Here is a 66193-nt window from a genome sequence, read left to right on the forward strand (position 1 = left end):
TGACGGTGGCCGGATATGGCAGAGGTGGTGGTGAGTTCATGGTGCAGAGCTTGGGACCTTGGGTCAGAGAAGACGCGAGCTGGGGAATGGAGAATGAGGATGAACCTCCTGAACCCCTAGAAAATTCTAGGTTAGAAAGCATTGGACTGGGCCAAGCCCAGAAATGGGCGTACGTCTGGTGCATTGGGCCTTTTGTGGGGCGCTCGTTAGTTGGCGTCCGTTCACCATTCCCCCACAACGAACGCTCGTTATCCAAACAAACGAGCGTTCGTTAAAACTTAAGCTTTTTCTGACCGTTCGGTCAGCTTCTACCTAACGAGCGTTCGTTATACAAACGAACGACCGTTCGTCCTTAAGCTTCCACATTTGAACGTCCGTTCGTCATGACAATAACGAACGTTCGTCCTTAAGCATCCATTTTTGAACGTCCGTTCGCCATTTCAATAACGAACGTTCGTTCTTAAGCTTCAATTTTTGAACGTCCGTTCCTCTTTTCATACAACGAGCGTTCGTCCTTAAGCTTGCATTTTTGAACGTCCGTTCACTATCTTTACCAATGAGCGCTCGTTATTTTGCTTTCGTTCCAAGCGTTCGTTATTTTGCTTTCATTCAAAACGTCCGTTCGCTCAACCTTCTCACCAACGAGCGCTCGTTATCCAAACGAACGAGCGCTCGTTATCCAAACAAGCGAACGCTCGTTATCCAAACGAGCGAACGCTCGTTATCCTTAAGACTTTTCGACCGTTCGTTCAACATTCCAAACGAACGAGCGCTCGTTATCCAAACGAGCGAACGCTCGTTATCCAAACGAGCGAACGCTCGTTATCCTTAAGACTTTTTGACCGTTCGCTCAACCTTCTCACCAACGAGCGCTCGTTATCCAAACTAGCGAACGCTCGTTATCCAAACTAGCGAACGCTCGTTACCTTAAGCATTCTTGACCGTTCGTTCAAATCTTCTCCCTGAAGAGCGCTCGTTATCCAAACGAACGAGCGTTCGTTTCCGAACCAAAGAACGCTCGTTACTCAACCTTAATTTCCCAACGTTCGTCCTCTCTCCAAACGAACGAGCGTTCGTTTCCGAACCAAAGAACGCTCGTTACTCAACCTTAATTTCCCAACGTTCGTCCTCTCTCCAAACGAACGAGCGTTCGTTTGCGAACCAAAGAACGCTCGTTACTCAGCCTTAATTTCCCAACGTTCGTCCTCTCTCCAAACGAACGAGCGTTCGTTTCCGAACCAAAGAACGCTCGTTACTCAGCCTTAATTTCCCAACGTTCGTCCTCTCCCCAACGAACGCTCGTCATTCTGAATACTGTCCCCAACGTTCGTCCAGCCTTTCCCATTTCTTTTTTTTGTTTATTTATCTTTCTTTATTGTCTTATTTTATTCTATTTATTTATTTTAGACATTCACTTATCCTAAATATATATTTAATAATACAATATTGATAGTTTAAATAAAAAGAATTTATAAGAAAAGTTTTAAAGGTTTAAAGCGCACGTGTGACCGCTCGCGTCGTCCTTGTGCTAAAAACCTTTTCTTCTTTTCTTAAATAAAATTTCAAAAATACGTTTTAAAGGTTTAAGCACACGTGTGACCGCTCGCGTCGTCCTTGTGCTAAAAACCTCTTCTTCTTTTCTTAAATAAATTTACAAAAATATGTTTTAAAGGTTTAAGCACACGTGTGACCGCTCGCGTCGTCCTTGTGCTAAAAACCTTTTTCTTCTTCCTTAAATAAATTTACAAAGGAAATACGTTTTGAAGGTTAAGCACACGTGTGGCCGCTCGCGTCGTCCTTGTGCTAAAAACCTTTTCTTTTCTTAAATAAAAAGAATTTCAAAAATACGTTTAAAGGTTGAACACTCGTGTGATCGTTCGCATCGTCCTAGTGTTCAATACTTTTCTCTCTTATTTACGTAATATTAAACGAGGGTGTGAGTGCTCGTGCGATCGTCCGCATCAGCCTAGCACTCAATACTCTCAAGTTTTTCTAAATAAGTAAATAATGGTATGTGTGCTCGTGCGATCGTCCGCATCAGCCTAGCACTCAATACTCTCAAGTCTTCCTAAATAAGTAAATAACGGTATGAGTGCTCGTGTGATCGTTCGCATCGGCCTAGTGCTTAATATCGTTATCTCTCTTTTCAAAAATAATTAAAAATATTTAAATATCATTTTAAAGGTATGAGTACTCGTGCGACCGTTCGCGTCGGCCTAGTACTCATTACCTTCTTTTTCTCGAAAATATTAAAAACATAAAAATCTCCTAAAAATTAAAAACATCTGCTTTTTCAAACAAACAAACAGTCTTTCAGCTAGAACTACGTAACCCTGATTTCTCATTTTGAATGAGAATACGTAGGAGCAAGGTCAATCCTTGTCGGGCCCAAAAAACTAAAAAATATATTTTGTTTATTTAGAATTTTATTTTAGGGGATAATTAAACATTTTGAAAAACCACATCATATTCGTGCATTTAGTTAAAGGTACTGCCTTAGGGCAGGCGTTGTGGGGTGCTAACACCTTCCCCACGCGTAACCGACTCCCGAACCCAATCTTTGGTTTTCGTGGACCGTGCTTTATCGTTTTGAGGTTTTTCCGTAGTTTTCCAAAATAAACTATGGTGGCGACTCCAAAATCTCTTTTCAAAACCCGTTTCTTTTTTGGATCGTCGTCCCGTCGCGATTCCGGTTGCGACACTTTTTTTTAGACCATTGTTATCATTTGTCTGTTTTTAAAACACAATACTAAAAAAAGAAAAACAATAATAAAAAATAGACAATTTTGTAATTTTTATGACTAAAATTAGCATCTATGATGGAAGAAGTTGAAAGTATGATAACATATAAAAAAAGGTCACATGAATCACTAAAACAACACTCAAAATACAAAATATCATAATCTTTTCTTTCTATTTAAATAAAAGATAAATATTAGCTTCTCACTACCAAATATATTTTATAGATTTAATTAAAGCTTTTAAGTTAGAAGTGATGCTAATATTTTATGAGTGTGTGGTTGGTATCTTATTAAAATTGTATTTTTCTAATGATTTTTTTCCGAAAAAGATCTATCAAACGTTAAGTTTAACTTGTTGACCAGTTTATACAAAGTCTCATATGGATAAAAACTCTTAATTGTAAGTATTTTTTGTGCAAAAGTCTTCATATGAGTTTGAGATAAATGTGTCATATTATTGTGATAAAACTATTGATAAGAAGGTTATAATTGAAATACATGTAGTTAATAATAGTTGTGCTTGGAGAGATTATGTTAATGTGGTGGAAGAGACTCATTTTAAAGAGAAAATTGGTGGAAATTAGTCCTATTGAAAAAATTGATGTCAATCCTTTAATAAATTATATTTAGATTTTATTGTTATTGTGTCACCTCTTAAAAAATTCAATTAAATTTTAACTATCTTTTTTATTTCCAATTAAGCTTTTATTTTCTATTAAATATTTAAAATATCTTTTTTATTTTCATCTATGTATTTTATCATTGGAATATATAATAATTTTTTTTTCATGAAAAAAAACTTACATTTTTTCTCTCCAATCTTTTATAACTTACTTGTTATTAAAAATAATAATTTTACTATATACCTACCGACCAAATCATACTAAATTAATTGTCTGCATTAAGGTGAAATTTATCGGTGTTGATCAAGATCTAATTTGACCTTTTGATTTAACTAAACAGGTTAATAATCAAATTTAACAAAATTGAATTGTAATTATGTTAATCCTAAATCAAAAATTTACCGTAATTAGGTTAATCATAATAAGAAACTCATGTAAAAACTTTTAAGTTATTGTTAAGAATTTTATAACACATATATTACAATATTAACCATCAAAATACTTTTAACAAATATATGTAATCAATTGAATAACACGAACAATAAAAGAAGAAATTAAGAAATGAGAAAAACTTTTAGAAATAAACTTGACTTAAGTTAGAAGATATTAAAAAAATTGAATTAGAAAAATAAATTGTGACGTGACTTTATTAAGAATAAAACCCAATCTGAAATACATAAAAGTAAATAAATATTTAATTAATAAATAAAAGTTTAATTAAAAATATATAAATTCATAAAATAGTTAAAATTTTATCAAGTGTTCTTTTTGTAGATATGCTTTTTTATTTCACTGAATACACTTCCGTGATCAACCTTCCTGCCTCAACAAAAGTGTATCGGCCGCCGCTGCCTCGTCCAATCACATCTCACCAACTCCAACTACACAAATTTTAACATCTATATAATTAAATCATAAAATACAAAAATTTAACTTAAGATGTATTCATAATAGATATTTGAAAATAAATAAATTTATTATTGTATTGTACAAGATGTTATTTTAAAATGTTTTAATATATGCATATTAAAAAATATATGTAAAAGATACTAACAATAAACCGATTGAAATGACATGCATAGGTAGTGGCTGCTTCAATTTAGATTGTGAAAAAGGCTGCCCTAAGAACCAGTTCTTTTATTCTTTCTCTATTAAAAAAGATACCACAAATAATAAAATTTTGGAATAATTTTTTATACTTTTAAATAACACGATATAAAAAAATGTTTGATTAGATAAATGTTCAATTGTGTCGTATGGTCAATTACAAATATACTATATAAGTATATAATGTAGTTACCTGTATAAACCATTTTCTCTTATTTCAAAACTAGCCTATTGTATATATATATCTCTATCAATATCAAAGTATGAAGACAATTATTTTTTATACAGTACCTGTTATATAAAGAGATGTAAAGTGTCCATGTTTGCTCACCAAGCATATGATAAATTTCCAAGTAAAGCAAATATCATAAGGTTTGTGAAACCATCATGTCTCTAACAAAAATTCCCCAAGTTGTGTTAAAATCCTCTTCCAACCGGTGCAGCATGCAAGTGATAGCACTTGGAACTGCAGCTGATACAAACAAAAGCAGTGCAGAAATCACAAAAGTAGCAGTAATAGAAGCTATCAAACTGGGCTATACACACTTTGATACTGCAGCATTCTATGGATCTGAAGAGGCCTTGGGAGAAGCCATAGCTGAAGCTCTTCAACTTGGTCTAATCAATTCTAGAGAGGAGCTCTTCATCACCTCTAAGCTCTGGCTCACTGACAATTTTCCTCATCTTGTTCTTCCTGCTCTGCAGAAATCTCTACAGTAAGCAAAACTCGTTCCTTTTCAACATCAAAATCGCTGTAATAACATTTTCATTTGTTGTTATGGCTGTTTTAATCAGTAATTTTCTTTTGGGGAGGTTATTTCAGTGCATCAGATTGCTCTATAGTTTATTTACCATTCAAAACAAAAAAATGTGAGGGATGCAATCAATTCTTCAATTTCTAACTCTATCTATGTTTTGTTTCGTTTTGATCAGTTACATGTGAACATAAATTAATTATTCTACCTTAAATTCTCTGTTATATTCTCGGTGATTGTACTCAATTTTCAGTTGGAAATGTTTTCCTTATGAAACATAGATATTAAGAGTTCGATGATCAAATATGTTCTACAGAATATGATGCATATGCAGTGATGCACCCAACTGTTAAGTAGTAATTTAGCTGGATGACCCAGTGGTGAATGATTAGTTTGATAGGTTGGTTCTCTAGCTTCCATGATCCTCTTCTCTGGATTCCATGAATATATTGGTTGTCCAGGTTCCATGATCAACTTCGTGAGTTCTGTTCAGGGTTACATGTATTTGCTTGAAGTTCAGATAAACACTCCTTTTTCTATTATTTTAAGCAACTTAACTAATTTTTTATTCTAACCCATCAACTGTAAATAAATAAGCTTTACATCCCACATCAGTCTTTAGTATTTGTAGTACAATAAAACACAAGATACAACTAAGAAACTTACAGGACCTGTAAAAGTTAAAAAACTGCAGTTGGGACTAACACTGGGGCTCTTATAACAATAACATCAACAAAAGTTTAAGGATAGCTACATACACAAAGATTTAGCACAATAAACCATATAGTATAATGTCCTGGCTCTTGTATGGTAAATACAGGATTATATTCAAAATTGTATATTTCTCACACATAATTATCTATAGAGTTACTAATTAAACTGCAGATGTCATTGGAGATATCCTAAAAAAATAGCTATATTAACAAACTTTTTCTGTTTATTTGTAGATGAAAGAAGCCTAAGGATAGCTAAATGTACAAACTTTAATGTTTTATGCAGATGAAAGAGGCCACAAGCTCAAGTCAAAAGTCTGTGCAGTTTTAAAATAACTGCAGGGGACCCTCACCCTTAACTTCTTCTGCTTCTGTTTTTTCTGTTTTATGTAGAAGTAGTAAAACCTAACTAAATGTGTTGAAGAAAAATTTAGAGTCTGGATCTTAATTGCGAGAGGTGAACTTAAAAATGGGTCAATAAGAGGGCAAGCCCTGGTGTAAAAGTAAAGTTGTGCCTTGGCGACTGGTTGTGAGATTTTCATTATAGGTATAAGTATATTATCTTGGAATTTGAGTTGAAGTCTAACTCAATATCAAAAACTAGCTCAAAAGGTGTGGAGTATCCTCCATGCACTATCACGAAATTTTCATCATGCATCATGTATATTACATAAGGAATAAGAGAATACAGTGCTGAAAAGATGACACTATGCAGGAGGCTGAAATTAGAATATTTGGACCTTTACTTGATCCACTGGCCTATCAGTGTGAAACCTGGAGATTGGGAAACTCCATATAGTGAAGAGCTAATAACAACATTTGACTTAAAGGGTGTGTGGATAGCAATGGAAGAATGCCAGAAACTAGGCCTTGCAAAATCCATAGGAGTCAGCAACTTCACATGCAAGAAACTTGAAGATCTACTCTCATTTGCTACCATTCCCCCTTCTGTCAATCAAGTAGTCCAATGAATTCATCTTGGTCATTTTCTTTTTCATGTTCATTTAGTTTGATAAGTGTTAACCTATTTCTTTACACTGTTACCAAATAGGTGGAGATGAATCCTGCTTGGCATCAGAAGAAGCTAAGAGAATTCTGTGAAGCAAAGGGTATAATCATAACTGCATTTTCTCCTCTGGGAGCCAAAGGGGCCAGTTGGGGCACCAATGAAGTCATGGACAGTGAAATACTCAAGGAAATTGCACAAGCACATGTCCGAACTGTTGCTCAGGTTACACTTTTAAGATTACTTCATATTCAATCACTTGAATTCATCTTTTCTTACAGCACACAATAACTTAAATAATTAAGAATACATGATGTATATAATCACATCAAGAGACCCTTTTGAAAATAAGGCAACTGCATGAACCCAATGATCGTTGCTGCAATACTGTTTTAGTGTAGATTTTGATTCTTGAACAGATGATGAGCAAAGTTAATTAATGTTATGAGTTGTTGTCTCAGGTAAGTCTTAGATGGTTGTATGAACAAGGTGTGACTATTGCGGCAAAGAGCTACAACAAAGAGAGAATGAAGCAAAACTTGGAAATATTTGATTGGTCTCTTACAAGAGATGACCATGAAAAGATTAATCAAATCAAGCAGATTCGTACTAACAACGGACCAGTGGTGTTCTTTGATAACCTTTGGGACGGGGAAACTTAGGTTTCATGTCTGAAAAATTATTATCATCACTTTCTTGAAGTCTTGAGTACACTCTATGATGTAATTTCTATTTTATAGATATTATGTTGTTTGTCCTACTTCTCACTGGCTGTGGAATACTATACATTGATCAACAATAGCTTTTAAAATTATATTATTAGATGGAAAAATAAATTTAAAACCATTCGATATTCTTATAATTTGTTTTTGGAATTTGGATTCTATGGTGGATTTTTCTTTGTTGTTTATCTGAACTAATATTCTAAAGTAACATTATAGAATTCAAATCTTAAATTACTCTATAAAGGAAAACAATGCACATCGTTCGTGTAAACTAATATTAATAAACTAAGGAGTTTAATTGTTATTTTATTAATAAACATTATAGATACATATCCCTTTTAAAATTAGAGAAATATAAATGTGTTTTAAGAATATTTTAAGAAAGATGAGTCCAATTTTATTTGTTTTTTTTTTTTATTATTATTATTATTATTATTATTATTATATTTTACATTATGTTATGAATATTAATAAAATGGGCAAATACGTTTATTTGATTTTTATATTTGATCATTCTTTTAAATGCGTTTTCACGGTTTTTAAATTTTAGTCAAATAAAATAATTTAAATGAATATTATAAGTGTCAATCTATTTTTTTAGAATGTTTCACATGGATATTTTAAGAAAGTTAATTTTTATTAATTATAATTATGTATTTATTGAGTTCAAATTCTGTATATTTTATTTTTATTTTTAAAGTTGTATTTTACGATTTCGTAAATTATCCGAAAGGATTTATATATATTTAATGAATATAATAAGAAAAGTAATAGAGAAATTAGTTTTTTCAAAATTTGAGATGGTATAATCTTCTGATTCTGGAAGACTCTTTGGTTGGTTTGATTGCAGTCTTTATTGTTGTATAAACTACAAAATGTAATTTTTATTGCTGTATAAACTCTCTAAAATAGATTGTTGTATAAACTCAAACACAATATTTATTGTTGTATAAATCCTAAAAAGTAGTCTTCATTGTTGAGCAAATCCTAAAAGGCAACATTCATTGCTTATCAAAATCTAAAACAAAATATTTATTATTATGCATACCCTACTTTATTATGCCTCTTTAGTCTCTATTGCAACCTTCAATGTTATATTTTAAATTCCATTGTTGTACTATTTAGATTGTGTCTAGATTAATTAATTTTGTGATTCATCTTGCATCCAAGTTAATTTTGTGTCCAGATTTATTCTTCCTCTTTGTGCCTTAATTGCACATATTTGTAATAAATGGAAAATGTTGACAAGTCGTATAATGCAAAAGAATTACAAAATTCTCTTATTCAGTTGATGGTTGAATGGGAAAAATCATCTCATATTATCACAACTCACTAAACTATTTTGAAAGGTAAAGAAAATGTTATTCATTTAATCGATAATGTCAAGATGATTCTAAATTCAAGTCAGGAAGAAAACTCCATTATGATTATTATTCAATTCTAAAAATCAATAATATATTATGTTTTTCAATTTAGCAAAAACAATATTCAATTCAACAATAAATTGAGAAAATTATACCTATAAAAATAGAAAACACATGTTCACCAGTGTCAAGATATTTTAGGAAGTTTCATATTTAATTCCTGTGGAGATGTTTTATTTTTTATATATTGTTCTTATTAATTATAATTATGTATTGGGTTAATATTTTCAAGGTCTCTATTTATGCATGATAGATCCTTTAGTGTTCACTTGGCCTGCTGAGTTTACAAATGTTAATCACGAAACAGAGTTAGGTGACATTAGGTGGTATAATATGTTTGATTTGGTGGCATTACTTCGAATGTAGTTATTTTAACTTTTAAAAAAGTAAAACTTAATTAAAAAAAATAGGTGTTATGCTTTATTGGAGATTATTTAGGGGTTTTTTCACACATTATGTTCATTGTGCGAAAGTAGCGAAATTAGGGTTTGAGTAGGTTATTGGTTTTCATTCAAAATTGGGGTTCATTGAATGAAATTAGTGTCGAAACAATCGGTACCGTTATAGAGTCGCGCAGCGGAATAAAATACTCGAAAGCGTGTTACGGTCACAAATCAAGTTATGATGGTCCGTTTTAGAAAATCAATTTTCTTAGAGAAAATTTAACAAACAATTGATGTGCATAAAACAGTAACGAGTGTAAGGAATAGAAAAGTTGACACACTGGATTTTTATCCTGGTTCGATTCAAAAGAATCTACGTCCAGTTGTTAATCACTATAAAAAGTGATTAACGATTTCACTAAAATCAGTTTCACAAATTACAATAAGAGTGAATAAAAAACAAAGAGATAAAACCTTCCTTCGACGAACGAACCGGAAGATGACCACCTTGCCAACTCGAAGAGAACCACTCCGACTATCGACACACGAAACGCGAGCTTCTCCTATTCATGAGACCAGGCAAAGCACTTGAACTAGCTTAGAACTTCCTCAGACACACTGTATTCTCAAAAAGCTCAGAGTTGTCTTCTTAGAGTTTTTGGAAGAACCTTATATAGCCAACTATTCTAAATTCGCAGAGATGAATTATAACTGCCACAGATAATCGATTATTGTTAGTGATAATCGATTATTTGAGTCCGTTACAGGGTTTTTCAAAAGTGATAATCGATTATCCTGAGGAATAATCGATTATTCTAGAGACTTTGGTAGTTCTCATCAGAACCAGTGATAATCGATTATTTGGAGTAATAATCGATTATTCCAGACCAACAAGGTTTTCAGAAAAGCTCAAGATAATCGATTATAGCTTCTAATAATCGATTAAATGCGTAACAGTTCTGGAAGTACAAGTTTTTCTAATTATTACATGTTTAAAGCCTTTCCTAATACATTTATAATCTACAAAGTGCTTTTAAAACAATTAGAACAGTCTATCGTCTTGCAGCATCATCAAAATCATTTATCTTCAAATTTATCAATGCTCCTCATTGGTAACAATCTCCCCCTTTTGATGATGATCAAAAATCACTTTTTAAAAGCAACTTTGGGTTATCTGCAAAAGATACAAACTAACATACAACAAGAAGAGTTAGTAGTAACTACACATATTTCTCCCCCTTTTTTATCATAAGCAAAAAGATTGATAACGCTCCCCCTTAATAAAAGAATAGGTGTATTTTAAACTTTCATAACATGAAAGAACAAAGTTCATCATAGAACACAAAAATTTAGCTCTTAATCAAGAAATACAAGTAAGACTTTAAAAAGGAGGGGTTGAAGAATAATCAGGAGGTAGAAGATGTCAACCAAAATTTTCTCCCCCTAAATGTAATATTCCCCCTTTAAAAAAATTCCAAAAATTTAAGATTTATTCAGTCCAATGTAATGCATAAATTTGTAACAGTCAGTTCAGATTAGGCTTTGTAATTCCAAAAGAGTTTAACATGAAAGCATTACAGCTAGCACAATTAGTTTAAAACTAACTTTGACAGCACAATTTACAACTTTCTAGACAACAACTGTCATACATGCATTCTCATATCACAATCTGCTCAATCCCATAAATTTAGTTATGCATATCAAAACAACATATACAAAAATTCAACCACAAGAGCTGATTCAAGTTTTATCTTTCAACAGTTTTAAACAAAATAATTTACATCAAAATTATGCAAATTTGATCAATTCATTTTTTTGCATCCAGGCTCTCAATGTATATTATCATAGCTCATTCGTTATGCATTTGAACTTAAAAAGAAATCTCCATAGAACCAACTTTGAAATAGAAATGACAATTTAATTTTCACATGTCTTAATCATCCAAAATTGCTAATGAAAATCTGTCAGCCAACTTATTTAAATGACTTTTTCATAGTTTTTTATGCTTGACAGAGATTACACCAAAGGTAACTTCAAAGTACTCATGAAATTGAATACTAAGCCAGTTAAACACAAATTCAATAAACAATTATCAACAAAGCACTGAAATAACAATGCACATGGTTTTACATGACATGAGTGAAATTCAAAATGAATATCATAAATAGATGAATTTCACTTGATCAAAATGTGTAAACAGACAAGAACGCACCACAGGATGAATGAAATAGTGATGAACATATCATTTGCCTAACCAGAAATGAATATAACAGTAATTAAATAATGGAAGATCAAGTAAAAACAAGATGCAACATCACAGTTTAAACAACACTTAGCTCAAATACTTGGTGCTTGAACGAAGGCTTTTGGATACCACTTGATGGAGTTACATCCTGGCTTGTAGCATCAATTCAAAGAGCAGAATACCATAGAGCTCTCTTATCCTTTTGAAAACTTAACCTGCAAAGTAAAAACAGTATAGTTTTTGTACCCATAATCTCATTTGGGTCCTTTGAGGTTAGAGACATATTACTTTATAACATGAATCCAAGCATATTTCCCATTTGGAACATCAAAATGTTTAATTCTACATTTTTTTGAAGTATGTCCCTTTTTCATGCAATAAAAACAACAAACATCATGCACCTTATTTTTCACAAAAGTCTCTTTCTCAACCCAAACTCTACGAGTTCTCTTAACTTTAGACTTTTTATGATGATGCATGTTTATATTTATAACATTGCTCTTTCTAAAAACATGTTGAACATGTGAGATAGGCTTGATTCCTTTAGAAAGTAAATTTTCCAGTATGTCAATGTCAAACATGTGACTCTTACAAGATAAGCACTCAACAGGTTTTTCATTTAGATTAGATTCAGACAATTTTGTTTCAAGATTACTAACTTTGTTTCTTAATATGACTTCCTCATCTAATGCATTTTCATATTTCCATTTCAATTCTTTAAATTCCTTTTTCATATTTTTATGAGCAACATTCAATGTTTCAGATTCATCAAGTAATTCAAGAAACGCCTTTTATAAATCAAATTCACTAGATTCATAGCTAGAATTACTTACTTGGCTTCCAGCATCATCAAAATTAGCTGTCAAACACAAGTTTACCTCTTCAACAAAATCACTTGAACTAGAGGTGGTTGATGCATTATCCTCCCAAGCAATGTGAACCTTCTTCTTGTTGTGAATTTTCTTTTCTTTTCTTTCTTTACTTCTTTTGTTGCTTGAACAATAAGCCTTCACATGGCCTCTTTCACCACATCCATAACATTTGAAGCTTGAAGAGGAACCTTGATAGTCCTTCTTTTCCTTCAAGATTTTGCTTTCATATGATTTATCGTTGGCCATCAAGCATAGATTTTCTTGCTCATTAGAATCGCTTGAGCTTGAGGAGTTTGATGTAGAGCATGAGTTCGAACAAGTCAACTTAGCCACATTCGATACTTCATCATGAGTGACTCTTAAAAATTTCCACATTTCCTTAGCACTTTTATAAACAAATACTTTGAAAAAATCATCAATGGTTAGTGCAGATAAAATTATATTTCGAGCCTTAATATCAAATTGGGCTCTTCTATTTTCCTCAACAGTCCAGTCAAAATATGATCTTTCTACTTCCACACCATCAACTGTACTTTTAGGAATATATGGACCATTTTGTACGGCTTCCCAGATGCCTCTGTCAATTGACTCTAAAAATATTTGCATTCTTATTTTCCAAAACGCATAATTTTCCCCCGTAAACAAAGGAGGTCTATCAATAGAAGCACCCTCAACATAAACTTGGTTATGACCGCCCATTTTCGAAAAATTTGAAAAACTATCAAAGCAAGCTCTGATACCAATTGTCGGAACAATCAGTACCGTTATAGAGTCGTGCAGCGGAATAAAATACTCGGAAAGCGTGTTACGGTCACAAATCAAGTTATGATGGTCCGTTTTAGAAAATCAATTTTCTTAGAGAAAATTTAACAAACAATTGATGTGCATAAAACAGTAACGAGTGTAAGGAATAGAAAAGTTGGCACACTGGATTTTTATCCTGGTTCGATTCAAAAGAATCTACGTCCAGTTGTTAATCACTATAAAAAGTGATTAACGATTTCACTAAAATTAGTTTCACAAATTACAATAAGAGTGAATAAAAAACAAAGAGATAAAACCTTCCTTCGACGAACGAACCAGAAGATGACCACCTTGCCAACTCGAAGAGAACCGCTCCGACTATCGACACACGAAACGCGAGCTTCTCCTATTCACGAGACCAGGCAAAGCACTTGAACTAGTTTAGAACTTCCTCAGACACACTGTATTCTCAAAAAGCTCAGAGTTGTCTTCTTAGAGTTTTTGGAAGAACCTTATATAGCCAACTATTCTAAATTCGCAGAGATGAATTATAACTGCCACAGATAATCGATTATTGTTAGTGATAATCGATTATTTGAGTCCGTTACAGGGTTTTTCAAAAGTGATAATCGATTATCCTGAGGAATAATCGATTATTCTAGAGACTTTGGTAGTTCTTATCAGAACCAGTGATAATCGATTATTTGGAGTAATAATCGATTATTCCAGACCAACAAGGTTTTCAAAAAAGCTCAAGATAATCGATTATAGCTTCTAATAATCGATTAAATGCGTAACAGTTCTGGAAGTACAAGTTTTTCTAATTATTACATGTTTAAAGCCTTTCCTAATACATTTATAATCTACAAAGTGCTTTTAAAACAATTAGAACAGTCTATCTTCTTGCAGCATCATCAAAATCATTTATCTTCAAATTTACCAATGCTCCTCATTGGTAACAATTAGTTGTTGACCTACAACATTAAAGTTTCGTTAGAAGATTTGATCATCATTTATCGGACGTTGTTCGATGGAATCACGAAGTTCTTTGAGGTCAATTATGTGTAAGGTAGACAAGGAAGTTGAAATTGGAAACAAATCGGAGGTGGCGGTGGCGGCGGCGGTGGAGGAGGACTGAAGTGGAGAAGGAGAATCCATGAAGAGGAGGAGGATGACATCAGCAATGACATCGTCGTTGAAATGGAGAGCTTCATCTGTGGAGGAAGTGGAATGGTTGTCCGCCGTGGAAAATTTTGTTCCTGGCTGTATGGGAGTAGAAACAGGTTGACATCCCAACAATCCCGCATCTTCTAGTAACTCTAGAGCATACTTCCTTTGTGACAAATTAATGCCCTATTGAGATCTTGCAATTTCTAAGCCTAGAAAATACTTGAGTTGACCTAGGTCTTTAATCTTGAACTTTGCATTCAATAGAGCCTTCACAGTTTGGATTTCCTGGATGTCATCACCTGCCAAGACTATATCATCTACATAAACAAGTAAGATAGTGATATGAGCATAATCACATTTGACAAAAAGTGAATAATCTGATTTTGATTGTATGTAGCCCAAAGAAAGTAAAGTAGTTGTCAACTTGTAATTTCATTGTCTAGAGGCCTGCTTGAGTCCATATAAAGACTTCAACAACTTGCAAACTTGCCCTGGTTTTTCTGTTTTGTAGCCAAGAGGAATAAACATGTATACTTCTTCATCTAGATCCCCATGTAAAAAAACATTATTTACATCTAGTTGATGTAAATACCAATGTTTGGAAGTTGCTAAAGCCAGAACCAATCTTACTGTTGTGAGTTTGACAACAGGTGAAAAAGTCTCAAAGTAATCTAAGTCTTGTTGTTGTGTGTAGCCTTTGGCTACTAACCTTGCCTTGTATCGTTCAATACTCCCATAAGCATGGCTCTTTATTTTGTATACCCATTTACATCTGATAGGTTGCTTTCCATAAGGTAGATCAGTCAAAACCCAAGTTTTGGTATTTTCTAAAGCTGCAATTTCTTGATCCATGACATTTCTCCAACAATCATGTTTGATGGCTTGGTTATAGGTTTTAGGTTCACTAACTTGGGAAAGATTAAGGACATATGATTTATGAAGAGATGATAATGCATCATATGAGAGATATGAAGAGATAGGATATAAGGTACCTGTGGATGACTGAGTGGCGGAAGAAGTAGATAACATGTTGCAATGATAGTCCTACAGATAAGATGGTTTATGTTTTGGCCTGGTTGATTTCCTTTGTGGAGTAGCAGTGGCAGGTTCAACAAAAACAGGTTGAGAAGGAAGAGATGTAGGTGGTAAAGAGGGTTGATCAGTAACTTCTGAGAAAAGAGGTGATGGAGAGGAAATGATTTTGGTGACAAAATCCAATGAATTTTGTGTATCAATAGGTGAGTGCTTGTCACTAGTAAGAAAAGGAAATATGTTTTCATAAAATACTACATTCCTTGATAGAAAAATCTCCCTTGAGTTGAAATCTAACAAAAGGTAGCCTTTCACTCCTGTTTTAAAACCAAGTAAAACACATTTTCTTGCACGAGGTTGAAATTTTTTTCTATGAGCTTGAAGAGTTGAAGCATAGCAAAGTGAGCCAAAAACTCGTAAGTAAGTAATGTCAGGTTTAACATTGTGTAACAGTTGAGATGGAGAAAAATATGCCAAAACTTTGGAAGGTAAAATATTAATGAGTTGCATAACATAACGAACAACAAAATACCAGAAAATTATGGGCAAATGGGATTGAAACATTAAAAATCTAGCAACATTGAAAATGTGTTGATGTTTTCTCTCAACAACTCCATTTTGTTGAGGTGTTTCAACACAAGATAATTGATTTTTGTCTATAAAAATCTGTCATTGCAAACTCATTACCATTATCTGATCTAACAACTTTTCCATCAATGCCAAATTGTGTTTTGATATAAGAAACAAAGCCAATAAGTTGTGATCTTGTATCTGACTTACTTGCCATCAATTTAATCCATGTGTATCTAGACCTATCATCCACTATAATTAAGAAATATTCGAAACCATCAACAGAAGAAGTACAATAGGGCCCCCAAATATCAACATGAATTAAATCAAAAGAAGCTTTTGAAACAGTAGTACTTAATTGAAAAGGCAATTTTCTTTGCTTAGAATAGTAACAAGTATCACAATGAATGTATTTTGTATCAGGTAAAGTGGCATACATGGTGCGTAATTTGATATAATAAGAAGAAGAAGGATGTCCTAGTTTAGAGTGCCAAATATCTATAAAGTTAGGTCTTATTGTAGAACAAACAATAGAATTCTCAAGAGTAATAGCAGATGGTGAACCAAGGGGTGTGGATGCAGGAACTATCCTGACATACAAGCCATCTCTTTCTTCAGCTTTCCCAATCATTTGCAGGGTTGGCTTGTCCTGTATTCCACATGAAAATTCAGAAATGGTAATTTTACAAGATAGAGATTTAGTTAACTTTGTGACCGAAATAAGATTGACTAAAAAATTAGGAACAAACAAGACATTATGTAAAGTAATGTGTGGGCCAAGAGAAACTGTGCCAGAAAAATGAGCAAATGAAGAGTTCTTGTTGGGTAGAGATACTGTAATTGGTGATTCTATGATAAGAAATAAAATGAGACAAAGAATTAGATATATGATCAGTAGCACATGTGTCTAGAATCCATTGGAATATATATTACCTTGATCCTGAGAAGAAGTGAAAACATTATGAGAACTCACTAGACCGGTAGAATGTGTGACTGTGGGATTAGATTGAGGAAGAAGTGTCAATAGACCATGAATTTGCTCTTGAGAAAGTCCTAGAGTTGAGGTCTATGACTGCGCCTGAGAATTATTAGAAGAAGGAACAACTGCAGAAGCCATTGAATTTCACAACCTCAAATTGGACAAAAATGTCACAACCCGAATCTCCGAAAACTCCTCTAGATTCCTCAAAAATCAATCTGGGGCTACGAGTGATTAAAACACCCAATTGTTTCTTATTGAAAACCCAAGAAAACAAAGTCAAAACATAAAACATAACGATGCAAGAGTAACAAAGGGAGTAGTCATAAAAGGAGAAGAAATTGTAGGAAAGCCAAGAACGAAAGGTAGAATATGAAGATCTTAGCACTAACAGAATTGGTTGCGGAAGAACGTGATCAATAATTAATTTTCTTCTGATACCGTGCTATGAGAAAAGAAAGGATGAAAATTGTGTATCTTCTTCCATATAAGGAGAGAGTACAATTGATATATATAGCTGTTCAAAACAATATAAAAACGAAATATAAATATAAAAACAGAATATAAATATATGAACATAAATGCACATATATAAACGGAAAATAAATTAAATCCAATAGTACCCCTCACTGGTTAGTTAATCCTACTTGTGCGCCAACTTTTATTTCTTTAAATTCTAAAATTTGGACTATATTTTATTAAACTATTTATTTTTTATTTTAATAATTATATATTTTAAATTTTAATCCTTGTTAAATGATTTTGTACTATGGATCGTCGAATAACAAAGTACCAATAATCATATGAAAATGATGTGACCAGAATTTTCTTATTTCTATTACTTAATAACTACTCAAAATGGCTATAGAAGAAACATATAACATTGACATTTTTAAAATATAATCCTACTAAAAATGTTGCACTAATTATAAGTAAAATAACACTTCTTCTCTTTAGTATTTTGCATAATCACATATCATAAGTTTTAGATAACTTTTCTACTATACGTATTCGTCACAATAGCATGATCGATAACTCGAGTAGATAGATTTATCTTATTTATTAAACACATACATTTTTCATTATCGAATAAAAAGGTCTTCATGATTCTCAAAGTGAACTGAAACATGTATGTGTCAACTGTTCAATATAGTGATTATGATTTTTATTTGTCTCGAAACTGCTCGTTTGGACCATTTTCATCTTGGTGTTGCTTTGCTGGTATAACACAAAATCTTACCATTAATTTCTCGTCGAGTGATTGCGTTCTTAACTTGTAATGCCTTTATGTATTTTCATACTTCTTTTAAATTTTTTCTATATGCTATTGCATATTTCTTATCATTTCCCTTGTATTAATCTAATTGTTTATAACTTCCTCTAACACAATGTTTGCCATATTCCTAATAGTTACCAGGTAAGCTTTTGTTCGGTTCTACGATGGACGGTAAAATATTTTGAATATAAAATTGAATGTTCACTTAGAACAATTTTCTTGTTATGTATTCTAATGCATTCTTTTCCGTATTAGGATAATATGTTCACCAAAATGTCTTGGTGTAGGGTTGAATGTTCATTTAAAATAATTTTCTTGTCCCGTACAATTTTTTCTGTGCTAAGGTAATATGTTTACTAATCGATACATACTAAAGAGGTTTTGATGCTAAAGTCAATTTAAATTTAATCGGTAAAACAATTAATATTGTAATAAAAGTCTCACCAATCATACTTTTAGCTTATATTTATAACTGTATTTATAGTTTTATCAATAAACTTTTGATTAGATTAACATAATTATGACTTAATTCTCTTTAAATTTGATTAGTTAATTATTTAAATTAATTAGATATTTAAATTATTCTAACATGATAGTTGTCTTCCTTGCTGAACAATCAGTCGTGAATTGATATGTACCTATTCATACAATAAATTTTAATATGATTTTAAAAGATAAATTTTAAATATAATTCATTCTTATTATTGATTTCACTCAGTGTATACAACGTGAAGCCTCTAACGGAATAAACTAGTTTTAACACAAATAAGTTATTTTCTTTTTCCTGTTGAATTGAAAAGCAAAGGATTTTTTTATGGTTTGAGAAATTGAGTGGTCCATTTGAGTCCCTCCAACATTCGATAGCTAGCTCTTTCAGGATTCTTCTAATAAAATTGCATCACATAAAAAATCCACAAAACCATTGCTGCCATTTAAATTTCGTCACGCTCCTTTCATAAACTCATCACTTTCAGATTAATCCTATTCTTATTACTATTATTTTTAGATTGATGAGTTTTCTAATGTTGGAAATTAAATATGAGTATTTCCTTACATATATTGTTTTTTATAATATGTAAAGACAATATTTTGTTCCCGTATGGATACATTCACATTTAACTCAACAAAAAAAGTTTATTTTTTAATTAGATTTTCTTCGATGTAGTTAATCTATTTGGTTGAATTGAGTCGGTTTGTATAGTTTTTATTTTTTATTTTGCTAAAGGAATGTAATTTTAAGACTTTTTGTTCTAGGTTATTTTAATGAAAAAATGGTATTAAGAAGCTTTATATTTTAAGGGTCTTCTAACACTTATTATTTAATAATTCTTCATTTATAATTTAACTTTTCAAAATCTAAAAGTAATTTTTTATTCTTGCAAATCTAGATGTTAGATTTCTTGTAACACCAACTTATTTTAATGAAGGATCTTCCAAAGAATCATCCAACACGTTTTCTGAAATTTCATATTATCTATAACAATGTAGATTTTCTTATTAGTTGACGTATACAATTTTTTTCTTTTTAAAATCACCCTTAATCGTAATTAATTTTTTCATATATTAAAAATAGTTTGGAGCTAATAATTGCTCTCTCTATTAAAAAGTTATTTACATCTATTTATCTCTTTAAACAAACTCTGAAATATCATAAATATGAAAAAGAAAAGATGAAATTGTGAAGAGATTCCAAAAAGATGATCAGTCATAATATCTTAAAGATTAATTATCACTTATGGAACGCGTATCAATAGGATATTTAACAAAATAATATATCTTCTTTATTCAATTTTCTTTGATATAAACCTACCTTCTTTTACTAAAAACGATTATTTTTGTTCAAGTGAATAAAAGCATTGTAAATGGTAAAACTTTCTTCTTTTGAACATTTAAAAGAAAAGTATAGTATATCCAAATTTTATCTCAAAACCATTTATTAAATAAAAATAATTTATCTGAGTTGATATCCACCACACTGATCCCTATGCCACCATTTACAGTTATCAATAAAAAGGACTAAAATCTCAGAAAACACAAGACAGACACAATAAACAAAGAAACCATGATGTTGTTCTTGAACCCCTGACTTTGTCTCTACTCTTAAGTTCACTTTCCCTTCAGTTTCTCTGTTGTGACTCAACCACAACACACATCCTCACCTATGCTGAATTATCAAACACCTTCCACAAGCCATGACAGAGAGGAGCAAAGCGACTACACTGATAATGAACAGCAAATCAGAGAAATTCATGCCTTGACCCCACCCCCCAGAAGAGAGCCTAACTGGGAAACACACACTCACAGCCACCACTCTTCTTCTGTGTCCATAGAAGGTGGTTCCAGCGAGAACTTCAGCGTGAGTAGGGAATTCAGTGCCCTGGTTCTAGCAGGCTCAAGTATTGATCGCAACACCACCACCCCTAGTCCCATGAGTGTGAATATGATGCATGGCAATGAAGGAGGTGGTAATAGCAGCATTAGCAACGACAACAACAATAGCAACAACTTGGGGAGGATTGGAGAGGATGAGTTGCTGATGATGGAAGAGACTAACCCTTTGGCTATTGTGGCAGATATCAACCCTTTGGGAGCTGATTCCTCATCATCACCTCCGAGGCGTGGAGGGAACTCTTCTTCTTCAGCTTCTGGTACTGCTCTGAGTGAGGTGACAGTGCAGAGGGTGAGAAAGGAGGAGGTTGAAGCAAAGATATCAGCTTGGCAAAACGCTAAGGTTGCTAAGATTAACAACAGGTTCAAGAGGGAAGATGCTGTTATAAATGGGTGGGAGAATGAGCAGGTTCAGAAAGCAACTTCGTGGATGAAGAAAGTTGAGGTATGCTATGTATGAATTATGAAATTACTTTGGATGGAGTCAGAGACTAGTTCTTCAAAATTGAAAAAATTATTAAGGGTTTAACTTCTTTTAACAAGGTGTTTTTCAGTAACTGAGTGTGGGTATATATATATAGTAACTTTAGAACTGAATTTTGGCTACTTTTTTCTTTGGTGGCTGTAAGTGGGTTGGTTAGTGATCATGATGAGTTGATTTTGATTTTTGGGTGATGGTGGTGCTTGTTTATGATGATTACTGTCTGAGACTAAAATTGAGTCGTTAGATTAGTCCATGGATGATCCAATCAATCGGTGAAGGAACTCTTACCTTAATTTCTTCTGGGTCTTCATATGAGTGGGTTTTTATTTTAACTGAAATTAAAGATTGGATATGGTTGACATGCTAGGGGGTAGGGTTGATACCCTTGATGATTGCTTAATTATTGTTGTTTAGACTCTTGGATCATGGATCAATATTCAGCATGTTTTGTGGGAATGGTTGGGGAAAATACTTACTTCTATATATGAAAGTATGAATGCTTGAAGGAGGTCTAGATTGCTTGTCAAATTTCACTTTCTTCTTTTCCCTCTTTTTTATTAGTATTTTTCCTTGAGCAAAAGTGTCAGTGGTGGTAGAAGATATCCTTTGAATTTTGATGTGTTTATGGTTTTAGCATGGAATTCAAGGGCTTGATCTTGATCATACCCGGGTTTAAAATCAAAGTCTTCTCAGGTTGAAAAATATGTTAAATGAAAAGTTGAATTAGGATTTTTCTCCATCATGAGCTCTTCCTTTTCCTATCTTTGGACAGGGAGGCTGACATGCCAAATTGAAAGAAAAATATCATCATTCAGCCACAAGCTCTTTCTGCATTTTTTACCATCAAAAGTATATTGTATTGGTTAAAAAGATAATAACATGTTAATATATGAAAGGACTCATTTGGCTTGCATCCATTGCCTTATCTCCAAGGCTACTTTTACAGTGAAAACAGAAAAGAGCTGGAGATATGGTAGCCAGAAAAAAACAAGTGGACTAATGATTTGATTTTGATGCTTGCTTTTCATTTTTCAGTCTACATTACACCAACTCTATTGGACAGTAAAACAGAAGTTTGACTAATAAAGTGCACTTTGTTTGTAATTACAATTTTGTTCATCAATAAGCAAAAGTTTGCTCATTGTGCAGAGGAAGCTGGAGGAGAAAAGAGCAAGAGCACTGGAGAAAATGCAAAATGAGATAGCAAAAGCTCACAGAAAAGCTGAGGAGAGGAAGGCATCAGCAGAGGCTAAAAGGGGCACAAAAGTAGCCAGGGTTCTGGAGATTGCCAACCTCATGAGAGCAGTTGGAAGAGCACCTACCAAAAGATCTTTCTTTTAATAAATGTTATACTTTGAAACCACATTTGTAGACAAATATGACCAAAAAGAGAAACATAGAGAGGGAAAATATCATGGCATAATAGATGACATAGTGTGGTGGTGAGAGTCCCTTTTCCTTTTTAATTTAACTTAAAGGGTTAAAGAGATGCAGTATAAAGAAAAAAGAAGATATGGGGGTGTACATTATCATCTTATATTATATACAAACCAATTGGAGTGTTTCTGAGTGATTGATTAGTGCATTAGAATTTATAGACATGATGATCATTTGGGTTGGTTGTGCTGCTGATTAAACGTTTTGTACATTAATAAATTTGGTTTATTGTCATTAGTTGGCCTCCACTACTTGAAAATGCATTGCCGACACGTAACTTTGTCCAACATTTTTGCAATTTTCTCCACAATCTTGTGGCCCTCACTAATCTTTCTAATCAGTTGTTAATTTTCATATCCCATCACAGAAAAAAAAAGAAATAATTGTTTAGTTTATGACAAAATATCTTGCAGATCATGCTAACACATGCAAGGAAGCTTAAGCACTCGCGTTGCATCATCACAAATTCACGTGAAAGAGTGAAAAGCATCATTAAGTTATTTCAATCCAATAGACCATTAGATACATATCTTTTACTGGTATTATTGATGTCAAATATCCATTAACTTTACTAGAGATTAATCTATAAGAAAAACTTGATTGATTATTTTCAATGTTCTAATGTTGTTGATTTTCTCGTTACTAAAACTTGAACTTCAAATTTTCTTCAGAAGATTTAAATTTAATTTCACCTGTCACTTATCTAAACAAGCAAAAGCTACTTTAATAAGTTCAATAAAACACACTTATGTTGGTATGTCATGCTTTTCTAAACAAATGGTAAAATATAGTTGACTCATCCAGCTTTTAATGATGGATAAAAAGTAAAACTCTAAATTTTAGTTGGAGAATAACTCTAAAAAAAGTTCTGAATCTAAATCTTATTGATTAGTAAATTAAGATAAGTTATTTAAAAAGGGAAAAGAGTAGACATGTGACTACTTTGTAGACCAGAGAAGAAAAAAAGTAACAGAATAGTTGATGCTCAACCTTTGCACGGAAATTGCGCAGTGATGTGGCTAGTATTTGTTCACCGTAAGTAACTAAAGTTTCACGCTTTCAATCTAAAAGCAAGAGCTAAAGTTAAGAACAGTGGAAACAGTTTTCGTCTTTTAGTGTTTTTGTATTTGGAGCGTGAATCTTCAGTGGAAGGCAATTCTCACCAATACTGGTCTAGAAAAGGATTGAGTGTCTGCATGGAATGCATTGTCAATAAAGCTAGATACAGTGTCCAGTTTGATAAATTCATCACAAGCCAAAAGGAGAAGATTCTTGTCAATCAAATATGATCAAGGCATCATTCATAATGTTTCGATTTCTCCTATTACTGTGTTTGTCCAATGAGATTTTCAAGTCCTTGGTCCCACCTTTTGTTAATGTTGTACCTGTAGTGTCACTCAAGATAAATTATTATATAGTCTGATACTATCACTTGTTCATAGTCTCAGTCAATCTTTATGTGACACAACTTATTTTTGTTCTCAAATCTGTGGGTTGCCAATAAAATAATCAAATATGCTTCTTTGGGATTCTCAGATTTCTTGAAACAATACATTCATGCTTGTTTGGGTCTTTGGATCTTGGACCCTAGGCAAGGCTTCAAAGGATATATTTCTGTTTTTATGCAGAAAATGGTTTATTATTTGAAAAAGCAACTAGATCCATGATACACTGCATTCCAAAATAAATAGTAATAGTCAAGTCTACCAACTCCATAGCATCTAGAACCCTGATTTCATTTTCCTTAAGTATAATGCATGAGCTTCAGAAGTACTGGATTTTCTATGAAAATTACAAGTGTAAATGATTTTGGTTCATTTAAGAACAAAAGGAGTTGCTGTGCACCAGTTTCTAACTCAAAAACATCTGGCACTCACTGTGCAATGAACATTACAAAAGATGTTCAGGTTTTTCCAACCTTTTCTTGATTAGAAGGGGTATACAGAATCAATCTGGGGGAACCGTTACAAAATTGTTATGGAAGAGTGATCTACTTGCAAATCCTCCCTCAATCCTTAGACTATTGCTGAAATCTTACTAATGAACTATAGCAAATCTAAAGTAGTATCACAGGGAATTTGATATCAGTTCCAGATTATTTCTGTTCCCGCAGGTCCAACGAAGTTCATCTTTTAGCAGATCCAAATTTGCATAAATTTCCCTACTTTGAGGGTGTTCTTTGTCACTTGCTATAAAATAGTGAACCTCATTATCTATCTCAATCCAGCTGGAGCCTGTTTCTTTAGTTAATTTCAAGTCATTCATAGCCGTTCTCACCTTCGCAGCCTCTTCAAACATGCCTCCTTCGGCGTACATGTTTGATATAAGTATGTAAGAGGAGGCATCATGCGGGGCTAAATCAAGCAATTTTCTTGATGCCCACATTCCAAGTTGTAAATCACCACACAGCTTACAGGCATTGACAAAAGTCCTCCAAAGCAAAACTGAATCTGGAAATGGGCTTTTGTTGATGATATCAATGGCTTTGGGCAGATTTCTGGCTCGACCTAAAAGATCAATCACGCAAGAGTAGTGCTCAATCACAGGCGTGATCCCATACTTTGATTGGATTTCATTGAATAAGTATAACCCAGTTTCCCACAAACCTGAGTAACTACATGCTTGGAGAACAGCCAATATTGTAATCCCATCAGGAGCAAAACCCTGTTCCTTCATCTCCTCAAAGAGCAAAAGAACATTGTTTCCTTCACCATGAAGGGCATACGCAGAAATTATGGCATTCCAGGTAACACAATCACGATTCATGACACTAAATATTTGGTAAGCATCCTGAACAGTGCCACATTTAGCATACATAGTAATTACAGCATTTCCTACGGCGTTATCATCTTCAAGTCCCACCTTTATTGCGTAAGCATGAAGAATCTTCCCAGTTACCAAGCATGCTTGGTTAGCAGATAAACAAAAGAGCCGTGAAAATGTTACACCATCAGGTTTTACACCACTGAATCTTAGTTTGCTGAAAAAAACCATAGGGTCCTCTTCATCATCTCTTACCTTTGAATTCAAATATCCAACTAGAATGGCATTAAATGAAGCAATAGTTTTATTTCGGAGCCTGTCAAAAATGGCTCTTGCTGACTTCAAACTTCCACATTTAGCATACAAATCTACTAAAGCAGTACCACTATTTACATCAGAGACGTGACCAAGCTTTACTGTAAGTCCATGAATCTGAACCCCAAATTTCAAATTATTCCACTCTGAACACCCATCAAGAACAGTGCTGAAGCAACCAGAATCAAGAGACACACCAATCTCAATCATGTTTAAGAAAAAGTCAAAGGCCTTATTAGCATGGCCGTTCTTAACAAATACCGACAGAAGCGCAGACCACGAAATCAAAGATCTGTCCTCCAGTTCAGCAAACGCTCTCTCAGCTTCTTCGACCATTCCATGTTGCCCATACATTGTAATCATTGCATTTCTAACAGATGTTTCACACATAAAACCATAATTCACCGCAAGCCCATGTAGTTGTTTCCCTACATATAATCCTCCACTGAAATCACAAGAACTGATCAAATTCGTAAACGTATAATTACTTGGTTTCAGTCCAGACTGTAGCATATCCACAAAAATTTGAAATGCCTTATCTCCCAAACCTGCCTTTCCATATTCCAAAATCATATAATTTATGCACTGAGCATCTTTAACAGTTATGCCACCAAACACTCTTTCTGCACAACCGAAGTGGCCACTTCTACAGTACATAGAAACCAATGAAGTAGCCACAACAACATTCTCCTGAAGCCCACTTTTTACGACAAAAGCATGAACCTGCTCGCCAAAAAAACGATCTTCCGGGGACCTACATGCTTGCAGGACCACCGAACAAGTATGCTCGTTGAACTTCTCATCAACCATGCACATATCACGTGCAATACACAAAACATACTCAACATCCCCATTCTTCAAATACCCCTTCATGAGGGTAGTCCATGTGACTGTGCTCTTCACAGGCATTTCATCAAATATACTCTGTGCATCATTCATGTTGTTGAATTTTGAGTACAGATTCACGAGATTGTTGTCCACAAATAGGTCACCTTCACAACCAGATTTGATGAGATACCCATGAATTGTCTTTGCCAACATATAATCCTGTGACCCAATTGAGAATTGAAGAAGCTGAGACCAGTCATTGAGAAGAAAATTATTGTTCTGATTAGAGGGTAAAACAGCACAACACTGTGGTTTCACAAGTTTCAGGCTTAGTGAGGGGTTTGGGAAAATGGGGTGGAAGCCATTATTTGGTGGAAGGATGTACAAAGGGCATGCATAAGAAGGAAGAATGGAGAGTGGAACAAGTGGTTGGAAAATTGGGTGAACCATTGGAACAAGTAGTTGCAAACTTAACAGAATCAACTGAAAAGTGTGATTGCTTCCATAGCACTTTAAATTTCTCTAATCATTACCACAAGGTGAAATTCAAATAATAATCCGCTAGTATATAATTGCCCTTTTTTAAATAATCATATTATATGCCAAAATACTCATTAGTTCAAAATATTTACCACACTATTTATCTTTTAGGAAATTGATATTTGATTAAAATGAGAAGAACTAGATTTGAATACTTTATGTGAGATGTTAAATTGAGTTTGTAAAAGGAAAAAAATCTAATTGAAAAATAAACTTCATTTAAAATTATTAATCAAAATTTTCAATGGAATAAGCCTAGCAACATTTTATACATATGGCACATGTTAGATAATTTACACTTACCACGCATAGTGGATATTTAAAAGACTAAATGTTAACCTGAGTCATTCTTTATAAAATTTATACATAAAAATAATTGAATTTCCAAATAAACCTTTCGAATTATTTATGTAAATAGTTAGTTTAATAAAATCTAACAATGTCCTGATGATTCATCTATTCTTTGACATAGATAAAAGCTGATTGCATTATTCATACAACACAATGAAATAGGTTGTTTTGTATATCCTAGGATTACGTAAAAAATTGTTAAGGTGAATGAACTAGGTTAAGGTGGGAAGATTGGTTGGATGATGTGGAAAAAAGTGGTCCGTAGAGGCAGTGAGAGTGAAGCCTTATACGCCATTTCCCACACAGTCTTCAGTATCCATTCCTTTGCCACTCAATTGCGGAACTTCCAATAACAAAACCAATTCATTAACAGCCTCATACTCCTACTCGTTGTTTCGTCATCTCTTTCTTCTCCTCTTCTCTTCTCTTCTCTTCTCTTCTGTGTGCGAGTGAGAATGGAGAAGATGGCTGCACTTACTAATATCCACACCTCCTTCTTCCCCACCAACACCATTCTTCCAAAGCCATCGTCTTTTCAACCATTCTTCTCTACCCGAGTTCTTGGCCTACCCTTATCTTCTTCTTTTTCCGTCTCCAAAAGATTATCTTCCTTCACTTCCAGGCCCATCAAATGTTCTGTTTCCGAAGCCACAGAGCCCAAAGCTGGTGGTAATCAATTAACACTCTCTCCCTTTCTCTGTATTTCAATATTATTATTGACAGTGTTGTTAACCAGTGATTCAAGTTCATTGGTTTAGGAATTAGAAGCATTTTTTTTATTGGGCTACCTAAAAATGTGTTCTTTTGTAGATTTTTTTCCAGCTTTTGTATGATTTCAAATTAAATTTTGCTCCTTTTAGTTTCTTAATTAGTACAGTGGTTTTAGCAAGACCCTTTGTTATAAGGTTTGGCTTTTTTAGTTTTTTTTTTTTGTGCATTTAATTTGATTATCTGGTTTTTTTTATTTGTCTCTTAGAGAAGAAGAAGCAATTGTTGAGAAGAGGGGACGTGAGAAACATAGCGATTGTTGCTCATGTTGATCATGGAAAGACTACACTCGTTGATGCCATGCTCAAACAAACTAAGGTATTGTTCATTACATGGAACATGGCTTCAATTGAAGTAAATAGAGTTTATGCTTGGCTGTACCTTTAGTGCTTGCTATCTTCATTTTGTGGATTTAGTTTCAACGGTTTTCTTTTGGAGAATTTGATTTTTTTATTTGTGTAATTTTAGTGCATTTGTTAACTTGAGCCAATTGACATCCATAATTTAATGGAAGTGTTGTGGGGTAGTGATCCTGTAGTAGAAAGTGATTTAGTGTAAATTTGTGTGTTTGGTAGAATTGATGTTTTACTATTAACGTGATTGGAACGTGCGCACAGTGTGTGGAGTTGATTTTGCAAGCAAACTAAACTAACGGATATTTTTATACAACTGCTGAAAAGTGGTAGTTTAGAGACATTTAACATCTGTTAACTGGTTTAGCCATTGTTTTGGCCATAAAGTCGATTGGTTTGTTCTTATAAAAAAGAATGAAGGGTAATATTGATATGGTATTCATCTGTTGAATTTTTTGTAGGTATTTCGTGATAATCAATTTGTGCAGGAAAGGATAATGGACTCGAATGATTTGGAGCGCGAGAGAGGGATCACAATACTGAGTAAAAATACATCTGTCACTTATAAAGACACAAAGATCAATATAATAGATACTCCAGGTCACTCTGATTTTGGGGGTGAAGTGGAGCGTATCTTAAATATGGTGGAAGGGATCCTTCTAGTGGTACTCCCTCTAATTGTAGTTTGTTTTCCTCCATTAGGAATTTTGTTACATATTCCCTTATATAAAAATGTTTCATTATCTTTTCTGGAGTGTGGCTTCTTGTAATATATAGGGTTTATCAAGCTGCCCTTTGTATTTGTAGGTAGATTCTGTTGAAGGACCAATGCCACAGACAAGATTTGTCTTGAAGAAGGCTTTGGAGTTTGGTCATTCAGTTGTTGTGGTTGTGAATAAAATAGATAGACCTTCTGCTCGCCCAGATTTTGTTGTCAATTCTACTTTTGAACTCTTCATTGAACTGAATGCCACAGACGAACAGGTATGTTGGTTATCTATAACTTAAATAGTTGTAGTTTTATGTGTTGTTTACAAATTCTTGGAAGTTTGTATGTAGTCAAAACTGTACGGTGATTTCTTTATTATCAATGATCAGTGGGAATATTATAAAAAATGTTTTAGATTCTGAATGGTGTCTGCTGGTAAATTTAAACATGTCATTGGTGTTTGAAGGATTAGAATGGTTTCAGTATTATGAAAGATAATATTGGTAAACATCATAGCTTTTTTATTTTTTTTTTTCTGCTTGCAGTGTGACTTTCAAGTAATCTATGCAAGTGGTATAAAAGGGCAAGCAGGTTTGTCTCCTGAAAATCTGGCAGAAGACCTTGGTCCATTGTTTGAATCCATAATTAGATGCATCCCTGGACCGCGCATTGACAAAGATGGTGCTCTTCAAATGCTGGTTAGTAGTTGCTAATTATATCACTTACTCTTTTTTATTCTATTTTGCTATTGATTTATGTTTTCATAATGGTTAGCTTTTTTTTCCCCAATAATATAAAAGGGAAATAGAAAATAAAGAAGCAAATGAAGATCTTGACAAGTTTATTTATGAGAAAATACACTGATAATCCTGTTTAATTTATGCTTGACTCTGATAATGCTATTTCCGTATACAAGATGTAATTGTTTTATATATGCATATTTGTCAACTAGGTGACAAATATTGAGTATGATGAACATAAAGGGCGTATAGCAATTGGGCGTGTGCAAGCTGGCGTTTTGCAAAAAGGAATGGATGTTCGAGTGAGTATTTTGTTCTTCATTGTGAATTCATTCATACTCACATGTTACCCTTTACTTCATTGAGGTTATCTTACCAGGGTAAATATCTGTACTTGCATATACCAATGAAGTTTTTAAAAAACTACATTTTAAGTCTCACATTCACTTCTCTAACACAATTTTTTTTGTTTTTAATTTTTGGGCAAATTGGAGCAGATATTATTGAGGAACACAAGTGAATGAATCCATTCAGTCCAACGTCTGATGTAGGATATAGATTGTTTTAATTTGTTAATGATAGTAAGAGACCTCCAATTAAATAAGTCTATGTCAGGAGAAGTAGGAGAGTAAGAGGGGATCATAACTTCTGAGAAACACAATACTAACTGTAATAATTAGTTTATGACAGCACTAGAGAATAAAAGTGGATACATAAAAAGAGGATTAGTGGTATTCAAGTGATATTGAGGGGGGGGTAAACGTGGGAGAGACCTAGATCTCACAAGCATTCAGGGAAATTACACTATTTCTGCACAATACTCTATTCTTTAATACTGTTCATTGGAGCAGTGATTGTGAATTAGGGATTCTATATTCTGATCCTGTTTCTATCAGCATACCACTTATTCATTGATTTTGTCCAGGTATGTACTTCAGAAGATTCGTGTAGATTTGGAAGAATTAGTGAGCTCTACGTGTATGACAAATTCAGTAGGGTTCCTGCAGATAATGTGGAGGCAGGTGATATATGTGCAGTGTGTGGAATTACTGACATTCAGGTAAAGATTGAGGGTTTTGGATAAAATGCAAAATCTTGTATTACAGTAACCTTTTTAACCTTTACAATGCTATACTCAGATTGGGGAGACAATTGCTGATAAAGTATCTGGGAAGCCACTACCTTCCATCAAGGTGGAAGAACCAACAGTGAAAATGTCTTTCTCCATAAACACTTCACCTTTTGTTGGCCGTGAGGTATATTAATGCTTTACCATAAAAATTTTCTGTATTATCTCTTTCTCTGTGTGGATATCCTGATGCTGTTAGTTAGGCACAACCATTAGCTTCTTTCTTGATAACAGTGTAGTTTGTGCTTTTCACAGCTATGTCAGAGATCAGCTAAAATGTATTTGTAATTTTTCAGGGAAAGTATGTTACTAGTAGGAACTTAAGGGATAGGCTTTATCGTGAACTTGAGCGGAATCTGGCTATGAAAGTTGAAGATGGTGAAACAGCTGATACATTTGTTGTCAGTGGGCGTGGAACTTTACATATCACTATACTCATAGAAAATATGTAAGTGTTATGAATATTCCACTTCCCATTGATTATTCTTCAAGCTCTTTAAATAATATTGCATTTGTAGGCGAAGAGAAGGCTATGAATTCATGGTTGGACCTCCCAAAGTTATCAACAAGAAGCTGAATGAAAAATTGTTGGAACCGTATGAGGTAATTTTTCAGTCAATTTTTTATTGCTTTTCAAAAGGAAAAAAAAAAAAAGATAAAGATTTCATATGATAACACATGCTTAAGGTCTAGGACTTTTGCCATTTTGACAGGGAGAATTTTTGTTTCGAAACTCCCAGCCAAATATCTATCCTTTTGGTGTGGGACTTACAAATTTAATTCTCTTCTTTTTATCCTCTATTTCTTCTACTCTTCTTCCCTACATTAGAAAAAAAAATTCTTCCACATTGTTTTTTTCCTCTCACTCTTTTGTACACAGTGAGGAGAAATTTTGGTCGTTTTTTTTTTTCAATTTTATTCATATGAATAATGCATCTTTTCCACTCTTTTTTTCTTTCTTTTCTTCCTCTGCTTTTCATCATCCAAACAAAGAATGAATTTCTCTTCTCATTCGTTACATATTTTTAACAAGAGGATCTGTTGCAGATTGCAACTGTGGAGGTACCAGAAGAGCACATGGGAGCTGTTGTTGAACTTCTTGGCAAGAGACGAGGACAGATGTTTGACATGCAAGGAGTCGGGTGTGTAAATTCTTTCTTTGCTTCTATTTTGAACCTGATATAATTTAGCACCAGAGTTGTTATAGGAACAAGCCATTGAAGTTAAGCAAAATTTCCAAGAGAATCATCACCATGGAAAGGAGTTTCATTGTTGATAGTATATTGAGAGTTCTATCTTGTATTGTTTTGGATTAGATAGATAAATTCACGTAAAAGACATTGATAATATCTTTGTTGGCTATAAAATTGATGAAAATCAAGTTCACATTTATCAACTAGACTTGCATAACATCTGATATGATACTGACAATATTATTTTTCTGTTAGATCGGAAGGAACTACACTACTCAAATATAAGATCCCAACACGTGGTCTTCTTGGATTGCGGAATTCAATTTTAACCGCATCACGAGGAACGGCTATTCTCAACACCGTCTTCGATAGCTATGGACCATGGGCCGGTGAAATCAGTACCCGCGATCAAGGCTCATTGGTAATGTCTGCAGTGAAAGAAATCTGTAGAGCATGGTACTCCATAATTCCATTGTTTCCCTCAATCATTGATGAAGTTATGGAATTTCAGGTTGCTTTTGAGGATGGAGCAAGTACTTCTTATGCAATCTCTAGTTCACAGGAGAGGGGACAGATGTTTATTGGACCTGGTGTGGAAGTTTATAGAGGTCAAATTGTTGGCATCCATCAGCGACCTGGGGACTTGTCCTTGAATGTCTGTAAGAAGAAAGCTGCTACCAACATTCGTTCCATAAGGAACAGACAGGTAACACTCAAGTTATGATGCACTGATACGATACATGTATAGGAAATGACACGAATCGAAAAGTGTATAAAAATTCTTAAAAACATGATAAATATATGATTACTATTATGTAAATTCAAATTAAAATCAAATGTATTAAATGATTTCAGCATAAAATTTTATAAATCATTGTCATCATAAAAGTATTACTGCTTTATATATTATATACTTCATTGATAAGTATCAGATAGGAATATGATAGGTCTTGGAAGGTTTATGTCAGAAAAAAATAGAAAGAACAGTTAGTAAGTGGAGGTTGGAGGAGTTAGGAGGAGTTTTATAGCAGTTAGCAGTAGTTTCTTTGTCAGTTATGTTTTGTTTATTATGTCTTTTAAGGAGTTTGGGGTGTATTGGGTTGGGGGTGGAGTGTTTTATTTCTGAAACAGGATCTGTCCTGTGTTTTTTCCCTTGACTGTTGTTGATTGCTTTCACTGTTTCCCATTCAATAAAACTGTTTTTCCCTTGTGAGAATTCATAAACTTGTTGTGATTATTGACTCTAAGATAGTATCTAGGTTACTTGATACCAAGAAACCTAACAGAATACATGTCGGCCAGATACATGACACAAATTGAAGTATCAATACATTATCTTATATGAAATACACATTCAAATAACATGGTTTGATGATCTTTTTATTAGTTGCTGAGTTAAACCTGTAGTACTAAACAGACTTCAAATGATATACTCTTTTGATTAGTTTTAACTTCAACGTTGTCTTGTACTATTGAAGAAATAATGCTGCTTCAATGATCTTGAAGAAATGCATGGTGGTGGTATGCTAATAGGCCAGAAAGTTTTAACTTACTTTATTCCCTTATGCAGTGATTCTTGATACACCATTAGACTATAGTCTGGATGACTGCATTGAATACATCCAAGAAGATGAACTTGTAGAGGTCACCCCAACAAGTATCCGAATGTGCAAGAATCCAAAATTAGCAAAGAAACAAAGGTAGACTTTCACTGTGAAGCAGTAACTTGAAAATGCTTTTTGAGTTAGCAGCTACTACAGCCGAAGCTGCATGACTCATTAATGCTGTTGCTGCTGAATTGATGAAGAAGTAAATCACTACCATTGATGTAGTGTCACATATTCTTCGAAAGCTGCATGCAGAATAATATAGGAGCTGCTGGAAGCCGTATTCAATATTGATTATAGGTATTGGTCACAGTTGATTTAAGGGGATAAAGTAACATTACAGAGTTTTGTTTACTTGCTTTGTAAAGTCTATTTTTTAGCAGTAAGGAACTTGAAGATATCAATTCTTCATATTGGTTGGCAAATAGCAACACAACACAACACCTTGGTTAAATTTCCAGTGAAAAGCATTTCTGAATGAATGACAAGCTAGAAAAGCATTTCATGCACACCGATGTATGTATACGCCTTTTACTTTTGGCGTTTGATAGCTACAGCCAAATGAGGTTATTGGCTAACTATAATATAATTATCATTTTATTAATATAATGACCTAATTAATTGTTTAAGATTAAAAGTGGTTTAAATGAGATGAAGTATCAATATTTTACGTAAACAACTTGTAAATATAAAAAGTTAGTTATTCAATATTTTTTTTTGTCTTCTTTCTAAATTTCTAAAAGATTTGTTCCTTATTTTTCAGAGTTCATCTAGAGTTTTTATGGAGAATAGAACACTTTTACTCGATTAGAAATTATTTTAAATAAGTTACTGTTTTTTTTAGTTGATTTTGAGAAGAGTTTTTATGCTTAAGGATACAAAATTGCATGCGGTTCTTTAAAGGAAAAGATGAATCTAGGATCATGAAAGTATGTTTAGATTGATAATAAGAGTTTTTTTATGTGCAAGTTTGAATAAAACAAGTATTTAAGAGAAGTTATTTATGCTTTTTTGATAATATCTTAGGATAAATTATCTAGATTTAAAGGTGAGATGGTTAAAGTATTTTGGTTTATATAATGCATGATTAATGTTTTGTTTGAACATTCAATGTTTGAAATTGAATAAGAACATTATTTTAGTTATTTTGTTAATAGAATATTGTTTTGGATTACTTTAAATTCAATATCATTGAGACATTGATATGGTCAATGGATTATGCATATTAAGGTATAAATTTTGTAAAACTAAGTTCTAAATACGGTTTAAATGAGTATAGTTATTCTCGTAGTTATTTAGGGATTTATTTATGAAATTAATGTAAGTGCAATTTATATTTGAGTTTGAATAATTACGATTGAATTTAAATAAATAAATTATGACAGCTAAGAAAATTATACTTCACAATTATCAAGTTTGATGAAATTGATCGTTGAGATATTTTAACTTTTGACAAAATATGGTACAATACCCTTTAAATTTAGATCAAGAAAAATGATAATTTGTATGAAAATACAAAATACACGTGATGTAAGTATTGTTCAATATCCATTAAACTTAGATCAAGTTATGTAAGTTGATATATATTGATCACAATATCATAAAAAATTAAATCATAATAATCAATAAATTCAAGAAAATACAAAATCGTAGTGATACATTTAACACATTATATGATATTTATGTCTTTATATAAAGATGATTAATCATTTTTAGTGTCTGCACTTTTGTTTTCCAGTTTTTTTTAATTAAAATAATTACTTTATCAATTTTACTGACCACTTTTTCTCGATTTGTCTTTCTTTCAAATTGAATTATTTTTTAAACTAAAATAACTATTTATAATAAAAGAATTACTTATAAAAATACAAAATCTATCTTTATTGTACAAATTATTTATATTTTTTATTTTTCTATTATAAAAAACATATACATACGTACACCTAACACATACATTTTCGCTAATATAATTTAAATTAAATTTTGTAGTGAAGCCTTACCCATGTAAGTAAATTTTTAATACCCAACTTTATAATTTTGCACAGAAATTACACTATTTTAATGGAAAAATCGAGTATAGTATGTTTAGCTCACTGTTAAGTTTTGTAAAATCTAATCATATCTATTAATTAATTTTTTGTAGGTTTACGCTATTATTCAATAAAAATCAAAGGCAAGTATTTTGACTTTTTGAGAAGTAAAAAAGAGTAAACGTTCTAGAAATGTTATTCACATTTTAAAATTATATATAAAGATTCTTACACTCATACCAAGTTTTGGAGAAATTAAGCTTGTCATACTTTTGACATGAACATCGTTTTATCGTAGAAAAAAAGATAGAAAAATATTTTCCTGTTTTTTTTTTCCATAAATTCGACCTCACGTATTCTAGAATCAAAAGAAAATAAATTTCCTCAGGGAAACTTTTCAAACGTTAAATTCAAACAGAAAAGAGCTGTATACATCATTACTGTTTAATATTTTAATTTTAAAGTACATTTATTCATGAGATTTTTTTTTTTATTGAACTTCTATTTTAAATGTTTTAATAGAAAGAAAATACGTACTCAAACTTACGTAAGGCCTTAAACTTTATCACATCCATTATTTTTTTCTATTGTAAAAGTCCATCATGTCTATAAATTCGTGTTTACGATGCAATATAGATGTAAAATTCCCCTAAACAAACAAACAAAATTAATAAATGTAATTTGTTCTTACAAAAATCATCACAAATATCTATGCATGAAAGTGATTTATATACATATGATAAATAAAAATCATTATATTTTCAAATATTAAAATATTATAAGATATATATTATTTATAAAACTGCATATTGATTATAATTTAAAAATAATGAGACTCAATATTTTAATATTAAATAGTTTATTTATAAATAGTTTTCTTAATTATTTGTTCAGAGTTATGTACATTCTCTCTAAAAGTTCTAACTCTAAAGTCATGTCTTTGACGATCAGGAGGTGTCTAATAGACCATGGCGACAAGGTCTACATTCATATATGATTGATTTCTGTAATAGAGCAAGTAAGTTTCAACTATTTTTTGCTCTTCGCTCTTTAATTGAGTCCATGCATGGAAGTTTTCATTTGCATGTGTACTTTTGGCATTTTCTTTGAGTTTCCTTGTCAATCTAAGGTCTTAAGGATTCTTTCCCTTTTCAATTTGGTGATTCATAAGTGTGTTTAGAAATTCTTTGCGCAAGAAATAATGGGAGTGTTCTTAGAGTTTTGTATCGTTGATGTAAGGTATGTAAAGGAAGTTAGTTTTATTAGATTTTGTTTGTTAGGCAAGTTATAATCAATGTTGGTATGGTGAAATATTAATTGAATCGTGAAATTGCATTGAATTGATAAATCTCGTATGTTAAGTTGTTGGTATATGTTGTATATCAATGTGAAAACTGATGAATGATGAATGATGAGGTGAAATGAGATTTCTGATGTAAATATTGTGTGATGAGTTTGAGATACTAATTTGGATGAAATATGAGTTGTCAAACTATCATAAATCCTTGTTTTATATTCAGTAGAAGAAATATGTAATTTTAAGGCTATAAAAAGTGAGGTTTTGATGGGTGAGTTTGAGAAAGAGAAGTTGAGGTGAGAAAGTAGTTGTCTAAGAGTTGTCATGAGATAATTTGAGACTTGTTATAAATGTTTTGGGAGTGAAATCTGTTCAGGAACCTAATGTTTTGGGAGTGAAATCTGTTCAAGGACCTGTGTACTGTATGACTGTTTGATTAGTAGTTGACCTGCGTGGTCAATCTCGACATATCTGGAGGTAGCTTCCAAAAATCAGATGACCCATCACTGACCCACTAGTAATTACTCTAATAATGGTTAAATTTACAAATTAAGTATACTTACAAGTAAAGTATGTTTATCAACTTTTGGGCTGTAATTAGATCAATGTTAATTAAAAGCTTATTCTAAAACCTATAAATACATGTCTAAGATAAAGAGTCGAGGTGATTATATTTATAAACAGTTTTAAAATTTGTTTGGAATATGGAGTACAAGATAAATGATATCCATTTCACCGTTGAAACCGAAAATAATAGTAATTTTTTATTTTTAATTAGTGTATTTATTCTTTTTTAGTTTTCTGCATTTTTTTTCTTATGTGTGTTTACATCTTTTGAAGTAAACCAAACCATGGCTACCAATAAAAAAGGGAAACTTTCATCTAGATTACTAAAACGGCAAAGTACCAATTAACTACAATGTGTCATAAAGAAAACTAATGTTAGTAATTAAAGTCAACCAAATACAAATCTATTGAAAGTTACTATATCATTAGACATCAATTTATATATTTAGAATTTGTTATGTTCATGGTACGTGAAAATCCAACGAGTCAACTATAATCATAACATTATAAGAATATTAGTTTATCCCAGTGATTTTATAAAGCTTATGATAAGACAAAAAAAAAAAGTTACTACAGGTTTTTCGTTTTTTTTAATGATTACATAAATAATAAATATAATATTAATCATATTTCTCATTTTGTGGTGCCACTTTCTAAATTGAGAAGAGTTTTGCGAGGGTATATTTTCCTTATAATAGTACTTTGATATTTCTTTTAGCACATATATAAGTTAATTTATTACAATTTTCTTATAAGTTAAAATTTTGTTAAATATGATTTTCTTTATATATAAAAGTTAGTTTATAAATTTCTTTCCATCCACACAACAGCAACAGACAAACAGAGGAAAGTTTTGTTTGGGAAGGCAATTAACACAAATTCTTCCACCACCAACACTTTTCAACAATCCCAACAATTATTAATGAATTAATTAGTTAATGAAGCTTCTTTTTGTAACAGAGACAGGTAATGTGACACGTCATCATTGCCAAAAATAAAACCCACAGGAAATAAAGGCAACTACCGCAGAGGACAAAAATGGAAATAGTCACATTTTCCACGCCATTAAAGTTAGAGAGAAAAAAAATGAACAAGAAGAACAAGCGAAAAAGAGAGGGTTAAGGAAGAAGAAGAAGAAGACGGTGACGCTGGACCCTGCGTCCCGCGTTTCATCCTTCACTCTCTCCAAAACCCTCTTTCTCCTTTTCATATTCATTCACTCCTTTCGTTCCAATTCATTCTCCCTTTTTCAAAAGGTGTAACGCATTGGAGATATGGGGAACAGTTGCGTGACTCCGGTGAGGATCAGACGGGAGAGGAGGCAGAGGAAGCGGGAGGAAGCGGCGGCCAAGAAGCTCGTCGTGCTCAAGGACCCCACCGGCCGGGACATTGGGCTGCGCTATGAATTGGGCCGAGAGCTGGGCCGAGGGGAGTTCGGCGTGACGTACCTGTGCCGTGACAAGGAGACGAAGGAGGAGTGGGCGTGCAAATCGATATCCAAGAAGAAACTGCGAACCGCCATTGATATCGAGGATGTGCGGAGGGAGGTGGAGATCATGCGACACTTGCCCAAACACCCCAACATCGTCTCGCTCAAGGACACATTCGAAGACGACAGTGCTGTTCACCTCGTCATGGAGCTCTGCGAGGGCGGCGAGCTCTTCGACCGCATTGTCGCACGCGGCCACTACACCGAGCGCGCCGCCGCAACCGTCGTCAAAACCATCGTGGAAGTCGTCCAGGTCCGCTGCCAAATCCTTTCTCTTCACCGCTTTTGCATGGTCGTTAACTCGTCTTTCTTTTTCGTGTGTAAGTTAAATTTAGTTCCAATACGCGTCGTTGGATGGTGGTTGCCGCGGTAGGGGTGTCAAATTTGTCCAAACCAATGAGCAAATCCGCTCAGCGCGCAATGGAAAAAAAAAAAAAACTTTCTTTTGAATTTTGAACAATATGAACCCAATTCACTAATCTGGGTTTGAGGTAGGTCCGGGGTGGATTAACTCCTACTCATTTATATATATGAATTTTTAATCCCTGGAGAAATGACTATTGGTTTTAGTGCATAAATAGCTGGGTAGAACCAACCAACACACACTGTTCCTTTTGGAATAAATATATAAAATAAATTAGGAGTCTATCTGCCACAACTCCAAATATATCATAATTCGAGTAGTTGGGTAGGAAATTCTCTTATTTGTTATAAAGTAAGTTGGGTTAATTTGACCCATTTTTAACTCTGAGCCAGATTAACCCATTTTCATCTCAACATACGGTGAGCCCGGTGGGCTCACTTTCTAGCTCCTATGCCATGTTACTGTATTCGGTTCAAAGTCTCGGTTTCCAACTTGCAGAAGAAAGAATTCTTAGAATGATATATGACTTATGAAATGAAAAAAAAAAAAAAAGAATTCTTCAGTAATTTGCATGATGGAGGTTTGCCTTAACTGTTGATACAGATATCAAGCATAAATTTTAACTAATTAGAGAAGAATAATAGAAGCAGTGACGCAGTTGCATTGATTTTTTTTTATAATTATAGTCAAACATTAGATTATGAATTTAATTCATTAATTAATTAATTTAAAGTAATGGTTTAGATTCTCCAGAAAAAAGTAATGATTTAGGATGTTTTAACCTCTGAAGTTTTGAAATATTGGCTGGTTTAGTGCTTGTCATGGAATTTTAAAATGGCTAAAATGAGTATTACTTGATGTTGATGTTATTAGTGATAAATATTGACTGATAATTTTGGATACTAAAATAATGTTGAGATTTTAGGTATTAAATTAGCTGATGGTTGTAGTTTTATGTTATTTCTCTTTTTTTATTCATTGTGGGATCAGGAAAAAAAATCATCTCTTTTGTTAAATTTTAAATGATGAATAATTTGAAGTAAATTGAAATTTTAATTGTGATATTAGTTTGAAATTAAAGAAAATAGCATAATAATTACGAAACTAATTGGTGTGTGCAATTCAATGTTTAAATCGGTGCAGAAGACTCAGTATTACTGTATTTTATTGTGCTGTGTTTTGTTTACTTTTTATGGAAGTTTCCACGTTTATCAGATGAATATTTAAAAGGGAATTTCCTTTTATCTCTGTTGATGAAAGAGCTCTTTTGTATATCTCACTTATCAGACCTGCAAATAAATGATATACTATGCATGAATGGCCTTTAAACCTTTGGAGTTGAAATATTGGGACTGGTTACAGTTTGTTTCTTGGTTTCTATGAAAATTATTTGCTCTTCACTGCACCTATGTGCCTAGAGTCTCTCTCTCTCTCTCTCTCTCTCTCTCTCTCTCTCTCTCTCTCTATATATATATATATATATATATATATATATATATATATATATATATTATTGGTTATTCTAAATTTGATATTAAATCATTACTCTTTTGTATTTTTTATGTGGTTTAGATGTGCCACAAACATGGTGTGATGCATAGAGATCTCAAACCTGAGAACTTTTTGTTTGGAAACAAGAAGGAGTCAGCACCTCTGAAAGCAATTGACTTTGGATTGTCGGTTATCTTCAAACCAGGCAATGCTTTGGCTAGTTATTAAATCTCGATGCTGTTGTTGTTTGATCCTCAACATTTTGATGCTGCTATGCCTTTACAATAAGTTGAAGTTTGCCTTTTTCTGCAGGTGAAAAGTTTAATGAGATAGTTGGAAGTCCATATTACATGGCTCCTGAAGTATTAAAGCGTAATTATGGCCCTGAAGTAGATATTTGGAGTGCTGGAGTAATTCTTTACATCTTACTCTGTGGTGTCCCACCTTTTTGGGCAGGTTAGTTTAGTATTCTGAATGATGTTTGTGGCTTTTCCGAGAGTCTTAGATCTTAAGTAGCTCAGAATCCACTTTTGGATCACTTATTTAGGTCAGTGTGTGTGGTGGTTCGCCCTTTTGTACTAACAATAAATATTTACTATAGTAATGTTAGAAATATAGTTCTTTGCGTTGGAAGAAAAATATTATGTCATTGGTTACAAGATAGAAAAAGAATTATTTACTTGTAGTGATCTTTTAACATAGAAAAAAATTATTTGGTGCTCGTATGATATTTTTTATGTATTGTAGGTTTAATATCAGATAAAGGATGGAATTATCAATAGTGTTTCACTTATCTTCCATCGTTAAGCAAAATTTGTGTCATACAATTATTTCTTGCAGAAACTGAACAGGGCGTTGCTCAAGCAATTATTCGGTCTGTTGTTGATTTTAGAAGGGAACCATGGCCCAAGGTTTCTGATAATGCAAAAGACCTTGTGAAGAAGATGCTTGATCCTGACCCAAAGCGCCGGCTTACTGCACAAGAAGTGTTAGGTATATATATATTATGCATGTCGTATTACTGCGGAGGGAGATTAAGTGTAGAATTATTTGGTTTTTTTCCTTATAAGATGGACTACTATGATAAAATGTTTCGTGACAAAAATGTGAGGATGGTAATGTTGCTTCTTCACTAAATGCAGATCATCCATGGTTACAGAATGCAAAGAAAGCTCCTAATGTTTCATTGGGAGAAACTGTCAGATCAAAGCTCATGCAATTTTCTGTAATGAACAAGCTTAAGAAAAGAGCTTTGAGGGTAATGTTCTAAACCGTATTTGAATAATCTTATGGGAAATACTCTCCAAAATTGTTTATTAATATATCGATTTATAATTTATCTACTATGTTCTGTTGACTTTCATATGAACAGGTGATTGCAGAACATTTGTCTTCAGAAGAAGCTGCTGGAATAAAAGAGGGATTCGACCTGATGGATACAGGTAATAATGGAAAAATTAACATTGATGAGCTGCGAGAAGGGTTGCAGAAACTAGGTCACCAAATTCCTGACGGAGATGTACATATACTCATGGAAGTTGTGAGTATTTTTTCGCTTACTCTGGAATCTTCTATTTGTTCCACAATTTATGGGTGAAGAAAAAAGTGGTTTCTTCTCATGTTTTTCAAAATTATTTTCGTTGTAATATATCAAACTAAGTGTAAACTTCGGATATTATACTGCGTATGGTAATTAGTTCGTTCATTCTAACACACTGTTTTTTTTTAAGTAGGTATATTTTTAAGTAATATACTGTTACAATCAGACATTCTCTATCCTTTCGATGCTATTTCCTGTTTTATCCTGTTTTACCTTAATGGAAAAGATTATCTGAGTTGACTGTTTTAAATTATTGTTTTACAATCATACCCTTAGAAAGCTTTCTTCAGCTTTTAATCTTTGGGTGGATGCTGCTTAATACAGGGTGATTCAGACAAAGATGGGTATCTAGATTATGGAGAGTTTGTTGCCATATCTATTCATCTGAGAAAGATAGACCATGATGAGCACATTCACAAAGCCTTCCAATTTTTTGATAATAATGAAAGTGGATATATTGAAATTGAAGAGTTACATAATGCCTTAGCTGATGAGGTTGAAACAAACATCGACGAAGTCATCAATGCAATTATGCATGATGTTGACACAGATAAGGTCAGTATATTTCAATTTTTATTTATTCAATTTATTTTATATGGGTTTAAAGTTTCTACATCTTGACTGTATCAAATTCAATTTTATTGTGATAATGAACTCAGCAGAAAAGTAAATTATGCATTCTTACTAATTACATGTTTTTAACAAAAAAAACATGAAGATTGCTTTTTAAAATTTTTATAACTTATCTCTTTCCCTCTAGTTTAAAAACGTTAATTTTTGGTGTATAGACAACAACAAAGTTTGAATTTAAAACCTTGTGTAAACTACCCAAATCCTCTACTGTTAGGCTGATCCTAGTGGGTTTTAAAACGTTTATTTTGAACTTTTTCAATCAAACTAGGGAAAATGAAAACCCGTCCCTTTCCTTAATCAACCAGACAAAAGCATCTTCCACGCAATTCTCCACAGCCCAAAGACTTCCAAACATAGCATGAGTGATATTGTCCTTTTGTAAACTTTGCCTTGCAAGGGAGTTTCAAATGTCATGTGGGTGGGGTGTACAAAGAGAACAGACAACCTCATTTTCTGTTCTTTTAACCGTCTAGAAGACAAAACCAGAGCTATCAGTCGTTCTGGAACTCTTGTGGGTCCTCTCAGGAGTTGTGAACCTGGAAGATGAATCTTTACTAATGTCTATAATGTTGTCGATCTAGATCTTGATTTAAAGATCATGTCTTGTCTGGAACCAGCCTTTGAGCTTTGTATTCATGTGATTGCAGGATGGAAAAATAAGCTATGAGGAATTTGCTACAATGATGAAGGCTGGCACAGATTGGAGAAAAGCATCAAGGCAGTATTCAAGAGAGAGGTTTTCTAGCCTAAGTCAGAAGTTGATCAAGGACGGATCTTTGCAGTTAAACAATGGCGGTAGCGGACTTTAGAAATCACAACTTCTTTACCTCGAACAAAGCCAAAGGAAAACCCATCCTTTTACTGTTTTCCCTTCATCCTTATTATTTTCTCAATTTTTTTCTTATAACCATTGCCCTCAGCTTACTGCTTAAGCAATCAAAGGTCAAAACTTTTATTGAAAAGTGTAACACTATACTCTTTTGTAATTTCAATGTCTTTCTAATATTACAGATTTTCTATTTACAGATTCATTAACCTTTCCACTCTCTATATCATGTATGTATATTATACATTATTCAATTTCAATGATCAAAATATACAAATAATTATGAATATATATATTTAAATTATATATGTTAGAAAGGTAGAGAAATAGGGTTTGAATCTATTGCATCGAACCGAACAGTCTGAGAATGCCTGCACCAGACGCCTGACGAACGAACCAGTAGAGTACTATTGCACCGAACAAACGGTTTGAGAATGCCTGCACCGGACGCCTGAGAACAAACGAACCAGCAGAGTACTATTGTACCGAACGACAAAGCACTAAAGTATCGAACGACCAGATGAAGTGACTAGAGAAAGAAGACAAAACTCAATATGCGTTGAATAATCTGTGTATATTATTCACTCCACTAATCATGAAATAGGTATAGGTGTTGGGTTTTGATAATAGCAAAGTACAACTGGCCAAATACGATTAAACAACAACTGTTTTGGCTTACACACTAACACTCCCCTCTAAGACAACCACCTAGGGAGATAACACTCATCCTCTTCTTCGAGAAACACCAACCTACCTCGTGTAGCGTTGATTGCGTGCGTGCGTACGGCAACACGTTGAATTGCACTCGCCAATCCGTAGAGTAGTCATCCCAGCCAATCACACGGCAGAGGCGGACGCCAGTTTGACGCTCTTGTGCGATGCCCTGCACGGTTAAATGAATGTTGTGGTCGGGAGTTGTGGTGTACGTCGCCATGTCTCGGTTCCCCTACAACTCCCCATGCCTCATTAGAATTATTCTTTTTGGCAGCACTTCCTTCATATCTTCCTTTTCTCCTTTCAACAAAACCATGAGGCTGTTGGACATAGAACTCTTCCTCCAAGGGTCCATGAACACCCTTTGCAACCAGTCTTGCTTTGTGCTTGGATATAGATCCCTCTAGCTTAAGCTTCTGCTTGAACACCCACTTCACTCCAATGCTTTTCTTCCCAGTTGGAAGATCAACTAACTTCTAGGTTCTATTCTTCTCAATGGACTTAATTTTATTCTTTCATTGCATCCCTCCACACAGATTTCTTCAAAGCTTCTACTTCATCGATCGGTTCTGCACCTGCAAACATAGCTATGTGCACCAGATCTCCTTCATCACCAATTTGTGTATTAGTATACACCTCACATTCACTGAATCTCTGTGGCAGCACGTGTCTCCTTTGTGTTCTAGCAGCTTTAGAGTGATGCTCACTATTTTTCACACCTCCATTGCTTCCAAAGTTTGCTTCTGCTCTACTGTGTTGCCAGATTCTCCACACATTGTAGACTTCACTAAGCTGATTTGTTTTTGCTTCATTTCTAGTTGTTGCGGGCTCCTCCAATTCACATCAGACATACACTGAACATTCTCCACTACCTCCATGCTGATCTGAAATGTTTTATTCTTTGAGATCTTGCTTCTCAAGATCAGGTTTTTATTTTTATCAAACAACTCAACCTTATTGAAGCCTCTCATTACTGTTGTAAAACCCTTTTGAATCAACTGGCCAATACTCAGAAGATTGCATCTCATTGTAGGCACAAATAACACATTAGTTATAATGGCACGCGACCCATTCTTCCTTCTGATAACAACATCACCAATTCCCTCTACCTTCAAAGTATTATCATCAACACATTTCGCCCTACTCTTCTTGGTTTCATCAAAATTCATCAACAATTTTCTGTGGCAAGTCATATGATTCGAATATCCCGAATCCAAATACCATATTTGATCTTGAGAGTGTGAGTTTTATGCACATGTAGTTACCATCAATGTGAGGGGTTCTGAATCAGATTCTTCTTGAGCCATATAAGTCTCCTTTCCTTGAACCTTCTTCTGCTCTTCCTTTTCAGCATAACACTCATAAGAGTAGTGCCCGTACTTATGACAATTGAAACATTCAACATTCCTCTTGTCTTTCTTGCGGAAGTTCTTATCTGATTTGTCATTCTCCTCCTCTGTTGAAGTTTCATCTTGATCATCTTTGTTCTTATCATTTCTCCACTTCCCTTTTCCACGTTTCCCTTTCCATTTCTTGAATGTTTTCTTCTCTTCATTCTCGGAATGATGCACCTTCAATGCCTGCTCATCACTCCTGATTGGATTTCTATATCAAACATCCTCATCTCGTGTGCTACCAGGAAGCTTTGCAATTCTTCTATCTTCATCTTATCCAACTCTCTTGATTCTTCTATAGCCACAACTATGTAATCGAATTTTTGAGACAAAGACCTAATGATCTTTTCAATGACCATTAAGTCTGTGATGACTTATCCACATCCCTTCATTTGATTGGTGATGGCAATCACTTTATCAAAGTACTCTCTAACTCTATCACCCTCCATCATCTGCATCAACTCATACTGCCTCCTTAACGTCTGCAACTTGACCTTCTTGATCTTTTCTCCTCCAGTATCAGATACTCCAAGCTTGCCTCGCAGTTTTTGCATGCTGGATTTTTCAAAGTGAGTATCATCTACACATTGGTGAATAATGAACAACGCTTTATTGTCTTTCTTTCTCTCCTCGACCTTTTGATCATCAGCTGCACCCGCAGGAAATTCTTGATGATCACCTTCAACCACCTCATGCACATCTTGGTATTTGAATAGGATCCGCATCTGTGTACTCCATCTGCTCCAATTTTTCTCTGTGAGAATTGGTAGATTAGCGGATGAGATATCACTGTTGGTCATCCTTTACACCCTCAATCTTTTACCAAGAATCACAGTCTTGATCTTCTTCACGCTTCAACCACCCTTCGCCAAGCCTTGATGATTTATGAAGCTCCCAAGTCTCGAACCTGAGCTCTGGATACCATTGTTAGAAAGGTAGAGAACGAGGGTTTGAACCTATAGCACCAAACCGAACGGTCTGAGAATGCCTGCATCGAACGCTTGAGAACGAACGAACCAACATAGTACTATTGCACTGAATGAACGGTTTGAGAATGCCTACACCAGACGCTTGAGAACTAACAAACCAGCATAATACTATTGCACCAAATGGCAAAGCACTAAAGTACCAAACGACCAGATGAAGTGACCATAGAAAGAAGACAAAACTCAATATACATTGAATAATTTGTGTGTATTATTCACTCCACTAACTATGAAATAAGTACAAGTGTTGGGTTTTTATAATAGCAAAGTACAACTGGCCAAAAACGGCTAAACAACAGTTGCCTTGGCTTATACACTAACAATCTAAAGTATTAAAAATCTAAAGTATAAAAACAAAAGAACTAATTTCTTGTCATTGTTTTTGTTTGTTGCTTTTTCCTTTCTGGTTTTTAAATTTTCGCTAAAATGTTCTTTTGCTGTGAAGATAAGAGTATGTTTAGTGACCTAAATTTCATGTGGGATTTATATAGTTTTTCATTCATTATTCGAATATTCGATGATATATTTAGTCTATACAATCTCATGTTATATGACAATGAATTCAATATCTATACTCTTATATATAAAAAAAAAATCACCTTTTTAGTATATATATTTTGTTTCTTAATTTTATTTTTAGTAAACAATACTTTTAAACTAAATTAATTACTTATCAATTTTACCTTTTAAGTAATTGTGCTTTAAAATTTAATAATTTTTTCTATTTAACTATTTTTCTTTAAATTTAACTATTTTTTTAAAATTAAAATAATTATCTACAAGAAAAAATATATACAGAATAAATAAAAATTATCTTTTATTGTAAAAATTATATATATTTACTTTTATAATTATAATTTTATTATTTTTTGTTATTATAAACAAAATAACAATAAACATACATAACACATGTCTTTACTTGTGTTGATAAAATAAATTAGATTATTAAATATCCTAGCTATTTTGAATTAAAACGGAAAATAGTGATTCTAAGAAAATAAAAACTTCTAAAATTTAGGATTTACTTCTGAAAAAAATTGTGAAAAAAAAAATCTAAAAAATTTATAATTAATGTGTGTATTCTAAAAGAAAACACTTATAAGAATTTAGGATTCATTTATAAAAATTGGAATATATATATATAATATGTCTATGATTTGCTTGATTTTATTTGTAAGTTGTTTTTGTTGGTTGAAGGCGTCATTTGAGATAGGAATTGGTGAAACATGTTGGTTTCAAAATGTGAGTGTAAAATTTTTCAAATAGTTGTGATTATATTATAATTATGTGGAATTTTAAACTTAGCATAATAAAGAATAGATAACGAGAATAAGAGAAAATGTATTCAAATGATTTATTATATCTTTCCACCAAATCAGAGCTTTTACTTATAGATACAAATGTAACTTGTATAGTATGAAATATTAACCGAGCGGTTACAAACAACCAACCGGATATTTAGGTAATCTGTTTATATCTTATTCTGTTTATATTTTATTGGGCTTATATCAGCTCAGGATCCATGAGGTAAATTATAAATACAAAGCCAGGGCCAAAAGCCAGGTACGTTCAACTTATTCTACATGACTCTCAAATACTCAATAGTGATAATCATTCACTAAATATTCAACCAAGAGCCGAGGCTCTTCAAATCACACGCCTAACTTGGGCGTCGGAGTACCTTTCGCAGGTACATCCCCCTCGTCAAGAAGGAGACCGATCGGTTTGCGCCAACACCGATCGACCAACAGGAGGAGTTTGGAAGCGAGCGAGCGGCCCAGACACGTCAGCAGGTTAGTCTCTCGGTCCCTAAAAGTATCCACCGAAACATTTTGGCGCCCACCGTGGGGCCGAGCGGCAAACCCAACGGTGACCACGAGGAGCATGGAGGAACAACAAAGCTGAACGGTAAAGCCCGTTCCCTAGAAAGCACTCTACGTGAATCATCATCTCTACGTGAGACGTCATCCACAAGATAAGTATTTTTTGAAATATGAATATTTCATAAAATATCTAATTGATAATAGATATTATAATAACTATTTTTATGTTAAATATATAGTATAATCCATAATATATTATATGATATATGATATATAATATAGTACATAACTATAAATATAGTTATCTAATTATTATAACCGAAACATTTTCTGGCATGATTCAAATAGTCAAATAAATTATTGTGTTAGAGATAACTATCAACAACAATATTATAAAATCTCGAAACGATTTTGATACCTTGTTTATTATCTATGTTATTTATTCGGTGCAATTCATAATATCTGGTAACCGAATCATTTATTATACGGTTATATACCATAATATATATCATCATGAGGATTTCAGCAATGAACATCTTGAACAAATATATATCGAAATCCACGCCATCAACTATGCAAGTGCAGACTAAGATCTAGTCATAAACGAACTTCATGCTTAAAGTATCATGGAATTCAATTAACGAAGGGGAAGTCTCCTATTGCAAGCACTGATTGCCAATTTTGTCAGCAAAGTTCATAATTAACGATCAAGTCCAAGACCGAGCGGTAAATCCCTCTCGGGAGAGAGGTAAAGCCCTCTCAAAGACGAACGGTAAAGCCCGTCCACTAGGAAGCACTCCTAGCTCAAAGCAGAGGTAAAACCCTCTCAAAGACGAACGGTAAATCCCGTTCACTAGGAAACAATCCTAGCTCAAAACAGAGGTAAAACCCTCTCAAAGCCGAACGGTAAAGCCCGTTCCCTAGGAAGCACTCCTAGGTCGAAGACCGAGCGGTAAATCCCCCTCGGGAGAGAGGTAAAGCCCTCTCAAAGACGAACGGTAAATCCCGTTCACTAGGAAACAATCCTAGCTCAAAACAGAGGTAAAACCCTCTCAAAGCCGAACGGTAAAGCCCGTTCCCTAGGAAGCACTCCTAGGTCGAAGACCGAGCGGTAAATCCCTCTCGGTTAATGTTGAAGGTCGAGGGGTAAATCCCTCTCGGTTAATGTTGAAGGTCGAGAGGTAAATCCCTCTCGGTTAATGTCGAAGGTCGAGAGGTAAACCCCTCTCGGTTAAAGTCGAAGGTCGAGAGGTAAACCCCTCTCGGTTAAAGTCGAAGGTCGAGAGGTAAACCCCTCTCGGTTAAAGGCGAAGGTCGAGAGGTAAATCCCTCTCGGTTGATGTTGAAGGTCGAGAGGTAAATCCCTCTCGGTTAATGTGGAAGGTCGAGAGGTAAATCCCTCCCGGTTAAAGTCGAAGGTCGAGAGGTAAATTCCTCTCGGTTCCTGTTGAAGGACGAGAGGTAAACCCCTCTCGGTTAAAGTCGAAGGTCGAGAGGTAAACCCCTCTCGGTTAAAGTCGAAGGTCGAGAGGTAAACCCCTCTCGGTTAAAGTCGAAGGTCGAGAGGTAAACCCCTCTCGGTTAAAGTCGAAGGTCGAGAGGTAAATCCCTCTCGGTTAATGTTGAAGGTCGAGAGGTAAATCCCTCTCGGTTAATGTCGAAGGTCGAGAGGTAAACCCCTCTCGGTTAAAGTGGAAGGTCGAGAGGTAAATCCCTCTCGGTTAATGTCGAAGGTCGAGAGGTAAACCCCTCTCGGTTAAAGTCGAAGTTCGAGAGGTAAACCCCTCTCGGTTAAAGTCGAAGGTCGAGAGGTAAACCCCTCTCGATTAAAGTCGAAGGTCGAGAGGTAAATCCCTCTCGGTTAAAGTAGAAGGTCGAGAGGTAAAGCCCTCTCGGTTAATGTCGAAGACCGAGAGGTAAACTCCTCTCGGTTCCTGTTGAAGGACGAGCTGTAAATCCAGCTCGGTTAGTGTCGATCGTTGATCGTCGAGCGTCGATCGTCGAGCGGTAAAACCCGCTCGCTTATTGTCGAAGACCGAGAGGTAAACTCCTCTCGGTTCCTGTTGAAGGATGAGCTGTAAATCCAACTCGGTTAGTGTCGATCGTTGATCGTCGAGCGTCAATCGTCGAGCGGTAAAACCCGCTCGCTTATTGTCGAAGACCGAGAGGTAAACTCCTCTCGGTTCCTGTTGAAGGACGAGCTGTAAATCCAGCTCGGTTAGTGTCGATCGTCAAGCGTCGATCGTCGAGCGGTAAAACCCGCTCGCTTATTGTCGAAGACCGAGAGGTAAACTCCTCTCGGTACTTGTTGAAGGACGAGCTGTAAATCCAGCTCGGTTAGTGTCGATCGTCGAGCTGTAAAATCCGCTCGCTTATTATCGAAGACCGAGAGGTAAAATTCCTCTCGGTTCCTGTTGAAGGGCGAGAGGTAAATTCCTCTCGGTTCATGTTGAAGGACGAGCGGTAAAACGCCATCGGTTTGTCGTTACATGGAAAAAGTTCTAAAAAGAACTCTCTTCAATCACCGGCAAGAGCGGCAGAAGCTCACCAATACAACAAACACACCCTCCCTCAAACTCATAAGTCCTATAGTTAACCACGGCTAAAGCCAAACGCTTAACTCGGACTTGGGGGGCATAATGTATAGTATGAAATATTAACCGAGCGGTTACAAACAACCAACCGGATATTTAGGTAATCTGTTTATATCTTATTCTGTTTATATTTTATTGGGCTTATATCAGCTCAGGATCCATGAGGTAAATTATAAATACAAAGCCAGGGCCAAAAGTCAGGTACGTTCCACTTATTCTACATGACTCTCAAATACTCAATAGTGATAATCATTCACTAAATATTCAACCAAGAGCCGAGGCTCTTCAAATCACACGCCTAACTTGGGCGTCGGAGTACCTTTCGCAGGTACATCCCCCTCGTCAAGAAGGAGACCGATCGGTTTGCGCCAACACCGATCGACCAACAGGAGGAGTTTGGAAGCGAGCGAGCGGCCCAGACGCGTCAGCAGGTTAGTCTCTCGGTCCCTAAAAGTATCCACCGAAACATAACTTAAATGAACGAACTCAAGGATTACAAACAAATTAAATGTTACTATTTACTTAACATTCTTAAACATAAAATATAGAACAAATGGACAACCAATACAATCATTATTGGTAACACCTCTCATTCATTGATGTTCATTATTTAAGAAATCATATTTTACAAAAAAATATTGAAAAAAAAAGTAAGTCATTTTTTAGTCCATTATCACGTTTCTCAATAAAAATCTTTGTGTGAAAACAAGAAAAATACAATAAGGAAAGGATTTAATTGTGTTTCGAAGTTAGTAATCTTATTTAAAAAATTATTGAAGAAAAATAATTTTAACTCTTTGTCCAAAATATTTCTGATATAACGAATGAATTATTATATAAAAGTTATTTATACATTAACTAATCATAAAAATATTAATAGATGATATTGTTTTATTCTAGATTAACTTTTATTTAAGTTGTTTTTTAATTAGTTATGTTCACATCAATTAAAAATATTTCTATGATATTGTAAGTTGAGATTTTTCTACCGACTTCTTGAACGATGTTGGTTGAAAATTTTCTTCGAGTAACATTGACAACAACAAAAGTCATAGTTAATGTTTGCAAAATATTTTGTAGTTATCATTTAAAAAACTCAACTATGTTATAATTTTTAGGTGTAAAAAAAACACGTCTACGATAACATTTAAATGGTTTATACTATTCGATATATTTTTATTTTAATATTAATTAAAATGATTATATTGAATAAAATTTAAAAATAAAAATTTAAAAGTATAAAGAGATAAATTTTAATTTTACATTAAAATTTAAAAATTAAAAATGCATTTAACTTTATTTTATCAACTCTTAGCATGGACACGTAGATTTGAAGCAAACAAGTTTGTTTTTCGTTATTATTAATATTATTATTATTATTATTATTATTATTATTATTATTATTATGGCTGAGTTTTAACTTAATAAATTTGCTAGGGCAACATTAAAATTTGCATTAAAAGAGACTACAAATCTATAGAAATATTAGAAGAACCATTCATTGTTAAGGTTAGTTATGATTGTATATTGTGACATAGTAAAGAATAATTGCTACTACAAAGCTGAATAAGAACAGGTTAAACTTGGAAATTTTCTAAAACAATTAAAAGATTAAATTACGTAAAGGATAGTCATCTTTCAGTCTTTCTATTTTATCCAAAACTTTCAATATCTTTTATTTCCTTTCGTTATTTTATTATTTTGTATGCCTTGAACTAATATTGGTTTTAGTGAATCTCAAATGGAACAAAGTTTCCAATCACAAATTCTGAGTTTCAAAATATCTATCATGTGTAATGAATGATGTCATCTACAATATAAGAATGCCCACACTGGATTCTTCCCGAAAGGTAGAAACCATTTTCTTTAATGCTGTCATTATCATGTTTTTTAGTTTTTAATTTTTTTTTATAATTTGATAAAATAATATATTTTGATGTTCTCAACATTTTAAGATAAAATAAGTATATTATTATACTTATTAAGAATGACAATGAAGAATTGCTAAACGTTGGAATCAACATGCATCGATGTTAGGATGAGCACCATATTTAGTGAGGAACCTAAGAACATTTATGTCCAAATTATTTTATTTCACTATAAGTTACTTTTAATGTGATTAAATTTATGACAAGTATTAATAGAAACATAATACTGATTGAATTTAAGAATATTTTTATTGTAACTTAATGTTTGTAATGACTTAACAGAATTTTTTATTAATAGAAACATATAGAATTAGGCTTTTAGGGTATGACCTTTGAATTATATAAATTTTAATATAATATAGAAATATTCATGATAACATATGTTCCAATGAACATCATGTTCCTCTATTCATACCACTAAAAAGTAATAATTAATATATTATTAATATTAAAAATAATAATTTATTTTATTTTTGAAAACCCTAAATTTACGAAAAATAGTGTGATAACTCTAGACACGTAGTATTCATTTTTCCTACATTACAAAACAAAAATTCTCCTTATATAAATTCTCCATTCTCCAAGATCCATCTACCCTGAGTGTCACATCCACGTGTCACAATCTCGATCAATGGAGGCCTAGAAGTTGCTCGACCTTTACCCGCTCACTCCTATAAATTGCTCCCTGCAGTCTCATTCGTTTCATATTCCAATTCGAATTCAGCTAACAGTTGCAACAAACTTTGAGTTTCTGATACCAGCACTGTTTCTTCTCTTCTTCGTTATTACACACTCATTCTGATATTCTGCGTTTCACGTTCTTCTTCTGCCTCAAGGTTTCTTATATTTGAATCCTCTTCTTCGGGTGAGTTCTTCAGTTTCATTAACTCTGACCCATAATCAGTACTCTGTTTCCCTAATTCATGTTTTTATGAGTTAACTTGTGATGATTAATTTATATTTGTAATTAGTAATTTGAGATTATCTATAATTATAAATGTTTGTCTAAAATTATCTTCAGATAACTTACTTATAAAACTAGACCTTAAGGTAAGATATAATTATAAAAAAAGTATGATCAAGAGAAAAAAAATTATGGAATGGATTTTATTTACATAATTTTTTTTATTTTTTTAAATTCTCGTTAAAATTAACTTAAGTACAAAATAAAAAATAATAATTTAAAAGAAGTTATATAAACAATTTTTTAACATATGGAAGTTAGTATTAACTCATAGAAAGTATTATTCTCCTAATTATCTTTGTGTTAAAACATATCTTACTGAAGAAAGATAAATCAGTATAATTACTGTGATGCCTTTGTATATAACATTTTTTTTTATTATTATTAAACTTTCATACGTGTTTATATCATGTAATATTGATTGAGTTGAGTGCTAATAATATTATAGTTTATTTTTATACATGATCAGTGTAAAACCTTTTATGTTGTTAATAAATTAAAAATTATTATTAACATATTTTAATGTAATTTTTAGAAAATTAAATAAATTTATCAGGTAATTTTTTAAAATTAAATTAATATATTAATCTTTATGCAGTAAAAACCAAGTGACTAAACAAATATATTAATTCATTAAAAAAATATAAAAAGTGTTTCACTCATCGACATGGTTTTCAATTTAACCTTGTTGGGTTTTCTGATCGTTTTAAACTTTTTATTATTAGTTCTTAAAAAATAAAACATAACGGTGTTTGAAAGTTTTTAAAAAAAAAACAAAAAGAATAGTATAAAATGTAATATTTTACCGACAAAATCATATTTAGATACCGTCACTTGAAACTACATGTAGTGGTCAAAGTTATTCATTAAGAGTACCTTCAATGAAAATCTCATTTTCGATTAGAATGGTTTATATTAGTTATTTATAAATAAAAATGTATATTTTAATGTGATTTCTACAAATAAATTATTTTATAAGTTAAATGAAAATATTAATATAAAAACTCTTTACACTTCATAAATAAATCTTTTAATTTAAACAAATTAGTATTAGATTTAAATTAAAGTAATTTTTGTTTATAAATAGTTTTTTAATTTTAAATAAATCAATGTAGGGCTTATATTAAAATAAATAAAATTAAACACTTAATTACATGGCATAAAATAAATAAAAATTGTAATCCGGACCATCTAATAATTATTTGTTTTATATTACTCATGCATCACCCTATTTCAATTATAATTAATATTCATATCACATCAATATAATATATATGGGGTAGTTCTTCCTCTCTCAAATTTACCCCTATATTTACTTTGAAACATCTAGAGCATTCAAGTATCAATTGTTGTTACCGTACTTTCTTAAGTTAATAATACTAATTTACTGCTTCTAAATGTTTGATATGGTGGTGTTGTTTCAATAGTTGAGTGTTCCAAACATGACGGTTACTCCTATGATCTCTATCAATGATGGGAACCTGGTGGTTCATGGCAAGATTATACTGAGTGGAGTGCCAGACAACATTGTCCTAACTCCAGGAACTGGGAAGGGCCTTGTGACAGGCGCATTTATTGGTGCCACTGCTTCCAACAGCAAAAGTCTGCATGTCTTTCCCATGGGTGTCTTAGAGTTAGTCCCTTTACCATTTACCACTTTATCACTTATTCTTATATACGATATGTTGTAGTGATTTGTAGTTGTGATCATGGACATGGGTGAGATAAATAAACTTGCTCTGTAAAATTTAGTTCTATTCTTGATGAATTAGCATTCTACCTAGTTTAATAAATTGCTTTATACAATATAGACCTGCTTGATGAATCAGTATGCTATCTACATTCCTAAACTTTAGTTGGTTTATACAATTTAAACTTGCTTGATGAAATAGCATGGTATCTAGTTTCCAAAGCTTTAGGTGCTTTATACAATCTAAACTTGTTTGACCCTTGATGAATTAGCTTGCTATCTATCTTCTTTACTAAAGTTTAGCTTACTTGTGAATAGGGATCTTCGGTTCTTGAGTTGTTTCCGGTTTAAGTTATGGTGGATGACTCACAGAGTGGGAACCTGCGGGAGGGATGTCCCATTGGAGACTCAATTCATGCTTATAGAGAGCAAAGACAGTAAAGATTATCAAGAGAATTCTCCAACAGTTTACACTGTTCTGCTTCCTCTCCTGGAAGGCCAGTTCCGTGCTGTTCTACAAGGCAATGATAAAAACGAGATAGAGATTTGCCTTGAGAGTGGTGAGTTGCTTCTTGGCCATGAAAATTGATTTGGTGTTAGCTATGACAAACTCTGCTACTGGGTTGAAATTAAGCTCCCCCAAGTTTGTAGAGAAGCTGAGGTGGAGCTACCATATGTGAATATACTAATGGGATGAAGAAACCTCTCAATGGCTTCCTACCAATCAATTAAATCAATCAAATGGAGTTTATAGCTTTGGACAAAATGTATATGTAAGGAGGAGTCCCAAAGAACCGAAACGATATGTTTCCTTTTGGTGTATGGTTTGGTTTTGCAGGAGATCCTGCTGTTCAGACCAATCACGGCCTTCACTTGGTCTACATGCATGCTGGCACCAACCCCTTTGAAGTCATCAACCAAGCTGTCAAGTAAGGCAACTTTCCCTTCTTGTCTCTGTAATATGTTATGTCTCTGAGTACCTTACACAATCAGTGAAGCTCAAGTTACATAAATTGCATTGACTTGAATTTGTCATTTTTTTGGTGAACAATGGAATTGGTTTGTTGTCTACTGAAATGTTACTGATTCCTTTTCTAATGTCACTCAAGGGCTGTAGAAAAACATATGCAAACTTTCCGTCACCGTGAGAAGAAAAAAGTAAGAATCTCCTCTTAGCTGTATACAAAAGATTCAATTGTTTCTTACTTTTAGTTGGTCTTTTACAGTTGCCATCTTTTCTTGACTGGTTTGGCTGGTGCACATGGGATGCTTTCTATACTGATGTCACAGCTGAAGGTGTTGAGGAAGGCCTCAAAAGGTAATTTAAGGGAAATAGTATAGTGTGCTAGTTTGTTTATGTCGTGAAGAAGAGTCAAGTTTCCATGAAGAACAGTCAAGTTACCGAATTCTGAAACACTGAACTTTGTTTAATATTACTTCAGCCTATCAGAGGGAGGTACAAGTCCAAGGTTCCTCATCATTGATGATGGTTGGCAACAGATTGAAAGTAAACCAAAAAGTGATGATGATTGTCTTCTACAAGAAGGAGCACAGTAAGATTTACTAAGTTTTGATAGCTACTAACAGTTTTCCGTTATAATTTTAAAGCACTTGAATTTATATTTTGGAGAATTTTGATGACGGCAGGTTTGCTACTAGGTTAACTGGTATTAAAGAAAATACTAAATTTCAAAAGAATGGACAGAGCAATGACACAATTTCTGGTTTGAAGCATGTTGTAGATGAAGCAAAGCGATGTCACAATGTGAAGTATGGTCTTAGACCTTGAAACTGGAGTGCTTTTGGATATTTAAATTTTATGTAAGAGGAGAATTATGAGATGTCGCTTACCGAATTTAAGTTTGTGAATTATGGACAGATATGTTTATGTTTGGCATGCTCTGGCTGGTTATTGGGGAGGAGTGAAGCCTGCAGCAAGTGGCATGGAACATTACGACACTTCCTTGGCATATCCAGTACAGTCTCCTGGTGTGCTAGGAAACCAACCAGACATTGTCATGGACAGCTTGTCTGTACATGGCTTGGGACTGGTGCACCCGAAGAAGGTTTTTAATTTCTACAATGAGCTTCATGCTTACTTAGCGTCATGTGGAGTAGATGGAGTGAAGGTTGATGTGCAAAACATTATTGAGACCCTAGGGAGTGGACACGGTGGTAGGGTCACACTCACGCGCAGCTATATTCAGGCACTTGAGGCCTCTGTTGCTCTGAATTTTCGTGACAATGGATGTATTGCCTGTATGTGCCATAACACTGATGGCCTTTATAGTTCAAAGCAGACTGCTGTTGTGAGAGCATCTGATGACTTTTATCCCGGTGATCCTGCTTCCCACACAATTCACATTTCATCTGTTGCATATAACACACTTTTTCTGGGAGAGTTTATGCAAGCTGACTGGGACATGTTTCATGTAAGTTGAAGTTATAGTAATTTAGTTAATGAATATGCATTTTTATATTTTACATTTCCTGGATCTTGACAAAAGAATTTTTATGTTAGAGTTTACATCCAGCAGCAGAGTACCATGCTGCAGCCCGTGCAGTTAGTGGAGGTCCAATTTATGTTAGGTACGTCACAGATATTGTCCTGCTTTAGGCCATACATGAAATTAGCACATTTGTGACGTGTAGATTTGTTGCTTTTATAGTGATAAGCCAGGAAGGCACAATTTTAATCTTCTCAAGAGACTGGTTCTGTATGATGGTTCAGTTCTCCGTGCTCAGTTACCAGGCAGGCCTACCGTTGACACACTCTTTCTTGATCCAGCAAGAGATGGAACAAGGTTCGTTTAATTTTCTACCAATGCACTTCTCATGCAATGTTTTTGGGACATTCTGATGGTTCATATGCCTAAGTTGTCATGTCCAGCTTGCTCAAGATATGGAACTTGAACAAATGCTCTGGCGTGGTTGGTGTGTTTAATTGCCAAGGTGCTGGGTGGTGCAAGGTACAAAAGAAAACCCGAATTCATTGTCCATCACCTGGGACTCTCACTGGCTCAGTTTGTGCCTCTGATGTTGACCTCATTGCTCAAGTAGCCGGTGCTGATTGGCATGGTGACACTGTTGTTTATGCCTACAGATCAGGTAACTTAGTTTCACATATGAATTAAAAAGTTGTATTGTAAGTAAAAAAGGCTCCAATTCAACTTCATTGAAACTATCAATATGTTTCCATGTTTTAGGTGAGGTGATTCGGCTGCCAAAAGGTGCTTCGGTTCCTGTGACATTGAAAGTTCTGGAGTATGAACTTTTCCATTTTTGTCCAATCAAGGTGAGGCTTTATTAGTTTTTGGTTTTGTACCATTGGGCTATTACTGAAATTGCAGCATGATTTATACTAAGTGAAGTGGTGTTGTTGAACAGGAAATTGAGGCAAGTATTTCATTTGCACCTATAGGGTTATTGGATATGTTAAACGTTGGAGGTGCTGTGGAACATTTTGATGTCCATAAAGAATCTGAAGTCCCTAATGAAGATAAATCAGGAAAAGCAACTTTTATTGTGAAAGTGAGGGGAAATGGCAGATTTGGAGCTTATTCTTCTGAGTGTCCTGTGAAGTGTCTGGTAGCTGGCAATCAAACAGATTTCAACTATGACTCAGAGAATGGATTGACAACTTTTTACATCCCTGTGCCTGAAAGGGACATGCAGCTATGCCAGATAGAGATCCATTTTTGAGTCTTGATTCTTATCCTTTTGTAGGACACACATTTTGCTTTAATAGCTTCACATGCAATGGTAGCAGAAAAGTTTATCTCTAAAGAAAATAACTTTTTATATTGTAACTGATTTTGACAAATGAATAAAATAATAATATTATCAGCTAAAAGTTAACCAGAATTATAAAATCTATAATTATATCATAAAATGTATGTGTAATATAAGTAATAAGAAAATACATTGTCGGTATGATTTTGGCGGTTTTATAAATGACAAATATTTGATTGGTTTCATTGAAGCTGAATTTTAAGAAGTTATCAATTTAATTGGTTTGACAAGAACACATCTCTCGACAATGGTCTCATTTACAAATGTATAACACGGGATTGTCAAATGATGGAAGAAGTTTTCAAACAACTTTACCCATTCTGACCAGATTTTTAAGGTTCAAATACTAAGTTTCATTTTTTCAATCAAAAGAAGCAACAGTTTTCAACTGAACCAATAAATCCCATTCCAGTAATTAGAACTAACTCCTATTTATCATAAAATTCTTTATCATTTGGTAGAATAATTGATGCAATTCCTATTTAATTTTTACCTAAATAAATCATAGGATTAATTCTTGAAATGATTTTTCTTAAACCTTGTCCCAATTAAAAACTATAATAATATCTTTTAACTATTTTAGTTAAAGACGACAATTGTGTTAACACCTTTCACAAACGGTTATAGAAATTTTAAATAAACTTATGTTAAGTATTATAGAAATTAGCACAATTCATTCCAATGATACATTTTTTCTTGTTTACATTAATGTTTCTTTTTCAAGAATTTTAAGCAAATTCTTAATATGTTATAGAAGTTCATCCATAATCAAACTGTATATTAAAATATAATCAAAATAAACCACAACAAATCATTAAGCTTATAATGTACTTGAAACGTTAATTAAACTAATAGACATAACCAACTGTATAATATGCAAACAAGTCATCTATGTGTTTCTAATAGCACTGTTGAAATAGGTGAGTGAGTTTAAGTCTTGAGTATCTTTTTATAATAAATTTTAGAAAAAAAAAAAGAAATTTATGTAAAATTAAATAAGTCTGCACTTAATTTTATAAAGTCCTTTTATAGTATTCCCTCTTTAAAATATTTAATAACTTATAAATAAGTTAATAATAATTCATAAATAAACTTTTTTTTTTGTAGAACTAATAGCTGAGAAATCTATCTATTCATACTAATAATATACCCTAACTAATTTTAGATGCCAAACAAATTTACATCCTTTTCATTATTTATTACCTCCAAACTCAAATATATAAACAATCAAATTACTATGTGCGGTGAACTTAAACAAAAACAGAAATATAAGTTTTATTTCTTTAATGGTATCATTTAATTGTATCAAATTCTAACAAGAAGTATTTAGAAAAATAATATTTTAAAATTGCGATTGGTAAAATTAAATAGTATTAACTATTTTTCTTAATTGGTGTAAATGAATTCTATTCAGAAATTTCTACTCATCGCATTTTGTCTTCTTGTGTCTTAAAATAGTGAATACATGTACATCCAAATGCCCTTAATAAGTTTTGCCATCACTTTTACATTGTTTTTTAGTTTGAATTCTAAACTATGTTTAAAAAAACCTAACCTAGTTAATTTTATTTTGTTTCATTTTATTTAATCTAAATAGAGAGTGTCTTTTAAAAGAAAGTGTTTTATTCGTAACTTAAAATAAAATAAAAAAGAAAGAGAGAATTTATTGGTTATTCATTAAGTTATAAAGTCATTAAGTCATACCAGTAAAATGGTGATTCTCACTTTTTTATAGAGTTGAATCATAATTAAATTTTGACTACATGGTATATTCGTTTTTATTTTTACAGTTAGAATTTTCAATTAGAGATTTAGGGTTAGAGAAATTAGTCTCACATATTGATGCTTTATTTTAGATTTTTTTTTAAATTGAAGCATTATTATTTTGATGTTCACTTATAATATATACTTATTTGTGTTTTTAATTTGATTCTCTTATACTCACATTTCATTCTAATGTCAGAATTTATATTGAAATTATAACAAAATTAATCTTTGTTTAACTGTCCATAAAATATAAAAATAACATAAAAATATTAAAGAACGGTGGAGAAGACATGATTAGGTCTCTTGAAGGGTTTTTATACTCTTCTAATGTGTTTTCTAAGTCTGTTGAACTAGGTTTTGTTTTGAGCTTCTTTTTTTTATGTTGTTGTAACCTTATTTTTTATAACGTAATATTCTTTAATTATCTTGTAACTATATAATTTAATATTTTAAAGATACATTTGATAGATATATAAATATATTTAGAAAGATCTTGTCATATTAAAAAATATTTGATAAATATTATCTTTTGATATTTACTAACATAATTAAATAAGATAATTATTTAAAAATATCAAATAAAATATATAAAATATATCTTTCTAAATAATATTTTATTATAAAGATTTATCAATTATCAAAGCATAAAGTTCTTTTTTGCAAAAAAGATAAAGAAAATCACAAGGTTTAATTTTTGTTACCTGTTCCCTCCTCTTGTCTTAGCTAAATATCTTCACTTTTTTATGTCTTGTCTTGCCTTTTTCATGACATGCTTAACTTAGATTTTTGTTATTTTGATTATTTGTGATTCTTTGTTTAGTTACATTAATAAACCTCAAAATATATACAAAGAACATTCACGCAATCCAAAAAGTTATTTTAACATATTTTTATATATCATGCTCAATAAATCAAATTATAACAAACCCTAATTAAAACAATCTTTTAAAACACAAAACCAAACAGGAATCCAAGATTAAAAACTAAATGAAGACATAAATATACATTCACACTTGACAATCAAGACTACATGGGTGCATAACATTGTCTAATATAGAGACAAAGTCCATTGTCATCACAAAAGCATGCAAGGAGTTGCTACATATGGCTGAAGAAATTATTGCAGGGTCTTAGTTTTGTGCAAAACAACTATCCATTAGTTGTGGAAAGTCAAAGTATTATCCATCTTAGTAAGAATCAAACATTTTATTTTAGGTTCAAACATATTGATGTGAAGTCTCATTAGATACATGCTGTTTTGGATGCTAAGTTGTTGAAGTTGGATAAAGTCAAAACTAACGACAATGGTGTTGAAATGATAACTAAGGAAGAAGTTTATTATGAGATTATTGGATTGGTAGTCACTTAACATAATTGTGAGGGGAAAAATATATTGGGTTGACATTCAACTATGTGTCTAAAAATTCCAACCTAGTTAAGTCTATTTTATGTCACTTAACCTAAGTGGAGACGAGCCTTAAGTAAAGAGAGAGTGTTTTGCAACCTTTGAAAAAGAGAAAAATTATTGACATATTCATTAAGTCGTCTCACTAAATTTTCCTTTTTTTTTTTGTTAAATTGAGCTAAAATTTTGACAAAAAGTTAGTGACATACGCTTCTTCATTTTGATCATTGGGGTTGTTAGTTGGAGAGATGTGGTTAGAGAAATTCATCTCACACCGTTGCTCAATTTTATTTTATTTTTCTTTCGTTCTTCAAATTTGGAAACATTATTGCTTTGACATATTGATGATAGTTGTTTGTACTTTTTATTTGACTCTCTTGTAATTATATTTGATCTTAATGAAATTTAATTGACTAATTTATCTTCAGTCAAATTTTAATTTTCACATTGAAAAAAAATTCAGTTAAAAATATTATCCTCCTTTTATGATTATTTCTACCATTTTCTATTTTTGTATTATTATCGTTTCCCATGACTTTTTATCAACATGAAAGAATAAAAAATTTATCATCTATTTTTGGACTTGCCCTAACTATATATATGTACGTCACCAAATCTCATTTTCAAACATGTTTACCTGATTTTGAACAATGTATATGATTTATTGCACAATAATGGAACATATAATTATGATTATGTTGTGTCCATAAAATATTCAAAGTAAAATACAAAAAGAATACGTTACGATAGTAAGATGAAGAGCACAAGTTCACAATAACTTAGTCAAACTTTAGAATTCGACATAAACTATATAACCTTTTATGTTTTCTAAGATTCACCTTCTCCTCCATACCTTCATCATCTTACAAGTCAAATTTGGAGTATATCTTCTCATTGCATATCTCTCACCAAAACTTGCCTTTTTTTCCTTTATCATCCTCTATTATAATTAGGTAGCATCACCAAAATATGTTTGTGGAGGAAATTTTTTTAGAGAATACTTCATTTTTTTTATAGAGAATTTGAAATTTTCTACGGAAAAAATAGTTTGTTTATAATTTTTTTAAAGAAAGAATTTGAAAATTAAAAAATCTAAGAAATAATTTGATTTTTAAATTAAAAAAATTCGTAAAAAGTAAGAATTTAACTTTTTTTATTACATTTCTCTTCTCTTATATTTGTTTATTTTCTTCATATTCTCTCCTTGGTTTGTCATTAAAGTGTAACCTAATTAGTTTGAGATTAACAAGGCTTCTTCATAGTTATCTCTTTGTTCTTGCAAATCAGTGTTATTTTTCATTTAGCAATTATTTAATATTTTATTGATCAACGATGAAGGAAAACATTACCCACTAATATTTTTGAAACAAATATTACTTAATTGGTAATTGAAATATTCTATCTATATAAATAAAATTTAAATTTAATAAATTTAATTTACATTAAAAAACAAAATAAATTAATGTAAATTTATTATATTTTCGTTTCTTTAAATTTATAAAACTTTCTGCCAAAACATTTTATTAGTTATCCTAAATTTGCCTGGCATGTGTAGGATGACATTTACTATAGCATGTGATGAAGCATTAGATATGTCAAAACACAGAAAATTAATTCAACTAAAATTTTTGATAGTTTATCATGAACATACATACGCATAAATAAAAACAAAAAGAATAGAAATACATGTGTACAAAATAATTGTTCTAGAATGAAACTTCAAGGTTAATGTTAATTAGAAAATTTGGAAACAATACCTATTCTTTAAAATCATGATGTAGATGATTTTTCAAATGAAGATGAAAAGGAAAAAGGTTTGATTAATATACAATCATAGTTTACAACAAAAGAAAAAGGTTTTGTTAATAATAATGTTGTTCCTAACCATCCTAATTATAATATTCGACACGCATAAGATGAACCAAACTTTCAGTCTGATGTCATCAGTGATTATGGGAATGTCTATATACCCTCCTTCTAAGTATAAACAATGCATGAAAGAACTAATCTCACGAAACCCTATTACTTAAATATAATTAGTATAATCTTTTAGATAATTATCATAAAAATATAAATTATAATTTACCTTTCATGTTGGTTAATTTTTAGATGATAATGTAAAATTAATATACAACGTGAACTTGTATTTCTCTGGTAATTCATCGAAAAACAACTGCAATATTTTACTGTTCATCAACATGATAAAGTAAAAGATTTGTTCTTTTATAACTAGGAATATATATAACTCCCATATGTTTTTTAAAGTAAAAATTATATGATATTTTTAATTAATGGCTTAAATTATCCATAAGACAACATCATTAGCTAGCTATATGGAGTATACGGTTAATCAACCCACTAATTATGATTAAAATATCATAAAAATAATGAATATCATGGGAATTAATGACTTGTCCATATGTTCTCTAAAATAAAATGTGAAGGATATCTATTTAGAATTATGTCTACAGAAAGTTCATGATTTCTTCTACGCAAAGTGATTTTTTTTTTTTGCCCTTTCAATGAAAGTTTTAAAAGTTCTCCTATTAACTTCAAGGTCTGGGGATGCAGCAAGTTTTGGTAATGATTTTGCACTCACCTTTCCGAAAGTATAAATTAATTGACACATTATATTATATTTTAATTTAATCAATATTTTTTAAGTTCGTGTCCTAAATACGTTTAGTTACGTTTAATAGTTAATTTTTTTATTTAACTATTTTATTTTGTTAGACTATGATATACACCAATAAAAAATTAATACCATCCAATTTATATTTAGTTTTAGTTTTTAACATGTAAAAATGCAATATTGTACATCTTTAATATAATTTTATGTATTTTTAGTTTTTAAAAATTATGTTCAGTT

The 66193-nt window shown here is 32.7% G+C and overlaps 6 protein-coding genes across 7 annotated transcripts; 5 read left to right on the forward strand and 1 right to left on the reverse strand.

Annotated features, from left to right (window-relative positions):
- The first annotated feature begins 4753 nt into the window (after nt 1-4753).
- LOC148193689 (NAD(P)H-dependent 6'-deoxychalcone synthase-like) lies at nt 4754-7705 on the forward strand. Its single transcript, XM_088099011.1, has 4 exons — nt 4754-5187; nt 6655-6898; nt 6991-7170; nt 7407-7705. Exons 1-4 carry the CDS (start codon nt 4859-4861, stop codon nt 7605-7607), a joined length of 954 nt encoding a protein of 317 aa, XP_087955137.1. The 5' UTR covers nt 4754-4858; the 3' UTR covers nt 7608-7705.
- A 12678-nt stretch (nt 7706-20383) lies between these two features.
- Nucleotides 20384-22925, forward strand: LOC148193690 (remorin 4.1-like). Its single transcript, XM_088098152.1, has 2 exons — nt 20384-21198; nt 22387-22925. Exons 1-2 carry the CDS (start codon nt 20527-20529, stop codon nt 22576-22578), a joined length of 864 nt encoding a protein of 287 aa, XP_087954278.1. The 5' UTR covers nt 20384-20526; the 3' UTR covers nt 22579-22925.
- A 1469-nt stretch (nt 22926-24394) lies between these two features.
- On the reverse strand, nt 24395-27109 carry LOC148193691 (pentatricopeptide repeat-containing protein At5g27110-like). The gene has a single exon (XM_088098323.1). The coding sequence runs from the start codon at nt 27028-27030 to the stop codon at nt 24742-24744; it is 2289 nt and encodes a 762-aa protein (XP_087954449.1). The 5' UTR covers nt 27031-27109; the 3' UTR covers nt 24395-24741.
- A 743-nt stretch (nt 27110-27852) lies between these two features.
- On the forward strand, nt 27853-34479 carry LOC148193692 (putative elongation factor TypA-like SVR3, chloroplastic). The gene is given in 15 exon segments (XM_088098747.1): nt 27853-28140; nt 28448-28557; nt 29054-29257; nt 29400-29576; nt 29847-29999; nt 30254-30343; nt 30967-31101; nt 31181-31297; nt 31467-31618; nt 31689-31773; nt 32218-32312; nt 32619-32784; nt 32875-33052; nt 33055-33069; nt 33934-34479. Coding segments are annotated over 15 exon segments (2025 nt in total). The 5' UTR covers nt 27853-27926; the 3' UTR covers nt 34068-34479.
- A 4450-nt stretch (nt 34480-38929) lies between these two features.
- LOC148193693 (calcium-dependent protein kinase 32-like) lies at nt 38930-44472 on the forward strand. The gene is made up of 8 exons (XM_088098645.1): nt 38930-39606; nt 41290-41413; nt 41521-41664; nt 42049-42201; nt 42351-42466; nt 42581-42748; nt 43133-43363; nt 44089-44472. Exons 1-8 carry the CDS (start codon nt 39139-39141, stop codon nt 44248-44250), a joined length of 1566 nt encoding a protein of 521 aa, XP_087954771.1. The 5' UTR covers nt 38930-39138; the 3' UTR covers nt 44251-44472.
- Nucleotides 44473-54429: 9957 nt separating this feature from the next.
- Nucleotides 54430-60213, forward strand: LOC148193694 (putative galactinol--sucrose galactosyltransferase 2). 2 transcript variants are annotated; one of them, XM_088098934.1, is made up of 14 exons: nt 54430-54571; nt 56098-56303; nt 56679-56920; nt 57199-57289; nt 57470-57518; nt 57587-57678; nt 57803-57913; nt 58008-58130; nt 58240-58792; nt 58882-58949; nt 59030-59164; nt 59251-59468; nt 59567-59655; nt 59748-60213. In XM_088098934.1, exons 2-14 carry the CDS (start codon nt 56113-56115, stop codon nt 60060-60062), a joined length of 2277 nt encoding a protein of 758 aa, XP_087955060.1. In that variant the 5' UTR covers nt 54430-54571; nt 56098-56112; the 3' UTR covers nt 60063-60213. The 2 variants fall into 2 exon arrangements, with proteins under 2 accessions (XP_087955060.1, XP_087955061.1); XM_088098935.1 differs by lacking the exons at nt 54430-54571; nt 56098-56303 and having other exon boundaries at nt 56804-56920; nt 57005-57289.
- Nucleotides 60214-66193: the final 5980 nt, after the last annotated feature.

The sequence above is a fragment of the Vigna umbellata genome, chromosome 9 (genome assembly GCF_029865625.1).
Source record: "Vigna umbellata cultivar VRB3 chromosome 9, Vumbellata_1.0, whole genome shotgun sequence".
NCBI lineage: Eukaryota > Viridiplantae > Streptophyta > Magnoliopsida > Fabales > Fabaceae > Vigna > Vigna umbellata.

Excerpts from the sequence above, each read along its gene's own strand:
- LOC148193689 (XM_088099011.1), top strand. The coding sequence starts at position 4,859 with ATGTCTCTAACAAAAATTCCCCAAGTTGTGTTAAAATCCTCTTCCAAC. Across the intron at positions 6,899-6,990 it reads TTCCCCCTTCTGTCAATCAA|GTGGAGATGAATCCTGCTTG; the intron begins GTAGTCCAATGA and ends GTTACCAAATAG. Across the intron at positions 7,171-7,406 it reads ATGTCCGAACTGTTGCTCAG|GTAAGTCTTAGATGGTTGTA; the intron begins GTTACACTTTTA and ends TTGTTGTCTCAG.
- LOC148193690 (XM_088098152.1), top strand. The coding sequence starts at position 20,527 with ATGCTGAATTATCAAACACCTTCCACAAGCCATGACAGAGAGGAGCAA. Across the intron at positions 21,199-22,386 it reads CGTGGATGAAGAAAGTTGAG|AGGAAGCTGGAGGAGAAAAG; the intron begins GTATGCTATGTA and ends CTCATTGTGCAG.
- LOC148193691 (XM_088098323.1), bottom strand. The coding sequence starts at position 27,030 with ATGGTTCACCCAATTTTCCAACCACTTGTTCCACTCTCCATTCTTCCT.
- LOC148193693 (XM_088098645.1), top strand. The coding sequence starts at position 39,139 with ATGGGGAACAGTTGCGTGACTCCGGTGAGGATCAGACGGGAGAGGAGG. Across the intron at positions 41,414-41,520 it reads GTCGGTTATCTTCAAACCAG|GTGAAAAGTTTAATGAGATA; the intron begins GCAATGCTTTGG and ends CTTTTTCTGCAG. Across the intron at positions 42,467-42,580 it reads TTAAGAAAAGAGCTTTGAGG|GTGATTGCAGAACATTTGTC; the intron begins GTAATGTTCTAA and ends TCATATGAACAG.
- LOC148193694 (XM_088098934.1), top strand. The coding sequence starts at position 56,113 with ATGACGGTTACTCCTATGATCTCTATCAATGATGGGAACCTGGTGGTT. Across the intron at positions 57,290-57,469 it reads GTCATCAACCAAGCTGTCAA|GGCTGTAGAAAAACATATGC; the intron begins GTAAGGCAACTT and ends ATGTCACTCAAG. Across the intron at positions 57,679-57,802 it reads GTTGAGGAAGGCCTCAAAAG|CCTATCAGAGGGAGGTACAA; the intron begins GTAATTTAAGGG and ends ATATTACTTCAG.